This window comes from Hermetia illucens, chromosome 4 (assembly GCF_905115235.1).
Source record: "Hermetia illucens chromosome 4, iHerIll2.2.curated.20191125, whole genome shotgun sequence".
Classification (NCBI taxonomy): Eukaryota; Metazoa; Arthropoda; class Insecta; order Diptera; family Stratiomyidae; genus Hermetia; species Hermetia illucens.
Genome location: NC_051852.1, coordinates 136,340,429 through 136,412,517, shown reverse-complemented (window position 1 = coordinate 136,412,517; position 72,089 = coordinate 136,340,429). Strand labels below are relative to the sequence as shown.

Below are 72,089 nucleotides of genomic sequence, written 5' to 3'. Positions count from 1 at the left end.
AAGATTTCCACCTTCTCAAAAAAAAAGAGAGATAGACAAATAGACATTGAACCCATTTTAATAAGGTTTTGTTTTACAAACAATCTGAAGTGTATTTACCAAATAGTTTGAATTCTGGGTGTTCCAATAAAGTGAGTTCAATAAACCGCTAATAATTAAATTTTCACCTGTGCCAATGTTTAATTGTTAAAATATCAGATACTTGTTTATATATTCTATATTTTGAAGTCGGTCATGAAGCATACATAGCACATAAAAGCTACGTAGAACATAATGTTATTTGCGATTCGCGAATGCTTTTCAGAATTGAATCAATCAACAATTTCCACTTATCCGTCATATGGCGAGAGATAACAAAATTATGTTCTAGATTTTTGCAAAATTATAATTTTTAAAAATAACACGCTGCTGATTACGTACGTTTCCATTTATGTAAACATTTACATAACCTTTTCACTAATCATCTTGACCTACAAGTGTTGCGGCCCTGGAACAACCTCAATCGCCAGAAAACAAATTCAAAATGCATTCAGCTAAGGTTTAAGGTTTGATCAATTACCGTAATCAGTCATTTAAATTAAGAATTATAAATTCCATTTATTTTTAGTGCATCTTTTTCCAATCTCTAATTCTTTTTTAAGTGAAATAATAACAAACACCAAAGATAGAAAAGTGTCGAACATCAATCACCCAGAAAACGTGCAGAAAATTGGTTAAAGCCATTCGTCAGTAAATAACAACATTGTAGTACGTTAATTGGAATTAAAGTCTAATCAAATCATTAAGAAAGTATCTTTGACCGTAGTAAGCATGACGGCTGATAAAGAATTCAATTGCTGTCAGTGTGGTATGCAGATATGAATTGGCACTTCTTGTGCCATACATGTCTATATAAACGTTCAAGTATATGATATGTGATAAGACCTGCTGGTCTCTGACCCCTTATCGTTTGCTTGTCACTAATTTCTCTAAAGTATTTGAAAATTATTCTAATTTAAGAGTAATGGCTGATACCAGTCATTTCGCACCGGAATCGTTGACCAAACATTTTCCTATTTTTATTTTAGATTGCAACAAAGTTGCATCTTGAAAGTAAATAAATAACTCAGTCAGTAGGCTCTGTTTTGAAACTCAATTGACCTTTGGGAAAAGTTATGGTAATCAATCAATCATGGCTTTAATGTATTAACATTAATAAATCAATACCTCTTCTTAAAAACTGACGATTGAGGGTTTCGTCCATGACATCAGGCTCGCTCAAATCAGGGAATTCCTTTCACCAACGGGAGGGGAGAGGAGGAAGGGAACTGTCAGTTCAACGAACCCCCTGCCATCCGGCTCCTCCACCGATCGAGTTCTATCTTCTTAGCAACGAGAAGGGCCCGAACGTAATGGGCAACACGGTCCACCTATCAGCAGTCCTCAGCATCTCTTCGACAATGTTGTCTGGAGAGAGATCCCTTGCGTTTAAATAGAGCTGCCGACGAACCCCATCCCACCTTCCACAAGAAAAAAGAGACTGAAAACCTCCATGCCCACATAAAAATTGGGTAAGGAAATAGTCAGTCTCACCATGCTTCCGATTCAGCTAAGCACCTAAGTTGCAGATGAGCCGCCCAGTCCATCTGCCTCTAGTTTCATTTTGCCAAGAGAGCTGCCACTCGTCTAGGGTGTGTTGCCGTTCCTCGCGAGCAACCACCTCCCTTGCGCTTTTATATGGCCTGACGCTCCCTAGCAAGAAGGGCAACGGGGATAACTCCCGCGATCACCATCACGGCCGGTTCAGAGACAGTGCGGTACGCAGACGCCACCCGTAAAGCTCCCCGTCTCTGTATTTGCGCGAGGCGTTTACGACATACCTCCTTTTTCAGAACGCCAGCCCAAACCTCTGCGCCGTAAAGCAGGACAGACTGCGTTAAGCTCATCAGGAGACGTCGCCTACTAGACGCAGCACCCCCAATGTTTGCCTTTAGCCTACTTAACGCCGAAACTCCAGCTGCAGCCTTGTTCGCTGCTGCTTGGATTTGCTCAGAAAAGCTCATCTTTGAGTCAAGAGTCAACCCGAGGTACTTTACCGCTGATTTTGACTGGATGATCGACTCGCCGAACGATTTGGGACGCAGGGTCGGAATTCTCTTTTTAGTCAGGATGACTACTTCGGTTTTTTCCAGTGCAAGGTTGGTCGCATCAATGTGCCGAGTCTGTTTTGCGCCTGTTCGACAGTGCTGCGACAAGCGCTGCGACATCATCTGCGTAGCCGACCAGGCGCGACTCTTCTGGCATGTCGAGTTTAAGCAGTCTGTCATAGGTAGCGCTGCAGAGGTCCGGCCCTAGGATGGATCCCTGTGCTACTCCCGACGTGACCTCCATCCACCTTTGACCCTCTAGTGTTTCATAGAGCAGGGAGCGGTTCCTCAGATAGTCCCTCAAAATCCGTAAGAGATAGTTCGGCACGTTGAAGGTATTGTCTAGTGTGCCTAGAACGTCTTTCCATCTTACGGAATTAAGGCGTTTCTGACGTCAAGCGTTACGAGGAGCACCACCCGTCGAGTTCGGCGGCTATGTGCCTCTGCTCGTCGAACGGCGTCCACGACTTGCATGACAGCATCAATTATCGATCTCTCTGCCCTAAAACCAAACTGCCGGGGAGATAAATCTCCGACAGTGCGTATCGCTTCAGCGAGTCTACTTCTGATGAGCTTTTCGCGCACTTTCCCATCAGTGTCAAGCATACATAGTGGACGGTATGAAGACGGCAATTCGGGGTCGCCTTTCCCTTTAGAGATCAGCGCAAGCCTCGCAACTTTCCAACGAGCAGGAAAAATTCCCTCTTTCAGGCAAGCGTTGAATGCGTTGAGCAGTAGTTCTGGCCGGTGTTGGAATACCAGTTTGTTTACCTCTGCTGGAATACCGGTTCCTGGCGCCTTCTTGTTTTTCATAGAGAGGACTGCCAGTTCCATTTCTTTTATAGAGAAAAGTGGACAGTCCTCTGCGCTCTCCGCGCCGACGTCACCATCCTATACGGGGTGCGCAGGGAAGAGTGATGCGGTCCATCTGCTCGGCCTTAAGTGAACAGGGTTTCCGTAGAGCCCCGATTTTTCGGGTTACCAGTTTGTAACCGAGTCCCCACGGATCCCCATTCACCTCGTCGACCAGATCTTGCCAGCAGCGAGCTTTGCTCTTGTTTATTGCGCTGCGGAGTCTCTTTTTGGCTGATTTGTACTCCATCATTATGGTACATGAACGCCCCCGGTCACCTAGATGTTGTGTTAAGCGGCGGAGCCTCTGACACTCTTTCCGGAGCTCTACGATTTCCACTGTCCACCAATACATGGAAGGTTTGCCGCGCTTCGATGTCTTCCTGGGCATGGAGGCTCCGCAGACCGTCGTTATTAGGTAATAATAAGTGAATTTACTACAGAGTTTCGACAAACTTCCCGGTGTTCACTTTCGCGACGTTCCATGTACAGAAAGATCGCTGGGGTGCCGCACACCAAGAGTTTGTGTCCACCACTTCGAAAGCAATGTATTGGTGGTCACTTGCAGAGAAGTCTTCCAGAACTCGCCACCCGCCCACCAGCGACACCAGTGATTCCGACGCGAAGGTTACGTCTGGAATGCTTTCTTCGCAGCCCGGACGCCGGAACGTTGGGGTAGATCCGGCGTTTAGAATTACCAGTCCTGTTCTCGCCGCCATTTCCAGAATTCGTTTCCCTCTGGAATCTGTGTGAGGCATGCCCCATTCAAGTGCCCTAGCATTGAAGTCACCCCCGACCAGCATCCGCCCATCCGTGCTTAAGATAGCGTCCTCCAAAGCATCAAGCCTCCGACGAAAGTTCGGCATCGTCTCACTTCGCGTAAGATGACACTAAAAAACGTTATCCCTGAACACCGAATCCAGACAAAGCCGTCCCCTCGGCCTTGGGCAAGAACCCCCAGGAGGGTGCCGTCCCGAACCCAGATGGCAGCGGTACCTGATATGTCTGGGTGCCATGAAACTGGGCCCTTGTTTCGGTACTGCTCACTGATGAGTACTAAATCAGCTTTGGTCTCCGCAGCGAACTGCGCTAGCAACTCGTGAGCGGTTGCACTCCGGTGTATATTGATTTGTAGGATGCGAATCATGTTGACCGTATCCTAGCTTTTTCCAGTTCTGCTCTGAAAACTGGACACCGCCCCAATCCCGCAGTGTGCGCAATGCTCTCATCACTCGCGCCACGGTTCCTGCATAGGATGCAGCTTTCTTTTTCATTGCAGGTGTTCGCTTTATGGCCTGTCTGACCGAATTACGGCATGTTGCCCTTCTGTCAGGTCCCCGACAGTTTGCAGATGTGTACCCATAATCCAAACATCTGTAACATTTGGTTGGGGCGGCCCGAATTCGTATCCTACACACTAGTCAACCAATTCTTATTTTCCCGCTGTTTAGAAGCTTCCTCGCGTATTGCTCAGCAACTTACACCACAGCGAGTTTTTGGCCTCGGGAGTTCGCGGAGGTGATACCAATTCGGACATTGGTTACCTCCGGGCATTCGCATTTGATGGCCTCTTCTACCTCGTTTTTCTCAGTGAGACAGTCAAGGTCTCGGATTTCCAAAGCACACGTGGGTTCCAGGCTGGAAACCAAAGCATTTTCTCCTAGAAGCCCCTTGACTACTTCACAGAACGTGACTTTATTTATAGTCTTCGGGCGTAGTTCGACTAATACTCCACCACCCTTCGTTTTACGTATGGAAGACACTTCCGCTCCGTTGTCTTCGATTTTGAGTTTGAAACGGATTTCGCTGAGGATTTCTGCAAAAGTCTTGCCCTCCGCCGGCTTAATAAGCAAAGCTGGCGGTCCAGTCCTCCTTCGTCTCCCCACTTTTTCTTTTGGTATTCCGTCCTTTGTGTCCGCCTTAGTTTTAGGCAAAGGTTTTTCTGATGGCGCGACGTGTTGTTGTCTTTTGATCCTCTTCGCCTTCTTCTTTTCAGCCCTGGAGAGTACCTGAGTGAAGTCTCCTTCAGATGTCCCTTCCTCCTTTCGGTTTTTACCAAGTTCGCTCTGCAATGGGCTGTCAGCGATCCGTTTGGTACTCGGGGTGTTCTCCTCGGGAAGCGCGGTTGTTTCTGCTTCCTGCAAATTTCCATGTTCACCTATAGTATGAAATCCTTTCCAGGAGCTCTTCCAGTTCTATTAGCCCGTTTTTCACCCCCTTGCCAACGTTTTTCTGGAGGAACGTCGCAGATCGCATGTGCTTTACAACTGCCGTGCATTTCTTAATAAGTCTTTCCTCTTCAGCTTGCGCCAGAGTAATTGACAGTCCTCCCACTCGGCTTATATTCGAAACCATTTTATTAGTTTCGGCAGTTTTCACTGCGCCTATTTCCCCAATTATAGCACTGTGCGATATGGTCTGCCTGCAACACAGATAGGAACATCTGTGTTGCAGGTGCCGCATCACTTTCCGAGTCTTTCTCTCCATCTGCGCGTCCCGATGTCTCGTCGGGTATTCCAACCCTTGTTGCGTCCTTCGCTGGGCGCTGGGACGAACGGCGCATTTACGTGCTGCGAATAAACGCAGCCAGCTCACTCTCCATTTCCACTATCTCCTCGTTTCGTTCGTTTTTATTCTCCATTTGAGTTGGTTACCAGCGCATCGTGTGCAAGGAAGCGGGCGCAATAGTCAGGAACGGGTATACCCTCGGAGACACAGCCCCTGCAACAGTTCCCTGAGGCCTGACCTACGCTTAGCTGATCCCGGAATTCACGGACGGATCAGCGCTCGCTCGGGGCAACGCGGTCTACTAACACCGATTCAATGGTTCACTACCCGACCAGGGTCCCGAAGGGGCTGGCTCCTGATACACGCCACAACTACCACCTTGGCAGAGCTAGGCTCATATCACCCCATCGACGTCGACAGGGAGTTATCGACGGCTCCGGGGACTCCCAGTGTGTCCCGGCGTGTATCGGTCATTAGCAGTTCGCACTTCACCGAGAAAACTTTCTCGAGGCTACTACCTAAGACGCAAGTATTATGCCAGCTAGGGTGTCAGAACTACTTGCTCGGGCACCTCGGGGACGCCACTCCCCGTATCGTAAACGACCCGTGAAGGATCGTTGACGATCCCTGAGGGATTCCTTAGATACATATATGTGTTCATAAACATGACATGAGCATGAATTACGTATATTCAGTAAAAAAACTGCCGCTACCAGTTGATTCAAACCGTCACCAAGTGGATATAGACTTAAGGCACCCTTAATCGTTGAACAAGAAATTAATACTTCTTTTCTTTGTTTAGTTGGTTAAACCGGTGCTACTGCTTGATTTCCTAGTTTATCGGTAACAACCGCCAACTAAACACGTTACGGTTCATGTGACTAAGTCCAGAAGTTCACAGGAAAGAGATGCGTACCTTGATTTTTATTTTCAATGATAAGCCTGGAGAAGCAAGACGGACCGAAAGACAAGTGTAAACATCCGTAACGCAATGCAGTGCATGGTCAGGAATTTGTATTTGGAACTTTCAACTATGATCATCCAGCCAGAAAGGAAGATATTGCTTACTATGCGTACGTTGACTATGCTAAGTGACAGATTTATTCAGCAATATATTAGGGTAAGGGCTTCTTATTTTTCATGGACAAGTGTTCTCCACTGGATTATTGCAAAGAGAGGGTAAACCTTCCATTTGTTCCTTTTAATCCATGAGATCGATGAAGAGAGGGTGGGCAGCAGGAATGTTTACGTTATCACCAATGTTATTGTCACGCCCATTAGACGGGATGATTGAAGCGAAACAAACGTCTGGATAAATAGCTTATCCTTAAATGTGCATAGCGTCTTGTTTGCATTGGCAATTAGTTCATGGAAACAGAGTTCTTGTCGTTGATTGATTACGAGGTGGAGATACCTCTTTCATCATCAACGGCGCAACAACCGGTATCCGGTCTAGGCCTGCCTTAATAAGGAACTCCAGACATCCCGGTTTTGCGCCGAGGTCCATCAATTGGATATCCCTAACAGCTGTCTGGTGTCCTGGCCTACGCCATCGCTCCATATTAGGCAGGGTCTGCCTCGTCTTCTTTTTCTACCATAGATATTGCCCTTATAAACTTTTCGGGTGGGATCATCCTCATCCATACGGATTAAGTGACCCGCCCACTGTAACCTATTGAGCCGGATTTTATCCACAACCGAACGGTGATATGATATCGCTCATAGATTTCGTCATTGTGTAGGCTACGGAATCGTCCATCCTCATGTAGGGGGTCAAAAATTCTTCGGAGGATTCTTCTCTCGAACGTGGCAACGTCGCAATTCTTCTTGCTAAAAACACAAGTCTCCGAAGAATACGTGAGGACTGGCACGATCACAGTCTTGTACAGTAAGAGCTTTGACCCTATGGTGAGACGTTTCGAGTGGAATAGTTTCTGTAAGCTAAAATAGGCGCGGATTTCATCTTCGTAGTTGTTATCGGTTGTGATTTTCGACCCTAGATAGGAGAAATTGTCAACAGTCTCAAAGTTGTATTCTCCTATCCTTATTCTTCTTCGTGTTTGTGTTTGACCAGTGCGGTTTGATGTTGTTGGTTGATTCGTCTTCGGTGCTGACGTTGCCACCATATATTTTGTCTTGCCTTCATGGATCTGCAGTCCAAGATCTCGCACTGATCGCCGCCTGCTCGATCTGGATGAAGGCAGTTTGTACGTCTCGGGTGGTTCTTCTCATGATGTCGATATCGTCAGCATAGGCCAGTAATTGGGTGGACTTGAAGAGGATCGTACCTCTTGCATTTACCTCAGCATCACGGATCACTTTCTCGAGGGCCAGGTTAAAGAGGACGCATGATAGGGCATCCCCTTGTCGTAGACCGTTGTTGATGTCGAATGGTCTTGAGAGTGATCCTGCCGCTTATATCTGGCCTCGCACATTGGTCAGGGTCAGCCTAGTCAGTCTTATTAGTTTCGTCGGGACATCGAATTCTCTCATGGCCGTGTACAGTTTTACCCTGGCTATGCTATCATAGGCGGCTTTAAAGTCGATGAATAGATGGTGCAACTGTTATCCACATGCCAATAGTTTTTCCATTGCTTGCCGCACAGAGAAAATCTGATCTGTTGCTGATTCGCCTGGAGTGAAGCCTCTTTGGGATGGGTCAATGATGTTCTGGGCGTATGAGGCTATCCGTCGAGCAAGCGTGGAGCGGAGAATATCTTATAGATGGTACTCAGCAACGTGATACCTCTATAATTGTTGCACTGTGTGATATCTCCCTTTTTATGTATGAGACAGATAATGCCTCGTTGCGACTTATGCTCCTGGCGACATATGATTTTTAAGCCGATGAATTGCACGGAGTGTTCCTTCTACACTTGGTGGTGGCAGTATTTGTCCGTCGTCTTCAGTTGGCGGGACCTCCAACTCGCCAATATTCTGGTTGTTCAGTAGTTCATCAAAGTACTCAACCCATCGCTTCAATATGCCCATTGTCTCGGAAATCAGATTTCGTTTTTGGCTCGGTAGGATGAGCATCGAGGTGTATAAGGCTTCATCCTACTGACTAGTTGGTAAAACTTGCCAGGTGCGGTTGCTCCCTGTACTTTTCTAGTTCACAGACTTGCATTCTTCCGTTCCGTTACTAGTTTACATTCATTGTCAAACCAGCCTTTCCGACTTTTTTTGCGGCTGGGGCCAAGTATGTTTGTGGCCGTATCAATGATAACGTTCTTCAGGTGGTTGTGAATCCATTTCCCTCTTATAGGTGCCGCGGAGGGTTGTGTTGTGGTTGCCTTCAGTGTTCACTTTCACCTGATTGTCAGAAGGGATTCTAGGCGGTGTCGAAATTCGAGCTCAAACACCATGCCAACGAGATATTGGTTCGAGTCTATATTGGCCCCCCTATATGTTCTGACACTCATAAACGTTGAGAGGTGGCGTTCAATCACCACGTGGTCAATTTGATTGAAAGTGGTCCCATCTAGAGAGGCCCACGTATTTTTGTGAACCGCTTTCCGCTCAAACCAGGTACTTCCAACAACCATTTCGTGCGATACTGCTAACTGGATAATGCTTTATCATTCTTATCCCTATGTAAGCAATGGAAGCAGACGTATCGCATGAATACGGGCTCCGTCCCTACTTGACTGTTGAAATCTCCAAGTATGATTTTGATATTATACTTGGGACAGGCATCCAGGGTTCGCTCAACTGCCTCGTAGAATGTATCCGTCTTCGACTCTGTACCCTCCCCTGTAGGGGCGTCCAGGTTTCATTTTTTGGCTGACTAAAAAACATACTCCGAGCACATGGTTTACTGGATGGCCGCCATAATATATGGTGTAGCGGCTCTTCTCCAGGAAACCGGTCCCTGCCCATCGCATCTCTTGCAACCCTGTTACATCAGCCTTATATTGGGACTCAGCAGCATTCGGTCTGTAAAGGGAGCGCACGTTCCATGAGAAAATGCGCAAATCGTTAATCCGTTGTCGTTGCCAGGTTCGTCGTTGTAAGATCCATCCTGTCCAAGGCTCCTTTCGTGGCTTCGTAAGATCAGTTTTCCGTGTAGGGTTGTCAGCCTTACCCAACCCCCAACCTGGAGGACCAGTTGATACAATTTGTCCCGTTTTTAGGTGCGGGAGACTCGCCTTCATCCTTCTCCATCTGCAGCTTTTCGTTAAGAAAGAGCCCCCAGCGATCACCACGTGCTAGTAGAGCTGTTGGTGTTGGTTCAGCAGACGTTTCCCAGGTTTTATGCTCCATCGTAGGTACCAATCCACGTTTCGCCCTGGGACCTATACTACCCGTTGACCACCATGTTGTGGCAGCAACATTCGAAATTTATTTCATTGATGCGAGCGGGTGGATGACCCCGCCGCCGCTTTCTGCGACTTTTCTAGAACTCGCCACCAGAGTGGAGGGCCGGCGGTGAAGGAGTCCGCATCTTTCTTCTACTCCAACCGCCGGCGTGATCACACGCACTCTCCCGTAGTGAAGTTGAAAACATGTGATATGAAAAGAATTTGCGAATGAGTCGCCTCTACGTTATGAGTCAGAAAACTATGGTATAATTACTTTAAGTAGTTTTTGCAAAGGAATTTCCGTTAAATTTACCCGGAGAAGGGATTTACTTTCAAAATTTAATGTGCTCATTAAAATGTTCTACTTTGGTTTCAATTTGATGACGTTCTTATGAAAATATATACAGACCAAGGTCATTTACTAAATATTCTTCCAAATCTTTACAGCTACCAGTGAGTCAATAGCCCGGCTGCAACAAGAGGCTTCTATCCGTAAAATCCGAAGTAAATTAGAAGTAAGGATGAGTTACCATTCAAATCATAGAAAACGATAACTAATGAATTGTTCTTTTTTTCAGGAATGCAAGACACACTTTATGAAAGATATGCAAGGCAAATTCGCATGCATGATTGATGACGTCATCAAGGAAATGCAACACAATGATCTTCACCTCAACGAATTCAAAGGTCTGATTTCCGATCAACATACGGAAATTTGGAAAAATCGGCCCAAGGCCGTGCAGAAGGAGAAAGGAAAACGACTAGGAGATAAGATATTCACTGCCCGAGATTCAATATTCACCTGCCTCTACCGCGTGCCTCACATGAAGACCATATACCATTCCTTTTTGGTGATGCTATTTATGATGGTCTCGCACACCGCAATCCATGACTATGTTACAAAAGGAGTGTAAGTAAAAACTGATCTTGCTACAGAGGTCCTTGAATTCCGTTTTAACGATGGCTTTACCTTTTCTCTTTTTCAGATTAAATTTTGGCCAGCGAACAATTAATAACGGAATGAGAGGATTTTGGCGAGGTGTGGGAATATGGAGTGTGATGCAGGCATCTGTATTTTTAGTCTATTTTGGTCTAAAGCTTTGGGCGCAAGTTCGGCTCACTTTCAGAAAAAGTAAGTTGGTTTTTGAATCTCTAATTCAGTGAAGAGCTGCGATAAAAACTAGCAGAAATCATAGTTGGAGGATGTTTGTTAGTGATTCAAGAAAACGGAAAAGTTGTGAAGACAATTTTCGTTTTCAGCTAAAATTTTTGAACGAAATTACACAAATATTGAATTTGGAAACCTTGCTATCCTCTTCATCAGGACACTCTTCTGAAATTTACGAAAATGCAACCCTAGATTTGAAGAATCTGATGAATGAAGATGCTCCACATTGTCCTGTCGTCCACCAATACAATTAACTGAAGTGGCTCTGCCAAGAAGCCTCACCGGAGGTTATCTGGTACCATGGGAACCGAGATGGCCCTCTGAGAGCATATGCTCCAGCAGAATTCCTGGAGGATGTGTTCTCAGCCCGGTTATTTGCGGTTGGCCCCCTAGTGCGAGTTTCATGGTGGTTGTGGTTATGCCTACATCGCGGGCAGAGCTTCTCGGAGCTCGAGCGTGGAGTTGCGCTGTACAACTCGGGTGACGTACCCTTTAGTTGCGGCAGAGGTGTTAGATAGGCCTCGCATCCACTGGTGTGAATGCTGAGCCTGCACTCAGTATAAACCAGGACCGCTGTGCTTGTATGGCGGGGCTCTGATTGTGGTCCCAAAATCAATCCGTATCCGAAGAGGACCGTGGGATTGTGCTTACACGGCAGGTACTCACGTTAAACCCTCAGGACTTTCAATACAATTAACTATACTATTCTGTATTCAAAAATTTAAACTACGGACTGTTCAGACACCATTCTGAACAGGGCTTAAAATTTCGACTTTAAGGAATTTAGCAAAAGGGTGTGCCGAAAATGGATCCTCAATTGAGGCTGCCGGTATTTGAAGGATAATCATCAAAAAGACGGACTGAAAACTGCAATTGTTAAAAAGTTCGTTGATTTTGAGGGGGGGGGGGGGGGGGGGTATCGCTCGCATCATATCGACAAATGAAATGGAAAGCGTGAACCACTAGCATATAACGTGAAAAACAGAGCGGTAGTAGATAACCAATCATGTGTACCTTACCAAACATTGCACTTATATCAACTTTCAGGAAGTCAGCTGCAGTTAAGTAAGTAAGCCGTTTGCCTTCAAAGCTTGCCATTTTCATGAATCTGCAGATGTACTCCAAAAGAACAGAAAGCACAAATTCTTGGATTAAGTAGCAACTGGTGGCAGTTCCATATCAACTGGTTTCATCTGTTCTTCCTATTTCTTTTTCTTTTTGGTAGTAGGGTAAGTGAATGCGTTTACGCACAGAGTGTTAGACTCCCGCAATAGTACGCTGTCGGACTACCAACCAAACACCTCTCTGTCATCAGAGACCTAGCCTGGAACCGTTTGACACATTACTTCCCTTTCATCAACGGGAGGGGTGGGAAGAAAGGGGGTTGTTAATTGAAAGATACCCTTACCATCCGGTCCCTCCGTCGCTGGACTTCAATCTTCTTCGCAATAAGAAGAGCCCGAACATAATGCGTAACACGACTCCAGCTCCCAGCGCTCTTCAGCATCTCCCTGACAATGTTTTCTGGAGAAAAAGGTGTGTTCAGCATGGTCCGCTACTCCATCGCAGAACACACAATCAGGAGCTCGCGCCTTCCTAATCCTGTGTCGATGAGCCGCGCAGTCCATCTGCTCCTTGGCTCATTTTGCCAAGGGAGCTGGCAAAATCTTCATGGACAACCACCTGTCTTAAGTTCTCGCCCTTTCGGCGGTAGATAGCTTTACGCTCCTTAGCAAAGAAGGCAACGGGGATCGCTCTCGGAATCACCACCATGGCGAGTTCGGAGACAGTGTGATAAGCAGACCCCACTCGCAAAGCACGCCGACTCTGCAATTAAGCAAGACGCTTACGATGCACTTCTTTGTCAAGGGCATCAGCCCATACCTCCACGCCATAGAACAGAACCGACTGCCTTGCTATAATAAGGCGACGTCTCCTAGTAGATGTAGTGCCCCCAACATTCGCCATTAGCAGGCTCAAGGCTGAGACTCCAGCTGCAGCCCTGTCCGCTGCTGCTCATCTTCAAATCGAGCGTTAAACCAAGGCATTTAACCACTGGTTTTGACTGAGTCAACTCACGAATCGATATGGGATATGGGACGCAGGGTCGAAATTCTCCTTCTGGTCAAGATGACTATTTCTGTTTTTTTCCAGCGTAAGGCTGGAACCGTTAGCGGTCATCCATCTGCTTACCCATCGCATCGATATACGAAGTCTGCTTTGCGCCTGTTCAACAGTGCGTCCGGCAATAAGTGCTGCAACTTCGTCTGCATAACCGAGCAGGCGTCACTCTTCTGGCATATCGAGCCTCAGCAGACTATTGTAGGAAGCGTTCCAGAGGTCCGGCCCTAGGATGGATCCCTGTGCTACTCCTGACGTGATTCTTATCCTCCTTTGGCCCTCTAGTGTCTCATAGTGCAGGGAGCGGTCTTTCAGATGATCCCTCAATATCGGCAAGATGTAGCTTGGCACTTGAAATGAGTTTTCTACTGTGTATCTTACGGAATTGAAGGCATTTCTAATATCAAGCGTTATTAAGAGCACTATCCGTCGAGATAGGCGACTGTGTGCTTCGGCTGGATGAACCGCATCTACGACCTCCATAATACCATCCACTGTGGATCTTCCTGTTCTGAACCCGAACTGCTTTGGGCATAAGTCCCCGACAGCGTGGGACGCTTCAGTGAGTCTACTCCTGATGAGCTTCTCGAGCACTTTCCCAGCCGTGTCAAACAGACACAGCGGTCGATATGCAGACGGGAGCTCCGGGTTTCCTTTATTCTTGCTGATCAGCGCGAGTTCGGCCCCTTTTCAGCTACAAGGAAAATGCCCTCCTTCAAGCAAGCGTTGAACGCCTTAGGCAGCAAGACTGGCCGAAGTCTGTAAACTTCCGGCGGGATGTCATCAGAACCTGACGTCTTCTTGTTTTTCATGGTGAGAACCGCTTCTTCGAGCTCTCTCATTGTGAAAAGGGAGGAAACCTCAACGCCGTCCCCGCTATTGACATCGACCAGTACAGGATGTCTGGGGAACAATGTCCGCACAATGCGGTCCATCTGTTCGGGACTTAGTATGCAGGGCCTCCGCAGAGCCCCGATTTTCATTGGACAAGCTTATAGCCAAACCCCACGGGTCCTCATTCATCTTGTAGAAAAGTTTCTGCCAGCCGCGAGCATTGTTTTTATTTATAGCGCTACGGTGTCTCTTTTTTGTGGATCTATACTATGCCTTTATGGCGCATGCCTCCTCGTTGGCGTGTAAACGTTGTGCCAAACGGCGGAGTTTACGACACTCCCTCCGTAGGTCTGCAGTTGGAGCCCCTCCAGGGCATGGAAGCCTCACACGCCGCCGTTATCAGGTTCATCAATGAATTTACGATGGCATCAACTGCGACGCTACCACTCTCCGGAGTGTCCTCCAGCACGGCTCTGCCTGCTCCAAGAACTGCGATGGACTTCCCGATGTTCGCTTTCGCGATATTCTACAAGCAGGGGGAGCGTCGGATTCGAGCACGCCGGCAAGGAACGTCAACCACTTCAAACGCGATGTAGTGGTGGTCACTTCCGAGAAGTTTTCTAGGATTCGCCACCCGTTCACCGATGATGCCAGAGATTCCGACGCAAAAGTGATGTCTGGAATGCTTGCTTTTCAACCTGGGCGCCCAAAGATTGCCGTGGAGTTTTTAAAACTACGAGCCCGGTTCTCGCCGTTTCCCTCTGAAATCTGAAGCATGGCCGATTCAAATCACCGCCTGCCAGAATTCGTCCCCCGTGGTCGGCGTCCTCCAAAGTATCAGGCCCGCGCCGAAAGTCCGGCATCACCTCGTTCGGCGTTAGATAAACGCTAAAAAACGTTATCCCTAAACACCGAATCCAGACAAACCCATTCCTTCGGCCTTGGGCAAGAACACGAAGTCGAATATTGTACCGAACCCAGGAGGCAACGGTGCCTGATAAGTAGAGATGCCATGAAGCGGGGTCCCTGTTTCGGTATTGCTCGCTAATTAGCACTAGATTAGCATTTGCTTCCGCAGCGAACTGTGCTAGCAACTGGTGAGCAGTTGCACTCCGGTGCATTTTAATTTGTAAAATACGAATCATGCCATTCGCGATCTAGCCCTTTTCAACTCCTCTCCAACGCCGTCCCGAGTCCGCCACTCACCAGTTGCGCTACGATCCTTGCAGAGAACGCAACTTTCGCCTTCATTACAGGTCTTCGCTTGATAACCTACCTGTTGTCCTGCTGTCCGGACCCTTGCAAGTTACTGACGTGTGTCCATAGCCCGGACACTTCTAGTACTTGGTGGGGACTATCCGCTTGACAGCCCTAAAAGTAGCAAATATTACTTCAAACTCTTCATGGCGCTGCAATAACCCCAATGTTCCTAACCTCGAGCCCCGGGTTCGAATACTGGTTCTGGACATGGATATGCATGCCTTTTTTCTGTTCATTCACTAATATTATACTAACAAGAAAAAAGTAGAGAGCATCTACACAGCTCTGCACTCCACAAAGAAGTAAACAAGGGTACAAAATTGCTGATAAAACCCAGGAAATCCGAAATCAATTACAGCACCTTTGCAAGTTGCATCCCTCGCAGCTCTGTTCGTGGAGTCAAACAGCATAAAAAATTGACGCTAATGCGGTTTTCCACAAGTCTTAGCTCCTCTCACGAAGACCGTATCCTGTACAACCCCACTCTAGCAGTCGCGAGCGATGCAAACCGTGCCTAAATGTAGGATCATTTGCAGAGCTTCACTAATGTCTAACCACATTAGTGAGTAAGCTTGACCTCACGGCGGACTTATTGATCCACGAGGGTTGAACTAAATAAAATTGGAGACAAAAAAAATATAAAGAAACGGTAATCAATACCGAACACATACTGGGCCATGAGGTGCGGTCACATATTTGTAGCACTGATAGTCAACACATGATTACTAACAAAAGAGTTATTCAACCGCACCAGATCCAAAATTGAGCTGTCTGAAAATAACTAGCGCTCTGGGGTGGCGAGGAATAGGAGGCAACCACCCTCTCGACTGAATCAAAACCAAGTGGCCAAGGTGAACCTCCATATGGTGGCAGCAAAAACGCGTACTCACACTTGACTTGTTGGTTCTGATGCATTAGGCGAATGCTCCAAGGTTTAATTTGGGCGATCAGACCCAAGTCCACAGAGGAACTAACCAGAAGTGGTTTTGGCCAAGACGCCTCACCAGCGGTATACTAGTATCACCGCAATAGCCTTCTGAGTTTATATATCTCAGAAGAATTCCTGGGGCATGTGTTCTCAGCCCGATTATTTGCAGTTGGTCTCCTAGTAAGAGTTTCATGCGGGTTGTTGATTACGTCCAAGGGGACAATAGACATTTGGACCTCAAACATGGAGGTGCGTTTATAACTCGGGTGGCTCACTCCTTGGTTCGATAGAGAATTACGTAGATCTTGAATCTACCAGCATGAATGCTGAGCAATGCACTCAGTATAGACTGATACGGGTTATTGCTTTCCACAGTGGGGTTCTGGTCGTGGCCATAAAACCAGTCCGTGTCTTAGGAAGACCGTGAGGTAAGGTCTAAAGGACGGGTACCCACCTAAAACCATCAGGACGTAACTGTACAAAAACAACTGACTATAAAAGTGTCAACAGAAACCAGAGCTCTTCCCAAAACAGAAGTGATGATATCGGCGAATTGAGATTTAAAATGAAGATTGTTGTCGAAGTTGAAAGGTGTTTAGAAATGATGGAGATTGTCAACCAATATAGTAGGAAAAGGATGCTACTATTCACCGACACATGTCTATGTAAAATTCCTAGAAAGCAAAGTCCAGAAGAGATGAAGCAGTTGCCCGTCAGTGTACACTGGTCGAGCAGTTGCCAAAAGTCGTTTTTCCACCATCACGGTTCATGCAGGACATAGATAAGGATGTGCTTCTTCCAAAAGGCTCTTACCTGTCCTCCATATCACCAGTGATCGTACTAATATTTAATCCCTGATCTGAGCATTTTATTTTTTTAATTTTTACTGAGGATAGTGCTAAGTAAATTTCTTCAAATTTTCCTTTTTTTCTGACATAACATGCTGGTCTGAACCATGTAAATTACCTGGTGGAATAGATTACTATTGCGATTGTATCTCGGACTATTCAGAACAATGTTAACATCTAGAAAAATACCAATGGAAAAGGGAATCTAATAAGGATTCTAGAGACAACCGCACCTCATCAGATGAGAGCCAAGAAGGGAAAATACTTACTGAACTTGAGTCTCACAAGAAAAAAGATTTTACAGGCAAAGAAAAGCAAAATAGGATCTCTAACTTTAGCGCCGCTAATCGCTGTAGTGAACAAAAATCAAATATTCTCAGCATTCTGAAAATATCGGTTACCGAAAAATTTATTAGTATCTACTGCACGAAAATGTTCAATTTAGGACTGTCTCCAATAACCTTTAATTTTCTTCCAGATGTACCCCTTCGACATCTTTGGGATGCAGTGTGCCTATGCCTGTTTGTATCCTTCCAATTATTCTTCATGGCTGCTGCAACATATGCAGTTATCCGTCTGGATCTGGCCTTCGTCGCGGTAGCCTCAGTTTTGCTCGAAATGACTCGAATGGTGATGAAGATGCACGCCTTTGTACGTACAAATGGAGGACGAATCCTTGATGGAAAACTGAAGGTGGACTCGGAGGAAACAGCTTCAAACGAACTCGTCAGATATCCTTCACTTTCCCAGTTCACATACTACTTTTTCGCCCCGACATTCATCTATCAGGACAGCTATCCACGGACAAGCAGGATCGATTGGAGTTTCGCAATAGCCAGACTCTTGGAAGTTGTTGGCGTGATGTTCTTCATGGCCAACATTCATGAGCGCTACATTGAGCCGAATTTCCAGAACTTCGGCAAGGAGCAAATTACCCCCGGCGATTTGGTAGTGAAATTGTTTAGTATGATCCTGCCTGGATTCTTAATATTTCTCAGTGGATTTTACTGTGTTTTGCACGCTTGGCTCAACTTTACCGCGGAAGTTCTTCGCTTCTCCGATAGAATGTACTACAAGGATTGGTGGACCGCCCACAATTACGACTCTTTCTATCGCAATTGGAATGTGGTCGTCCATGACTGGCTCTATGAATACATCTACAAAGACATGTTCCACTACGTTTTCCGTGGTTCGAAAACTGCATCCAGCATAACAGTGTTTTTGGTTTCAGCCATCATTCATGAGTACATACTTAGCACAGGCCTCAGGTTTTTCCTTCCGGTTATGTTTTCGTTCTTTGGAGTTCTCGGTGTTATCGTTGTTTTCCTTACAAGAAAGGTGAATAGAACAGCTGGAAATCTGTTCCTTTGGTTTTCCTTAAGTTTAGGAAACGGATTAATGGTTAGTCTTTATGCGATGGAAAGCTATGCTCGGGATAATTGTCCTGTCAATAACGATTCATGGCTGAACTACTTTATCCCAGTTATATTGACTTGTAATGGTCTCAAATAATTATAATTTAATGTTCTCAGTAGCCGGAAAATTATTACAGTTAAGCGTCTTACTCATTTCTAGATTAAGTTAGAAATTAGTTAGTCTGATTTTTAAATTTGTAATAAAAGGTTCTTATAAATGCAGGTTATCATGTGATCTTGATATTTTAATAGTTTCAATCGAAAGCGGTTAAAGGGATTACTCATGAACGACGTTGGACTCAACAAAGCCTATTTCAGCTTACAAAAACTGTTCCGCTCGAAACGTCTCACCATAGGGTCAAAGCTCGTACTGTATAAGACAATGATCTTGCCAGTCCTCATGTATTCCTCGGAAACTTGGGTTCTTAGCAAGAAAAATTGCAAACTCTTGGCCGCGTTCTAGAGAAGAATCCTCCGAAGAATTTTTGGCCCCCCATATGAGGATGGACGATTCCGTAGCCTACACAATGACGAAATCTATGAGGGATACCATGACCGTCAAGTTGTGGATAAAATCCGGCTCAATAGGTTACGGTGGGCGGGTCACTTAATCCGTATGGACGAGAATGATCCCACCCGGAAAGTCTATAAGGGCAATATCTATGGTAGAAAAAGAAGATGAGGCAGACCTTGGCTAAGATGGAGCGATGGTGTAGGCCAGGACGCCAAACAGCTTTTGGGGATATCGAATTGGTGGACCTCGGCGCGAAACCGGGATGTCTGGAGTTCCTTATTAAGGCAGGCCTAGACCGGATACCGGTTATTGCGCCGTTGATGATGATGACGTTGGACTATCAAGTATCAACTAAGATCGGAAGATCAAATGTGTGTAGATCTTTCTTTATTTAAGCTAAAGGGTTTTCAAAATTTGTTGGGAAAGATTTTGTAAGATCTCATACTAAAACAATGAAAACTGTATATTAGGTGATGACGGTTTTACGGCTTCTGACCAGGGTAGAGGCAAATCATCAAACGCTGCCTCACCTCTGCCAATATTTCCAGCTCTGGCCAAGCTCCCGTCAATAAGGCAGATTTGCGCTCTATATAATTTGTATTTGTAATTTGTATTTGAATTATATAAAGGAGCACTTAACATCTGCAAGCCGCTTCGGTCACGTTGCTCCCAGGTCAGAGGTGAGGCAGGTCTGACAATTTGCTCTGGTAAGAAACCGTAAAGCCGTCATTGCCTAATATTTTGGAAGTTTGGGTGCTAAGCCCTAAAAGAGGGGTCCGTGGACCAAAAAAAGAGGGAGTAAGTTGATCTCCATTTGGTCCGGTCCAGCATTCTCAAAAAAGAAAAACATGAAAGCTGGTTGCTGAGATGCTTTCTCTGTGAATGAAAGTATATTGAATCGAAGGAAGAAAAAAATTTTACTCATGAACACACTTCGCTAAGAAAATTTACTCTATTGATTGATATATGGGGTTTTTATTATTTAATATTGTCTATTTATTTTCAATCCTCCGTATCTATACTAATTGGAACAATTACCCCGTAAAGTATTTAATCGCGAGATTATATTATACATTATGACATGATTGACTTTGGGCTGCTATCATCTCCCTCAAACGACTTTGGTTTCTTCGCGTCTAATGTAGAGAAGAGATGAAGTAGTAAGGATTTAGTTGCGTCCAAAGCTATGCTTCTTTGAATAAGGCCAATCATTGAAAAATCAATAAACTTTTCAGAGGTGTCAGCTACATACAGGTTTATCCTTACTTTTGCTCAAAAAAGAGATAAGACATTTTGGATCTACCAACATGGGCGTAAGTTTATACTTGTCTCAATCCTCTCCCTATGTATGCAAATGTGTGAGGTAACCAGCTCAGCTCCGCAACGTACGACCATCCTGACGCCGCATCGCATAACCATCTTACACCACAGCTTTTAGGATCTTGAGCAGGGTAACAATTCTAATTAATTTCTAAACTTTGTGCACACCCTGTCCCGTTGCTATGATCGAGCAGTCTACAACAAATAGTCCCGACACGCAGCAAGACCTCCGCCCAGTACGTTCACTGGCAGTTCATCACTATCTCGGGATTTTTTACCTCCTATGGGGTATCGACTCCACATAGATGTCACCAACGCCAACCTCAAATTACCACCGTTCTGGCAACCGCACCCGGCTCCATGCTTTGCTCAAGTGGAGGCACAATTCGCCACCAACGGTATCGTTACTGACATAAGCAAGTTCCACACCGTCGTCACCGCACTTGACTCTTCGGTGGTAGATCATGTGGCCGACGTCATTGAAAAACCACCGCTAGTAATCCGTTATTTCGCGCTTAAATGTCGGTAAATTGGAAAGCCTACCGAACTCAAACTTTTCACCATAATAAATACAATTGGTGAAAAATTTATTAACGTGGATTTCGGTCTGCGCAGGAGCATGCCCTAGTACTTTCATGTTACCGATGTTTCATGATGATCTTTTCCGCTCGAAACGTCTCACCATAAGATCAAAGCTCTTAATGCACAAGACAATGATCTTGCCAGTCCTCGTGTATTCCTCGGAAACTTGGGATCTTAGCAAAAAAAATTGTGAACTCTTGGCCACGTTCGAAAGAAAAATCCTCCGAAGAATTTTTGACCCCCTACATGAGGATGGACGATTCCGTAGCCTACATAACGCCGAAATCTATAAGCAATACCATGACTGTCAGGTTGTGGATAAAATCCGGCTCAATAGATTACGGTGGGCGAATCAGTTAATCCTTATGGATGAGGATAATCCAGCCCGGAAAGTATATAAGGGCAATATCTATGGTAGACCTTAGATGGAACGATGGCGTAGGTCAGGACGCCAGACAGCTTTTAGGAATATTGAATTTGTGGACCTCGGCACAAAACCGGGATGTTTGGAGTTCTTTATTAAGGCAAGCCTAGACTGGATACCGGTTGTTGACCTGTTGATGATGATGATAATGTTTTACGGCCGATAATTGGAGCAGACTTCCTCAAAAAATTCAACTTATTGGTCGATGTCAAAAGGAAACGCCTAGTTGATGGTACTACGCAACTTTGTGCAATGGCAAGGGCATTACAAGGGCAACAGTCAAGCGTGTCCATTCTACAGAACAACAAATGCTCCCAGTTATTGACGCAGTTTCCGCAATTAATCACTTCTCCCAACATTTTAGAAACCCAACCACTAATATCGTCCACCGTATTATCACGATAGTTAATCCAATTTCGGAACGTCCTCGACAATTTCCACCTGAAAAATACGCTTCGGCAAAAGCCGAATTTCACTATATGGTGCAGCAGGGAGTTTATAGACCATCCGACAGTCCTAAGTCTAGCCCACTCTATCTGGCTGCAAGAAAAGACCGAAAATGGAGACCATGCAGTAATTATCGCCGCCTAAACGCAGCAACAGTGCTCGAAAAATACGCTTGCACACATACAAGACTTTACACACATGTTGCACGAGAAGCAAGTTTTCAGTAAAATTGATCTGGACCACCCTCATCACCAGGTACGAATTCATCCGGACGATATCGCCAAAATGGCCATTTGCACACCATTCGGTTCTCATGAATTCAGTCAAATATCCCCCGGGCTCCGCAATGTAGCACAGACTTTCTAGCGCTTTCTGAATACGATTCCCCGCGGCCTACCTTTCTGTTATACTTACCTAGTTGCATCCGCAAACGAGGAAGAGCACTTTGAACATTTACAACAAATTTTTGAACGTCTGTCAACGTTCAAATTCAAATAAAGCCGCCGAAATGTGTGTTTGGAAAAAAAGAGTAGCAATCGAAAGTTATAAATGCCCGACAAACTTAGCCGAGTTGTGAAGATATCTGCGAATAGTAAATTTTTATCGGAAATTTCGAAATTTTTCGAAAGCCGCTGCGAAATTAGCGCCTTTAAACTCACTTAAAAAAGGCTATCGAAGAAACGATAGAAGATGCGTTGAATGGACAAAAGAAGCTCGAGCTGTTTTCGAGTTGATCAAAAATTTAATCGCGAATGCGACAGTTTTAGCGCATTCAAACCTTGAGGCGCCATAGGCACAGTGGTGGAGCAATTCCAAGACGGAAACTGGAAGCCACTTGGATTTTTCTCCCAGAAGCTAGACGAAACACAACAAAAATGCAGTACTTATGATAAGGAACTCTTGCAATCTATGAAGGACATTTTGGCCGTTAGAAATGCGTATGACCTGACATGAACAAAGACATTGCAAGATGGTCAAGAACTTCCATAGCAGGCCAAGCGTCTTAGGTCAGCAGACACGTTAAAAATACCCCTCAACATTTCTTAATGCCTGGCACACGCTTTCAACATATTCATCTTGACATCGTCGAACCAGTCCCTTCTTCCCATGGATTTATCTACTATCGGTCGAATGACATTCATGTAAGTTGCCCTTCTCAAACAACTAGGAGAATATGTTACTGACGGAACGCACCCCCTCCCCCTCCTTTCTTGAAAAGATGAAAGTCACACACCAAAATTGGATCTTTTCGAGCAACATAATTCGGATTAGGGAACAAAGGCCAGGTTCGTTTTGAAGTTCATGATCTTCTGTGTCTTCCTATAGGCTCACATTTTACCCGTCATTGGTGTGATCCTTTTTAATTTTCTCAATGTGCTTAAGGTGATCCTTATGCTCCTTATGTATTCTGATAGATACTGCAATTTAGTTCATGTAACAGAAAATGAAGTCTAGGCTACGAAGAACGGTGCTTGAAAATCTCCGGAAAAAAACCCGCATCGTTCGCCGGAGGACAAATTTCATCTGTTGCAAGAAAATCTGCTTGGATAGTTTGTCACTTTGACTGCCAACAGGCAGGCGGCAGATCCTTCTCCGATATGTTGACGGTTTTTCATCATCCATTGGCTTTAAGCAGTGTTCCTGGCCGGAGGATGTCTGGACTCTTCGCGTGGTTGATTTTTCTCTTGAAATAAATGGGGGATATTTAGTTGGTTATTGCGGGCGAGAATTTCCGATATAAGCTGTATATTCTGATCCTTACCGAAGTAAGATGATGAAACTTTGAAGAGTACTTCTCTCCTTTTCGCAACACTTATGGTAATGTGCTTTTGTGATTACGGCCCACAATAACTAGCATTATAATTGCACAGTGCTAGTGATATACCACAACGGAGACTTCCGATAGAGTAGGGAAGGATACTTTGTACCAGCAATAACACGCAGTTTTCGGGAAGGCTCCCTAAATGTGACATTTTGATTGTGATGAGTGATCTGAATATCACGGTGGGTTCTGACAACCGTATGGCCGGTTACGTGACGAGGAAACATGGTCTTGGCGACCGTAATGATAATGGTGGGAGATTTATGGATTCCTGCAGTTTCCACCGCCTGGTACTTGGTGGTACATTGTTCGAACACAACGCCTGCCATAACTTCGACCGGATTCCAACCAACCAACACCGTACGGGCACATAAATTGACCACCATGCGATCAGCAGTAGAATTTGGAGTTGTCTTCTGGATGTGCGTAACAAGAACCACGCTGACATCGGCTTCGAAAGTGACCACCATCTAATGATCGCCTACGTTCGGCTGCGTATTGCGTTCGTCGTTTTTCGAAGGGTTGCTAACAAGTGAAGGGAACACTTGGTTCCCGAAATATCGATATTTGCAAAATATAAATCAACGCTAGCGAATAGGAAAAACAAGTTTTTATTATTTTAAATAATTCAGTCGCTAGAAATACCGCGGAATTACACTCAGATTGATGATGATGAGTAATTGATGAGGTGGAAAGAACACTTCATTACGGCCTTGAACCATATGACATCCGGCGAAGTTCGTCCTCTTCTGGATGAAATAGGTAGCCACCGTTACATGCGGATACGGACTGTTCCACCAAGCAGAAGAGAAATCAGAAGGCCATCATCATCATCATCAACAACGGCGCAACAACCGGTATCCGGTCTAGGCCTGCCTTAATAAGGAACTCCAGACATCCCGGTTTTGCGCCGAGGTCCACCGATTCGATATCCCTAAAAGCTGTCTGGCGTCCTGGCCTACGCCATAGCTCCATCTTAGGCAGGGTTTGCTCGTCTTCTTTTTCTACCATAGATATTGCCCTTATAGACTTTCCGGGTGGGATCATTCTCATCCATACGGATTAAGTGACCCGCCCACCGTAACCTATTGAGCCGGATTTTATCCACAACCGGACGGTCATGGTATCGCTCATAGATTTCGTCATTGTGTAGGCTACGGAATCGACCATCCTCATGTAGGGGGCCAAAAATTCTCCGGAGGATTCTTCTCTAGAATGCGGCCAAGAGTTCGCAATTCTTCTTGCTAAGAACCCAAATCTCCGAGGAATACATGAGGTCTGGCAAGATCATTGTCTTGTACAGTAAGAGCTTTGACCCTATGGTGAGACGTTCCAAGCGAAACAGTTTTTGTAAGCTGAAATAGGCTCTGTTGGCTGACAACAACCGTGCACGGATTTCATCATCGTAGCTGTTATCGGTTGTGATTTTCGACCCTAGATAGGAGAAATTATCAACGGTCTTAAATTTTGTAGTCTCCGATCTTTATTCTTCCCGTTTGACGAGTCCGATTTGATGTTGTTCTCTGGTTGGTTTTCGGTGCTGATGTTGCCACCATATATTTTGTTTTACCTTCATTGATGTGAAGTCCAAGATCTCGCCCTAATCGCCGCCTTCTCGATCTGGGTGAAAGCAGTTTGTACGTCTCGGGTGGTTTTTCCCACAATGTCGATATCGTCAGCATAGGCCAGTAGTTGGGTGGGCTTAAAGAGGATCGGACTTCTTGCATTTACCTCAGCATCACCGATCATTTTCTGGAGGGCCAGGTCGAAGAGGACGCATGATAGGTCATCCCCTTGTCGTATACCGTTGTTGATGTCGAATGGTCTTCAGAGTGATCCTGTTGATTTTATCTGGCCTCGCACATTGGTCAGGGTCAGCCTAGTCAGCCTTCTTAGTTTCGTCAGGATACCGAATTCTCTCATGGCCGTGGCTATGCTATCATAGGCGATGAACAGATGGTGCAACTGTTATCCATATTCCAACAGTTTTTCCATCGCTTTCCGCATAGAGAAAATCTGATCTGTTGCTGATTTGCATGGAGTGAAGCCTCTTTGGTATGGACTAATGATGTTCTGAGCGTGCGGGGCTATCCGGCCTAGCAAGATAGAGGAGAATATCTTATAGATGGTACTCAGCAACGTGATACCTCTATAATTGCTGCACTGTGTGATATCTCTCTTTTTATGTATGAGACAGATAATGGCTCGTTGCCAATCGTCAGGCATTGATACGCTGTCCCATACCTTGAGCACAAGTTGATGGACCACTTGGTGTAACTGGTCGCCTCCATATTTAACCAATTCGGCTGTAATTCCATCGGTTCCTGGCGACTTATGATTTTTAAGCCGACGAATTGCACGGACTGTTTCTCCTAAACTTGGTGGTGGCAGTATTTGTCCGTCGTCTTCAGTTGGCGGGACCTCCAACTCGCCGATGTTCTGGTTGTTCAGTAGTTCATCAAAGTACTCAACCCATCGCTCCAATATGCCCATTGTCTCGGAAATCAGATTTCCCTCTTTGTCTCGGCAGAATGAACATTGAGGTGTAAGTGGTAAAACTTCCGCGCCTGGTGCGGTTGCTCCCTGTACTTTTCTAGTTCATTGACTTGTTGGTTCTCGCAGGTTTCCTTTTTTCATCTGTGAAGTCGCTTCTCTGCTCGAGGGAGTTCGTGATAAGTCTCTGCGCGTGCCCGTGTTCTTTGATAATGCAACATTACTCGGTATGCGGCATTCTTTCGTTCTGTTGCTAGCTTACATTAATCGTCAAACCAGCCGTTCCGACTGCTTTTGCGCCTGGGGCCAATTATGTTTGTGGCCGTATCCGTGATAACGTTCTTCAGGTGATTGTGAAGATCATTTGTAGATGCTTCATCTCCAGGTCCTTTGTTGACTGCGGTTATTGCGGCATCCATTTCCCTCTTATTGGTGTTGCGGAGGGCTGTGTTGTGGATGGCTTCAGTGTTAACTCTCACCTAATTGTCAGAGGGGATTCTAGGTCAATAGAGTGAAGCCACTGGGCTTAATGGTCTCCGACAGAGTTATTTATCGCTTGAACTACAGTTACTGTAGATCCGCTATTTCCACTCGTAAGTAAATCTTAGAAATCTAAGACCTTTCCCAGAGAGAGGAAAAAGGGGATGATTACTAAGATTGCAAAGAAGGGCAATCGTTTCGAGTGTGCTAATTGGAAGGCTATCTGCGCGTTCCAACCGTCACAGAGATAATGGCTAAAATAATACTGGAAAGTGTCAAAGAACATTCTGAAAGCTTTATCGACAGTGTTCAGGTTGGTTTAGGTTCCGCAACCTCCTGCATTCGCCACATCAATATTCTACGGATCATTTTGGAACAGTGCGCGGAGTTTAGATCTTCACTGCACCTGCTCTTCACCAATTTCCAGAAAGCTTTCAATAGCGTGAATAAGGAGAGCATCTGGAGTGCTCTACGCAGGAGCGACATTCCGGATTTTGAGGTCCAAAACGGAGTCCGCATTATTATTTTTTCGCCTTTTTATCGATAACGTCCTTCATGCTTGCCCATTGGTAGGAAAGTGTGAGCAGAGGGAAGTATATCAGGATCTTATGCACAGTAGGTTACATTGGCTGCCATGGATATGATTCCACGAATAGTTTGGAGGTGTCAAAAGTATATATGCCAAACTTGCTGGCCTCTGTTTCAAATCCCGACGACAAAACCTCCAGAATCACTCTAAATCTTTGTTTCAGATGCAGATTTATTGCCGTTATTTCGGTTGCCAGTTCCGGGCCACTAAAAAGTCGACGAGAAGTATTACCATCGTTGGAAGTTCCAAACCCAACTTTTAATATGTCAATAAGCATCTTCTCTCGAAATCGGTCTTAAAAGTTTTTAAAGCTTTGTGTAAAACAAAATCTTATTAGAATCGATTCTGTGTGTTTGCCGTCTGTCTGTTCGTCATACCCAATCTATTCGGAAACGGCTAAACCGATTGCCATGAAATTTGGTGAGAAACTGTGGTCTATATTCACATATAACAAGTGCCCCCATTTTGTGTGTGTTCTAATGTGGTATATCAAATGAAAGGGTTCAATTAGTACCTTCTGGAACTGGTCCCGTATTTAATATCGGGTGAGGCGTAGGAGAGTGAGGGTTCAAAATATGACCCCCATAAGTGTAACAGGTCTCATTCTCTGAAAATCTCACAAAGATGAACACAAAAGCTTTATACCTAAAGCATCAGTTTCCGATATTCTGACTTGTTTTTTTTCGGCTATCTGGAGATTGGATTGTTCTTCTTTGTCGGTAACCCGTGGTTTGTGAACTTTAACCATGTAATGAAGTAAACATTCAAAAAATCGGATTCTAGTGTGTAAGATAGATATTTCATAGTTAAATGTTGCTGGATTTTCTATGTTTTCTACATTCAAATCGTTAAAGGTTATATAATTTATTTCTTCAGTAATCATATCTTCGGTTTTTTTCACGAATCTGATTCTAATCGGTCTAAAAAACTTTGGTGATGATGGAATCCGGTTCTGCCAGCAGAAGTTTAAAAAATGGCGCAATCATTATCGCCATCTATTTGAAATTTTTGCTTATACTGATACTGCTGTGATCCGCCACAACCCCACTTATATACTAGCGTTAAATATCCCTTTTCATCATCGGAACACGTATCAATTGTTTGCTTCACATATTTGGACAATCTGCAAGCTGTGTTGTCTACTGAATCTTATAGTTTCATTTCTGCGTGAGTTTCACGGAGACTTCTGTGAGGGAACGATTCCAATATAACTTTTTGTAAACGTGTATAGCAAGGACGTACTTATCCGCTTTTTGTATGACCTCGTACTGAGCCTTCGTTAAATTAGCTTCCACAAATATTCTCAAAGCCTCTTCAAGTATATAATTTTTAGCTGTCGACTAACACTGCTTGGTGCTTTTTGTATATCTTGAAGAACTTTTTCAGTGTCAAGTTTTGGAGTCAAATAATTTTATTTGCCACGGTGCCACCGCTTTCGTTGCCTTCTTTAAAATTGTTTGTGTTGCTATATGGGAGTAGCACCTGAAAGTGACCCACACTGTCACTCCAAAGTTTCGAGCCTTCGTCAACACCTACCTTCTTCACATCGTCGGAGTACGTTGGCATGATACTATGTGCACAGGCCTACACGCAATGTGATCGGAAGGACAAATTGACAGTGGATAGGTGCCACATTAACGAGGGGCGACAATTGCATTGCTGCCATAAAGTGAAAATCACTTTTCCAAGGTGACTGATGAGTAGGTCGCAGAACACTCGGCCCAGAACAGTAGAGGAGGAGTGCGCGCGTCTCGGGAACGCCTGAAGGGGCTTTATTTGTCCTGAACACTAAATTTGATGAGTAGTTAGTGATGTTTGACAGACAATTGTTCAGTTTCTGTCTTCCCATATTACATTATCAACGGTTATCTTCACCTTCGTAACCTATCATTGACCCTTGCATTGCACGCTATTATTAATGTGATTGCAACCGATGTGCTGGTGGTAACGGCGGCATCATTGTGGGAGCGTAAAGGAATCTTGAGCAGCGCGTCACAACAAGATAGAGACAAACCATAAAGATAGAAAATACAAAATCGTAGTTTGTTGAACACTTAGACCTTGAGGGATAAGTCCAGAGAGTACGAGTACAACGACTTATCTCGATATGATTATTAATCCAAAGTAGCAAATAGAATAAAATTATATATACATTATAAGTACATTGACATCTAACATAGAGTTTTGAGTACATCGACCTTATTATTATCTTCGTCCAGTCAAGATGGGGGCCAAAGTCAATTCAAATGATTCAGATATTGATAACGCCAGTGGTTCGATAATCTCTTCAATCAGCATTTATAATTACACAGTAATTACACCACACATCACGTGATAAATTATTTGCATTGTGAGTAAGGCGCCTATCTATGAAATCTATAGTAGATATAGTTACATCTATGATCAACAAATTACTCTGAAGAATGGTCGATAAGCGTGTGTTGAAGCCATGTAGATACAGGAGTATGTATGAATGAGAACCTGATACTTGAAGATTTTCATCCTTAACCATCAATAAAGACAATGTCGATATTTTATTTTGCATCATTCTGTGATCCAGATAAAAGATAGGAAGGGGATGTGATTATTACGACTCTTTGAATGCGAGTTGTTAGCTACCCTCTACGATGCAGAAATAGGAAAACCCTCACTAGCATGGGGAAAACCTCTCATTCGCCTTAAATATTTTGCACTTTGTTTTATTTTATGATGTTGTTTAAGGCGATTAATCTCTCAGTCAAACTGTGCTGGATGGCCTGGTGTGTCATTATATGATAACTGCTAATTGGCGCTAAGCTACACTTTTATAATCTATCTCTCCATTCTTTAAAATGTAGTACAAAAACCCAACTTCACATCGTGCGAATATCAGCTTCCAAGTGAATGAAATTATCAATATCTCTCAATTTTACAATAATATTCAAATTTTTGAAATTTCGCGTCTGAAGAGCTGATTGCAATTTAAATTTAGTTGCAATTAAGACATCTTGAAGTAAGTATTGTGATTGAGAAGTGCGTTCGTATAGTAATAGCTCGTGAAAAAGAGTTTGTCAGACGATTTTATCAGAAAACAAAAGTACTCGTACATGGATTTATAACTTTGATACAGAGAGTGATAAGATCAAAAGCACTCAAAAAGTTTCTTACTACTGTACTAATAATTGTGAAAACCTTATTAATTTTCGGTAAATATAGTGAGACCTATCAAATTAAGTACAGCGCATATGTGACGTGTCCTGACTAACATTGTTTAACAACAAAAATACTACTCTCATTTACGTAGGGTGCTTAAAGCCATCCTGTAAGCAGTCGCGATCTTTGGTTTCCCTGCATAGAAGGCACTGAGGGCCAAATGACTTTCCTCCTCACATCTTAAATACAGTTTAGATCTATCAGTGGTGCTAGTGCAATGTTTCGCCATATGCCCGAATCCGAGGCATTTAAAACACCTTTTTAGCAGAATTTGCTCGCGTAACCTTCACACCACCCAACCGATGCGGATTTTACCCCCAGACAGGGCTTTTGTAGCTGAAGTCATAGACATAGTTACGGTCGCTGTTTGCTTTCCACCGTACGCTCTCCTTAGGCTCTTGATGACCGTTTCCTGCACGTCCTCCATTTTCAAGTGGTGTTTGAGCACTCCACGAAAATTTCCTCCTTGGTAGTGACCTCGTCAAGATCTTTACACTCTATCGTAACTATTGGCCGACTTACCCGGACGGTCGCTTGCCCGCCGAGTGAAGCCTCTATATTCTTTTGTAGATCAACGTGATCCTTCTTTTCCTTCGATAGTTCGAACAGCAAACCTCCTTTCTGTGTTTACCTAATTCGTGTCACATTGTCGCTAAGCTCCTTCAACGTAGGATTAGCCTTAAACCTTCGTAAAATATGAGCATAGGATATACCTTCTATTGTTGTTATTATCAGCACTTCTTGATGGTTTTGTTTTGTAATCATGCCTCACCCCGTCCCTTCCTTGATTTAACCAAAGTCCAACTTGGGCTCGGATCCCTTTCGCTATTGGCTCCTTTTACTCTAGCATTGTTCGATGTATGGTTCAATCGTAAACGGGTTCCCTGACACGCTTTTGTGTTTCGTGTCTTGGCTGTGAAACAGTCCTTCGAAGCCAGGCCAGATTGGCCATTTTAGTTGAGTTCACGCTAGCATTGGTCATGTTGTCGCATGTTGGCCGGGTTATTTCTTTTTTCCTGGTATCGGTTTCTCCTGTTGGTTCTCCTGTGATATATGCTACGCTAGAACTGGAGCTCTTTCTTTGGTTTGATTCTCTACCGGTTCGTGGTGGTGATCTTATTATACTCGTGCTTTTTTGAATGGACCTTCGTTATTAGCAATCGGCGAATTTTTAGTAAAGCTGTCAATATAGACGAAAGACCCATCGGAGGCCATATTTACCTCAGATATAGCGATGTGAAGTAGGGATCTCTACTCCGAGTTGTGTCTCGGGTTCTACTTAGTGCTTAGTTTACTTCATCCTCTTCTGTTCTGAGATTTATCATCTTCATTATCAACGGTGCAACAACCGGTATCCGGTCTAAGCCTGCCTTAATAAGGAACTCCAAACATCCCGGTCTTGCCCCGAGGTCCACCAATTCGATATCCCCAAAAGCTGTCTGGTGTCCTGGCCTACGCCATCGCTCCATCTTAGGCAGGGTCTGCCTCGTCTTCTTTTTCCACCACAGATATTGCCCTTATAGACTTTCCGAGCTGGATCATCTTCATCCATACGGATTAAGTGACCCGCTCACCGCAACCTATTGAGCCGGATTTTATCCACAATCTGGACATGGTATCGCTTCTAGATTTCGTCGTTATGTATGCCACGGAATCGTCCATCCTCATGACCTCATGATCCTCATGTAGTTTTTGTAAGCTGAAATAGGCTCTGTTGGCTGACAACAACCGTGCGCGGATTTCATCATCGTAGCTGTTATCGGTTGTGATTTTCGACCCCAGATAGGATAAATTATCAACGGTCTCAAAGTTGTATTCTCCTATCTTTATTCTTCCCGGTTGACCAGTGCGGTTTGATGTTGTTGGTTGGTTGGTTTTTGGTGCTGACGTTGCGACCATATACTTTGTCTTGCCTTCATTGATGTGTAGCCCAAGATTTCGTACCGCTTGCTCGATCTGGATGAAGGCAGTTCGTACGTCTCGGGTGGTTCTTCCCATGATGTCGATATGGTCATCATAGGCCAGTAGTTGGGTGGACTTAAAGAGGATCTTACCTCTTGCATTTACCTCAGCATTACGGATCACTTTCTCGAGGGCCAGGTTGAAGAGGACGCATGATAGGGCATCCCCTTGTCGTAGACCGTTGTTGATGTTAAATGGTCTTGTGAGTGATCCTGTTTCTTTTATCTGGCCTTGCACATCCGTCAGGGTGAGCCTAGTCAGTCTTATTAATTTCGCCGGGATACCGAATTCTCTCATGGTCGTGTAAAATTTTACCCTGGCTATGCTATAGGCGGCTTTAAAATCGATGAATAGACTGTTGCCGCACAGAGAAAATCTGATTTGTTGCTGATTTGCCTGAAGTGAAGTGAAGTAAATAAACATCCTCTCTTCACGCAATCTTGATCCCGGTTGCGACCATTTACAAGCGAACGCGATAACAATAAGCTGTAGTCAGGACTGGGTATTTTACGTTGAGTTTAAGTATATATATATATATAAATACATACCTATGTTTGTCTCGAGCAAATGACACTGAAATATAAATAATTAAACAAAAGCCAAAAAAGGGAAACTAAGATGTTCCCTTGTGGCTCGCCGCTTATATGCCTGAGGCCAAGATTTCGTACAGATGCACGATTGTGAATTTTTCGGATTTTCGGAACGAGATCTGTTACACTTTGTGGGGTACATATTTCCAACCCCGACTCCCCCATGATGCAAATAATATCAAAAATTACGCTCCGCCTTTCTCACGTATGGGGAGCCTCCCTTAAATTGTAAATAAAATAGTATTTAGAGAACACATGTTCTCACAAAATTTCGTGACAATAGCCCCAGCCATTCCCAAATAAATCGCATGTGACAATCATACATTGAATTGATATTAAGGGGAAGACAGCTTTACGGTTTCTTACCAGGGCAGAAGTAAATCGTCAGACACTGCCTCACCTCTGCCCTGGGAGCAGTGTGACCAAAGCAGCTCGCAGATGTTAAGTGTTCCATTTTCGCAGAACACAACATGACTACGAATTATATTGAGCGTAAATCCGCCCATACTTTGGACCAAAGCTTGGCCAGAGCTGAAAATACTTTTCAAGAATTGCGGGGTCTTAAATCCGCATCCACTTGATGTTGGACCGGACCAAATGGGAAGCACACTTACTCCCTCTTTTTTGGCCCACCGACCGTTCGTTTAGGGCTCAGAACCCAAACCTTAAACATATTAGGCGAAGACGACTCTACGGTTTCTTACCAGGGCAGCATCTAACGATTTTCATAAAATGCAAAAATTTCAACGGCAATAACTTTGTTAATAATAGTTGGATTTAATTCAGACTTTGCAAAGCTATGCCTTATATAGTATAATCTCGTATACCAGTGCCAAATCTTATACTTCTAGGATGAAATTAAGGGGGGTTTTAAGGTAAATTTCTAAAATATAGTAATATGCTATTATTAACTTTACTTGAGAAGCTATCGAAATATATATATATATATTTTGAGACCTAGATTTCGTTTATAATTGTGAACTTTTTCAGTTTTTTCGACTGAGCAAATTCTGAGAACGAGATCTGTTTCACTTTTTGGGCACACATTTTGAACCCTCACTCCCCTATGTTTCACCCAATATAAGAAATAAGATCAGTTTCGAAAAGTACTAATCGAATCCTTTCATTTGATACCCTACCTGTCCATATTCTGTCGAGCCCTTTAAACTCAACACAAAATGGCGTGACTTGCCATATTGGGAGAAGTATATTCTTCTTTTTAATATTTCACTAGAATGTCAATTATTCTCGTTAATTATGACGTCAGCATCTTATTTGTATGGCTTAGGATTGCAGTTAATTCGCACAAAATTGATAAGTTTGAACTGCTATAACTTTGACACTAATAGCTGTATTTCCATGAAACATATATACATTCGATATTATCTTTTATGCCGGTGCAATTTAGTACTCCTAGGATGAACTTAAGGGGGCTTTTTCTGCCAATTTCTAAAGATTGGTAAAATATTATTATAATAATAATAATAATCGTTGGCGCAACAATCCATATTGGATCAGGGCCTTGAAGTGTGTTAGAGCACTTCATTCAAGACCGTAACGGTACACCACAGTACACTGTGGGAGGCAATGTGGTCAGCATTGCGCTCGCCCGAGATTATTACCCTGATTTGACTCAGGTACTCATTCACAGCTGAGTCGACTGGTGTCCGACATCCAATCACGATAACAAATTCCTCTGCCCCCAGCGAGATTTGAACCGCGACCTTCCGCTACAACAGCCCAGCGCTCTAACCACTTGAGCCATCCGGACACACATTAGTATTATTAGTAAGTTTATTTGAGTAGATATCGGAATGGTACATATTTTGGGGTCTAAATTTCATGTAAGCGCACCTTGTTGATTTTTTTCGGATTTTTGGGTTGAGTAGTTTTCGAAAATGAGTCCTGTCTCATTTGAAGTGCTTACATTTTGACTCCTCCCTCGCGTAATTTACAATTCATGTCAAAACTGATAGCATTGACCTGAGATATTTAAATCGTTCAGTTGACGGTGATAGTACCTGTTTCATGGGGATCGGTTGTCAAAAATTCAGTTTTATTCAGATTCAATCTGAGACCGTTTTGATTGAGACTATCACTCCATTTATGGACAAGTTGTTCGAGATCATTTTTGCTATGAGACGTCAGGAAAACATTATCTGCATAAAGCAGTGTGTAGGGTCCATGACAAGAACAAAGATTAGTGCTGAGAGGGCCCTTACTTGAGGAACACCGACAGAAACACGAAACGGTTTAGATACACCCACCACACTTCGAACTTTACTTTTCGGATCGTGGTAGAGCAATTGAACCCAGTGCATGAATTCCTTTGGTACTCGGTGTTGTCAAAGAGCATAGCAGATTAGTTCATGTAGCACAAGGTCAAACGATTTCTCCAGATCCAGAAATGCAATGTAATGAAGGCGATGCTTCTCACGGTGTTCGCGTCAATAGTTCCGCAGTTCTTGACAAACCCCGTTTCTTTCAAGATTATTTCAACGATTTCGCGAATACGGTTATAAAAAATGCGTTCAAAAATGTTCATGGTATGGAACGGTAATTTAAACATTCTGTGGGACTACCTTTCTTTTTCATATTGGAACTGTGGTACTTTTTTACCAGTCAGATAGTGTTCTACCTTCCTGAATAAGTCAATTGCAGAGTTCACTGAGCCACAGTGTTGGGTCCCAGCTCTTTGCTTCCATAGCTTAAATGTCATCAGATCCTGTTTTTTCCCCAATTTCATTTGTTTCATTGCTTCCTCGACTTCAGTTGCGCTGACAGATGGAATGGCTCTAATATTGCGAATAGTGCGATTACCTGATATAATGGTATGGATATCAAATCTTTCGACTTCCTTAATGGCGCCACGGAAACCCTCTGAGATGGCAATGCCAACATCGGCTATCAGACTAGAGAAATTTCTAGTAATATTTACCACCTTCGCGTTTTATGACGCAGCTTTTGGCACCAGACCATCGGGTTTCTTGTAGAGCGCAGATATCAATACGCCTTTTCCGAAGGGCTCTTCCGAATTCGTTTATCTTTCCCATGTGGGTGCCAATATTTAGCGTGCAGACACGTGTTCGATTTGCTCAAACTAATTTACTTACGTTCTGACGCCGTCTATTCTTCAACAACCCTTACCAACGCCCGTCTCCCGCATCGACTGAGGTGAATGCCCTAGCACCTTCCCGAGGTTTGTGACTCAATCCGATCATTTTGCTTTTAACAACATTGAATGCATTTACTTAGTCAGCCTATCGCGGGACCTGTCACTAAGAAATCAGGTAGGATTTAAAATAATTCCAACTATACTTATACTCTTTCCCTGATCTCAATACTTTATTTTGAAAAAATGTCAGGCAATGACGGCTTTACGCTTTCTTACCAGGGCAGGGGTAAATCGTCAGACGCTGCCTCACCTCTGCCCTGAGAGTAGCGTGACCGAAGCAGCTCGCAGATGTTGAGTGCTCCTTTATATAATTCGCAGAACACGACATGACTACGAATTATATCCGCCTTATTGACCACAGCTTGGACAGAGCTGAAAATATTTTTTTGAGAATTGTGGGGTCCTAAGTCCGCATCAACTTAATGCTGGATCGGACCAAATGGGGAGCAACTTACTCCCTCTTTTTTTAATCCATGGACTTAGGACCCCACAATCCTCAAAAAAGTACTTTATTTTGGTTTTACTGGGGATTGGACAAAGTAACTAACTAACTAACTAACTAACTGAGCTTGAGATAATGTACATGTCATGGCCGAGTTGGACATAAGATTCACTTAACATTGTTGCTAATCGTATGTTAACTTAATGGGTGACAAAAACAAACGCGATAAGCGAAATTGACACATGGTTCAGCGAAGCCCCCGCTGGATGTGGCTAACACTAAAAGGAGGACTCCCAGCTGTTAGATCGCTAATGCAATTGCATCTTAGACTCGGGTTGGACCTTACCTTCAACCCTCATTTTTTTCTTGCCTGTCAACCCTAATGATGATGCTATATCATTGCCAAAGTTTCTGAAGTTTTTTTTCTTTCTTTGGATTTTACCGTTACCAGTGTGTGTGTGTGCTTCCACGATATCACACTTCTCTTGATCAGTGTTTGATCAGCTGTAATTCTCCAATTTGTGTCAACCCTGTGAATGCCAAAATCAACTAACTTTCTAGTAAATGGATAAACGGTCTAAATTTGCCTTTGAGTTCGTTGAATATTTAACCGAAAATTAGATAAAATTATCGGAAAATGGTATCCTTATTCCCACATACAGGTTTTATTGGAAGTTTCCATTAAATTGGTCAAATCAATGCAGTATCACGCGCACTTATTCACTCTTTAACTGAACTATTTAGGCCTACAAATAAGTTCTCTCGTTTTTTTTTTAAATTTGAAGCTTTAATGTGAAAAATTGGATATACATTCATTGTTCAAAGTATTGCCCATCGCTAGTCACAACTTTCTTCCATCTTTCAAGCAATTCATAGATACCATCACGCCCAAAATTGGTCGGCTTGGCCGCTATCCACTCATCGAGCCATTTTTTGAGTTCGTCGTAATTGGAGAAGCGCTGGTCAGCCAGGCCATGTTGCATCGACCGGTACAAATAGTAATCAGAAGGAGCAACGTCTGGAGAGTACGGCGGGTGGGGTAGGACTTCCCATTTCAACGTTTCTAGATATGTTTTAACGGGCTGTGCAGCACGTGGATGAGGATCGTCATGTTGCAAAATAACTTTATCATGCCTTTGCTGGTATTGCGGCTGTTTTTTCTTGAGTTCGCGGCTCAAACGCATTATTTGACGTCGGTAGAGTTTGCCCGTGGCCGTTTCGTTCGGTTTTAGCAGCTCATAGTATACCACACCCAGCTGGTCCCACCATATACACAGCATGATCTTCTCACCATGAATATTCGCTTTGGCCGTCGATGATGAGGCATGGCGGGGGTATCCCCACGTTGTCCGACGCTTGGGATTATCGTAATGGATCCACTTTTCATCGCCAGTAACTATTCGATGCAGAAAACCCTTCCTTTCTTGTCGTTGGAGCAGTTGTTCGCACGTGAAAAAAAACGGCGTTTGACATCTCTTGGCTTCAGTTCATACGGAACCCAATTTCCGACCTTTCGGATCATTCCCGTTGCTTTTAAACGGTGGGAATAGGTTTGCTGAGTGACTCCAAATGTTTTTCAAAGTTTTTCTTCCGTTTGCGATGGATCTTGGTCGAGCAATGCCTCTAATTCTTCATCTTCAAAAATTGTTGGCCGTCCGGCGCGCTCTTCGTTTTGCAAGTCAAAATTGTCACTTTTAAACCGTCCAAACCACCTCTGACACATTCGCTCAGATAGAGAATGGTCACCATAAACTTCCACCAAAATGTGATGACTTTCGGTTGCTTTTTTCTTCATATTGAAATAATGAAGTAGAACTCCCCGCAAAAACACATTATTTGGTACAAAATTGGCATTTTCGTTGATGAAAAAAGTATTGTTGTTTACACTTCAATTAAATAATTTATACTTGACGTTTGTGCCTATTGACAGTAGCTTTCCGATGAATGTTTGGAAATGTGGATCAATGGAATAAAAAACAAGCTACGCCATCTATTGTGAAAGCCGACAGAACTTATTTGTAGGCCTTTATTAAATTTAAGCGCGCACGTCCCACAAGAACATTTCAATGTCATTGTAATTTTGTTTGCGAAAATAGATATGCGTTTATCTTTTTAATGTAAATTAAGCGCTCGCCGAGTGCCACACTTGAAAGGAATCAGCTACTAAGATCAACTTTAAAATTAGAATTATAGTTGAAAGGTGGTAGGATTTCGAAAAGAATGCTGCATAGTACCAAATGCATTCTCTCGTCTGTGTCATCGAACAAAGCCAACGATACGAAAAATTCAGAATTCTATAAACATCAGCGCATTCGACTTTGCACTGTTATGCTCTCACTCAATTCCACTGTTGAAATGGGATATTAAATGAAAATCGGTCCAGAAATTGAGTTAGTATTTGCACAGTAATTAATCATTTTGATATTTAATTACAGGCCTCATTATCTTACAACAGAAATAAGAATACTTTACCAACAAGATGGGAATCAAAGTGAGTGCAATTGATGCTGATATCGTCAATGACTTGCGTTAATCTTGTAAATAACAATTCTAGCAATGATAAGGCATCAAGAGAGTTTCTGTTAAATCTCTGTACATACAAACGGTGAATGGGAACCCGCTGCATCCTTCACCATCAATAAAAGAGAGGTCCCGATAAGCGATTGCAAATGGATTTTATATTGTAGTCTTATAGAGGGAAGAATGTGAAATTCTCCAACAGGAGGCAAAGGGTTTTCATAAGCCAACGACATCTCGCACTTTCCTTATGTCTATCCAACTGAAACTGTGATGAGTGACCTGAAGTATGTTAAGTAGCGATCTAAGAAAGTATCTCTCGATTTTTCGAAACCTTTCTGACTTGTAATACTCAAACATCGGATTCGACGTGAATGAAATTATCAATCTCTGCTGATTTTACAATAAACATCAAAACCTTTGAATCTTCGTGTCTGAAAAGCTGATTAAAATTTAAATTTAGTAGCAAGAAAGACGCCTGGGAGTGAGTATTGTAATTGTGAAGTGCGTTGAGGATCACTAGAAAAGCGTTTCGTCGGTCGGATTTATCAGAAGTTAGAAAAATATCTATAATTTTCCTACAAGCTGTACTGATAAGATTAAAAATCTAGAATAGTTTTAAAAAATTCAGTGAGAACTTTCAATTGAGTGCTACCCGCACATAAGGTGAAATTATTGATATGTTCCACTCAGCGACTTTTAAGCCGATTGTTTAGTGTGCTCAGCAGTTTTTAATAGGTAGTCACCATCTCAGTTAACAGGTCCAGGTTGGGAACAATCTGACTATAGATAGAAGATTCTCCATAAGCAAAAATTAGTTCATTAGTCATCATCACAATGCAGATTATGATAGGATGAACGAGGTAGATTTCCATTTGATTATAGAATGGGCCATGAAACGTAGGACCACATCGAAGTCGAATTTAATGTAATGATAGTCCCAAAAAGCTCCAGTGTTACACTCGTTCATTCTACATACTGAAAATTTCCAAAAAAAAACCTCAATATTCAGTATGTAATGTGGGATAAAAAAATCCAAGAAATTTCCGCTCTTTGGAAGTATCTATATTTCGGCTGGTTCACAGTTGTCTAGCGTAGTCAACATTTTTTTTAAGGTTTTGTGTAAACACATATATGCAAAAGGGGGGTGCACATTTTTTTTCATCAAATATAGTCATGTGGGGTATCAAACTAAAGGCCTCGGTTAGTACTTTTCGAAGCCGGTCTTAGTTTTGCCTTTTGAACGAACGTGGGGAGTGCCGGGGGTTGAAAGTGGTCATTTTTTTAACGAGCCCATTCTCAGGAACTACCAAACCGAAAAATCTGAAAAATCAGGAGGCTGCCACTATACGGTGCCTAGGCTCCGAAATACCTTCCATACCGATACCTGTTCAAAGAAAGTTAATAATAGTATATTACTATAATTTTTAGTAATTGACAGGAAACCCCCCCCTTAAGTTCACCCTAGAATCACAAAATTTTGCAATAATGTAGGCTACAGTATAGAGCATGATCCTGCCAAGTTTGGTGAAAATCGCACTATGACTAACAAAGTTATACTAGGTCAAAACTATCGCTCCTCTGCAAATTCAAGACTATGAATATCAATATCACTTGAAAGTGGCCATTTTCACATAATACAGGGTGCGGCAGCATAACTTCCTTTTTTCAAAACTCAATAAAATCTATTGTATGCATCGGAAAATATTTATTTATTTTTTATAATGTAGGTACATGTCTAAAGTTTTTATTTACATTGTTTTGAAGATCAAATCTGTTAGGTGACGTCCCCATTCCCCATACATTGCGTAAACCGATTTCTGGCATTTGTCATGATTCTTGTTAGCATAGCAGGTGTTATGTTGGCAATTTCTTCTTGGATGTTGGTCTTCAAATCTTCTAGGGTTCTTGGATGGTTCACATAAACACGGGATTTCAAAAAACCCCATAGAAAAAAATCACAAGGGGACAGATCGGGAGAGCGTGCCGGCCATTCCAAATCGCCTCTAATTGACATAAGGCGCTCTGGAGAGTGTTCCCTCAAAACAGCCATCAATGCTCTTGAAGTGTGTGCTGTTGCACCGTCTTGTTGGAACCAAGTGTCCCCCAAATCCAAATTTTCTAGCCGTGGGGAAAAAAAATTCTGTAGCATGTTTACATACCGGTCCGAATTCACTGTCACTGTAACCTCATTTTCCTCAAAAAACCAGGGACCAATAATTCCAGCTGAGGAAATTGCACACCACACTGTGACTTCGGGTGAATGCAAAGGCTTTTGATGCAATTCTCGAGGGTTGGTGTCAGCCCAGTAGCGCATGTTTTGTTTGTTAACCGACCCACACAAATGAAAATGGGCTTGATCGCTAAAAAAAACAATAGCACCCTCGGGAACGACATCAAGAAGAAGCTCACACGCGTTCATCCGAGAATTGAAGTCACGTTCTGAAAGTTCCTGCACTATCGTCATCTTATAGGGATGAAAATGAAGATCATCACGAAGAATTCTTCTCACAGAAAGATCGGATAGTCCAAGGGCAGATGCGTGTTTGCGCGCAGAACGCCGTGGCGATCGCAACATTGACGCTCTCACTGCTTCAATGTTCTCAGGTGATCTAAAGGGCCGAGGGACTCCAGTTCTTCCTTTTGTCGCACTTGCAGTTTGCCTGAATGTAGTGACCCATATAACAATTGATTTGCGGTCTGGGACGGGAGCCAACGGGGCTAAATTAAAGCGATTCCGAAATGCACGCTGTATTGCAATAACCGAACACCCGCTTGATAAGTAAACTTCAACGGCAAAGGCACGCTCCTCACTATTCCAACCTATGATGGCGACTGAACCGTGTCGGGACAAAACTTTACAGTATCCCCTCTTGAACGAGATCACTAGCGCTCCGCTAGGACATCAACTAACTGAGTGGCGCGCATTTTAAAAAAGGAAGTTATGCTGCCGCACCCTGTATACGCATATTTTACGTACTACATGCTAATGGGACAAATGCACACTCAAATCTCTTTATAAAAGGAATACACAAAACCTTTCATACCTGAAGCGTCTTGCTTCCTGTTTCCTGACTTGTTTCATCTTTGCAACGTTTCTGCAATTCCCTCTTCAGGTTCTTCATCGATTTTGTTTTTTTCCTCTTCAATGATCCCATTAAATCAATCGCAAACTAAAATGATCGTTGACCATGCATTATTTTCCTTGTTGCATGTTATGGGATGCATTTGGCCTAACGACTCGATACATGCGATAGAGAAATGTTTGCATACGCCGTTAGAGAATCGTGCTATACTTGCGAGAATCGCTTTTAATTGATTCAACTAATAACTACGTTCACAATTAACAATTTAAGTTATGCGCCCATTTCCCTTGAATACTCTTCGACAACTTTTTGAAGTTCGAAAACTGAGGAACTTATTTAGGAAGAGTTCCCAAGCAGCCCGCGGCTCCTCTATTGTGGAGCACGTATAGCGAGCTGAAACATTGGGTGGAAGGCTGAGCGATAATAAAATCTAGAATTTATTCCTCGAAGAAAAGAAAGCTCTAAGAGAAATATGAGATTTCACTGACATAAAAAGATGGTCCCAAGCCCGGGTGTAAAAGGAGAAGGGATAGATGAATTCAGTCTAAATCAGCAGCCACTGATCCGCACCGTAGCGTCTCAGGGGGTAGGTTAGGAAAGAGCTTGTGGTCATGCAAATTATTGGGTGAGGAAGCTATTATAGAAGTTAAATTAAATTTAAATTTATTCACAATCATTGTGTATTCGTTGGCGTGCGTGGGAGTATTTCCGAGAATTAGTGGTGCCGCCACATGGCTCCCCCAACCCTTTTATAATGCTAGATATTGAATCGGACTTTGGGTTTGACTCGTCGATCACTACTGGTAGTATAGTCTTCTTAGTGGAAGCCCTGGCGCTGTCATTGTGTTCTCCGGAGTCTCGTAGCAAGTACGCTGGTTTGAGCCTGCTCGTTGAAATTGTTGCCTAACTTTTGAGTAACTGGATGAAGTAGTGCTTCTCCGAACGTTTCGGAACTCTAAGAGGTCCGTCGTAAGGTTTAAGAGGTTGGCAGCTCGTAAAAGGACATTCATACAGGAGAAGAGTTCTTTGGACGAATATACTCGTCTAGGTTGATAATGGTCGAAGTAGGCCGATATCATCTTCTTCGGAGTTGTCTTCAGTCTTTTTACCATTGATTGAATTCACCTGGAAATCATAAACCGGTGCCTTTAACCAATTCATCAGTGCTGTGTCTGGTGTCTGGTTCTCCTCACCTGGACCGAACCCCTCCATTGTGATGCGGTGAAGTACACCGAATCTAGCTATCCAATGGTCGTAAAATGCCCTGATGATAGAATTGATAGACCAGTAGCTTACTCCAAACTACAATTTTATTTTATTATGTATATATATATTTCAGAAGCAACTTACTCCCTTCATCAGTACAAATCTACTAGCTGGTCTATCAATTTTAGACTTAACTACAAATAGAGACAATATCTAAGCTCCCTGATGATAGCTTCCGCTAAAGTTTTTTCGACTGGATAGCTTATGCCGAACACTTGCATCTGCTGATCATGGTCAAGCAGAACATTTTTTCCTCGGACATATGTAAATGGCCTATGGTGTCGAGATGGACCTGCTCTAAACGACCCGCTTGTGGAAAAGTTCCTCCGTATGTGAAGGTGTGCTTGTGGATTTCTTTCATTAACTAGCTTGCATAGCTTGTGAACGACCGAAATCCACATTTCTATTCTATAATCTCGGATGCCTGGGTGGTTGAGCCCATGAAGGCTGTCGCAGATGCTTTTTCTCAAGTCGTCTGACAGGTAGGGCCGTCGTTTTGTGGTTGCTTCACACAGAATAGAGGTTTCCACTCCGAGGATATCCATAATTGCAATCGAAAGTTCAGATTAGCCTGTGTTGTTGGTTCTGGTGCCTTATGTCGGCGGTGAACTGACTACTGTAGATGAGTTGTCTGGTCCTGCTTGGTTCGGTAGTTGTTTTGTGGTTGAAGGCGAACAACAACGGTTTACGGTCCTTGCGGATGGTAAATTGTCTGCCTTCAACTAATTGCTGGAAGTGACGTACAGCACTGTAGACAGTTTTCTCTATCATACCTAGAGCACTTGTCCTGAACCTTATTGAATGCCTATGAGTCGAACCCAAGCGATTATCAAGTTCCGGTTATTCGTTGGTGAAGTGCGGCTCCCATACCATAATCAAAGGCATGTCGCTAGGCAGTCTAATGATAGTTCTCCTTCTCGGTCAGGATGACCTAGTAGTGTAAGATCTACTTTGCATTTTTCAAACGCAACGCAGAGTCGATCCAGAGGATCGGAGACTTGTCGTTCTTCTTTGACATGTGTAGAAATGCGATTAGCGGCTTCTGTGTAGCGGCTGCATGTGGAAGGCATCTTCGGTAGAAGTTCAGCATCCCGAGGAATCTTCGTAACTGCATTATCGTCTCCGGGCGTGTGTAGTTCTGGATTGCCTCTACATTACTAGATAGTGGTAACACGCCTAATGATGATGACAACCTAGGAAGTCGATTTTTAGTTGGCCAAGTACATATTTCGCAGAGTTGAGGTTGATTCCGTATTCTGAGAGTTTCTTGAAGACTATCCTAAAGTACTGCTTGTGCTCCAAATCGTCTTTTGAGGCGATGAGCACGGCGTCCAACTACGTGACGATGAAGAGTGGATTTCTTAAAATAGAATCAATGAAACTTTGCAAGGTCCGTGCTGCATTTGGAAGACCAAGACACCACCAAAACGAGTGAATGCAAACAACCCAGATGGCGTTATAATTGCTGTTTTGGCTATGTCAGCAGCAGTTATTGGCGTCTGGAATGGAGCTCGTTTTTGATCGAGCTTAGAGAAAACATGTTTGCGGTGGAGTTGTACGTAGAAGTTCACTATGCAGAGCACACTGGAATTCTCATTTTGCCGCCTGATACTTTGCTGCTCTTTTAGCCCTAGTGGTCACAAGCTGGCCTGTAGTTTTTATAATGTGTTCCACAGCGTGCGTCGGTCGTTCCATAGGCTGCACAAGTCTTGTCAGTTCAGGAAACTGGGTGAGAAGATGCTGGAAACAGTCGCCTTCTGGTCTCGTCGGGGCTTGGATAGATTGCTTTGCATCACTCTTCCTTTCATAGTGATGTCGGTTCTACTATCGATCATTTGTCGGCACTGGACATCTACTAGAAAACCGTGAGAACCAAAAAGTTGGCTACTATGATGGAACGCTCTATTTGATGCGCGATGATGAATTTCCATTGAAGGGGTCGCCTTTAGTTGAAGTCCACCTGCCCCGTGTCGATGAGCTATGTCTCGTTTGTCTGCTTATCGTTGGTGAAAAGGCGGAATAATGTGCCAGCAGCGGTTTCCACTATTAACATTGCTCGTTGGACGTCAACTTACACACTGCGTGACAGGTACGTGCTTCTGCGCCAAATTTATGATGGTAGTAACAGTAGCCATCGTAGAATTTGGGTTTTTAACTACTATATGCCCGCAGTGGTGAAATGCGGCATTCTCGATCGTCCTCCAACCTGTAGTTGGGCGTTTTTTTCTGGTGGAGCTTTTCTATTTCCTTTTCTTTCCCCATTACTCCCCCTTTCTATTCCCAAGCTGACACGCCGGGTGTGGGTTATACTGCGCCAAATGTGGAATGTGAAGAGTCGACTTCGCATATTTTATCCGCTGAAGCTCCCAGTTTGTCCACGTTTGTTTGTTCTGAGGCTTGTAGGATCTCCTGTGTACGCTAAGGAAGAGCTCGCAACCAGAATGGCAGGAGATCTTTGGTCATAAGTGAACTGGCGAGCAGTCTCAACTGGCGAAGAAATTGAGAAGGTTTCTCACCTCCAATTTGTCAGTCTTCCAGAAGCCATTCGATCAATCTATTCTTGAGTGCATTGTCATCATCATCATCATCAACGGCGCAACAACCGGTATCCGGTCTAGGTCTGCCTTAATAAGGAACTCCAGACATCCCGGTTTTGCGCCGAGGTCCACCAATTCGATATCCCTAAAAGCTGTCTGGCGTCCTGGCCCACGCCATCGCTCCATCTTAGGCAGGGTCTGCCTCGTCTTCTTTTCCTACCATAGATATTACCCTTATAGACTTTCCGGGTGGGATCATCTTCATCCGTACGGATTAAGTGACCCGCCCACCGTAACCTATTGAGCCGGATTTTATCCACAACCGGACGGTCATGGTATCGCTCATAGATTTCGTCATTGTGTAGGCTACGGAATCGTTCATCCTCATGTAGGGGGCCAAAAATTCTTCGGAGGATTCTTCTCTCGAACGCGGCCAAGATTCGCAATTTTTCTTGCTGAGAACCCAAGTTTCCGAGGAATACATGAGGACTGGCAAGATCATAGTCTTGTACAGTAAGAGCTTTGACCCTATGGTGAGACGTTTCGAGCGGAACAGTCTTTGTAAGCTGAAGTAGGCTCTGTTGGCTGACAACAACCGTGCGCGGATTTCATCATCGTAGTTGTTATCGGTTGTGATTTTCGACCCTAGATAGGAGAAATTGTCAACGGTCTCAAAGTTGTATTCCCCTATCCTTATTCTTGTTCGTGCTTGTGTTTGACCAGTGCGGTTTGATGTTGTTGGTTGATTCGTCTTCGGTGCTGACGTTGCCACCATGTATTTTGTCTTGCCTTCATTGATGTGCAGCCCAAGATCTCGCGCCGCCTGCTCGATCTGGATGAAGGCAGTTTGAACGTCTCGGGTGGTTCTTCCCATGATGTCGATATCGTCAGCATAGGCCAGTAGTTGGGTGGACTTGAAGAGGATCGTACCTCTTGCATTCCCCTCAGCATCACGGATCACCTTCTCGAGGGCCAGGTTAAAGAGGACGCATGATAGCGCATCCCCTTGTCGTAGACCGTTGTTGATGTCGAATGGTCTTGAGAGTGATCCTGCTGCTTTTATCTGGCCTCGCACATTGGTCAGGGTCAGCCTAGTCAGTCTTATTAATTTCGTCGGGATACCGAATTCTCTCATGGCCGTGTACAGTTTTACCCTCGCTATGCTATCATAGGCGGCTTTAAAGTCGATGAACAGATGGTGCAACTGTTGTCCATATTCCAACAGTTTTTCCATCGCTTGCCGCAGAGAGAAAATCTGATCTGTTGCTGATTTGCCTGGAGTGAAGCCTCTTTGGTATGGGCCAATGATGTTCTGGGCGTATGGGGCTATCCGGCCTAGCAAGATAGTGGAGAATATCTTATAGATGGTACTCAGCAACGTGATACCTCTATAATTGCTGCACTGTGTGATATCTCCCTTTTTATGTATGAGACAGATTATGCCTCGCTGCCAATCGTCAGGCATTGATTCGCTGTCCCATACCTTGAGCACAAGTTGATGAACCACTTGGTGTAACTGATCGCCTCCATATTTAACCAATTCGGCTGTAATTCCATCGGCTCCTGGCGACTTATGATTTTTTAGCCGATGAATTGCACGGACTGTTTCTCCTAAAGTTGGTGGTGGCAGTATTTGTCCGTCGTCTTCAGTTGGCGGGACCTCCAACTCGCCGATGTTCTGGTTGTTCAGTAGCTCATCAAAGTACTCAACCCATCGCTCTAATATGCCCATTCTGTCGGAAATCAGATTTCCCTCTTTGTCTCGGCAGGATGAGCATCGAGGTGTATAAGGCTTCATCCTGCTGACTTGTTGGTAAAACTTGCGCGCCTGGTGCGGTTGCTCCCTGTACTTTTCTAGTTCACAGACTTGTTGGTTCTCCCAGGCTTCCTTTTTCCGTCTGTGAAGTCGCTTCTCCACTCGACGGAGTTCGTGATAAGTCTCTGCGCGTGCCCGCGTTCTTTGAGAATGCAACATTACTCGGTATGCGGCATTCTTCCGTTCCGTTGCTAGCTTACATTCATTGTCAAACCAGCCGTTCCGACTCCTTTTGCGGCTGGGGCCAAGTATATTTGTGGCCGTATCCATGATAACGTTCTTCAGGTGGTTGTGAAGATCATTAGTTGATGCTTCATCTGCAGGTCTTCTATTGACTGCGGTTATTGCGGCATCCATTTCCCTCTTATAGGTGTCGCGGAGGGTTGTGTTGTGGATGGCTTCAGTGTTCACTCTCACCTGATTGTCAGAGGGGATTCTAGGTGGTATTGTTATTCGAGCTCGGAGCACCATGCCAACGAGATAGTGATCCGAGTCTATATTGGCCCCCCTATATGTTCTGACATTCATCAAGGCTGAGAGGTGGCGGCGTTCGATCAACACGTGGTCAATTTGGTTGAAAGTGGTCCCGTCTGGAGAGGCCCACGTATGTTTGTGAACCGCTTTCCGCGCAAACCAGGTACTTCCAACAACCATTTCGTGTGACCCTGCTAATTGAATAGTCCGCAGTCCGTTATCATTTGTTTTTTCGTGTAAGCTATGGGAGCCAACGTATCGCCTGAATACGGGCTCCTTCCCTACTTGGCTGTTAAAATCCCCAAGTATGATTTTGATATCATATCTGGGACAGGCTTCGAGGGTTCTTTCTACTGCCTCGTAGAAGGTATCCTTCTCCGACTCTGCAGTCTCCTCTGTAGGGGCGTGAACGTTTATGAGGCTTATATTTCTAAACTTGCCTTGCAAGCGCAGAGTGCATAGCCGTTCGCTTATACTTTCAAAGCCGATAACAGCAGGTTTCATTTTTTGGCTGACTAAGAAACCTACTCCGAGCACATGGTTTACTGGATGGCCGCTATAATATATGGTGTAGTGGCTCTTCTCCAGGAAACCGGTCCCTGTCCATCGCATCTCTTGCAACGCTGTTACATCAGCCCTATATTGGGACAGGGTATTAGCTAGCTGCTTATCAGCTTCATCTCTGTACAGGGAGCGCACGTTCCATGAGAAAATGCGCAAATCGTTGTTCCTTTGTCGTTGCTTGGTCCGTCGTTTTAAAATCCGTCCTATCCGAGGCTCCTGTTGTGGCTTCGTAACAGGTTGTTTTCCGTGTAGGGTTGTCAGCCCTACCCAACCCCCAACCTGGAGGACCAGTTGGTACAATTTGTCCCGTTTTTAGGCGCGGGAGACTCGCCTTCATCCTTCTCCGTCTGCAGCTTTTCGTCAAGAAAGAGCTCCCAGCGGTCACCACGTGGAGGTGGAGATAGGGTTTGGTAGTAGAGCTGTTGGTGTTGGTTCAGCAGGCATTTCCCAGGTTTTATGCTCCATCGTGGGTACCAATCCACGTTTCGCCCCGGGACCTATACTACCCTTTGACCACCTTGAGTGCATTGTAGACTTGGTAAAGCCTTTTTACTAAGTCGAAGACCTATTGTAGTACTTTGAAATCCAAGTTGACGGTAACCAGTTTGAATCGCATTTCGTCCTGTTTAATCCTGGCCGTGGCTTTTATCTCGGATTCAGGATATGATACTTCCTAGGTGGTATGCTTCCACAATGAGAGGGAACGGCAACCCAATATGATGTGCGAAGTTATTTTATCCTCTTCATTCCAGAGGCTACATTTAAGTTCTTCATTATTGATTTCAATCCAGATGTTTTCATAGAGAAGAGTGACCAGTGTCTTTCTTTTCAGTTTGCTGAGTGTGAAGGTTTCAACGGTTTTAGCCTATTTATTATCACAGTTTCACATGAGTCTAAGCTGCAGCTTTGCCGATTAAATGTACATGCTTCAAATCAAACATTATGAAGTATGAGTCCACCCCATGATTCAGTCATGAACCGGTTAAGATTGGAAAATTTTTCCATCCCAAAGTACGATGGGCGTCAGTGGCGCACGTTTAACGTTATCTTCAAATCGTTCGTCCATTATAACGAAATACCGAAGAACCCAATTACCCATTGTAGTGCGCCGTTTTGATGCCTCCTTAGGACACGAACAACGTGGTAAGAGCAAAGGAACAAATTCCAGCCGACTCAAACCTTCAGAGCCAGCTCGTAGCATCCACGAAGGAAAGCAGCTCTACTATCATGCTGAGGTCCTCAAAGAATAGTCTACAGCCCCGGCGCTTGCTAGAACTGGGCAATCGCAAAGAAAGTACATGAGGGCATCTCCCCCCGGTACTACTAGCGACTGCTTGAGTTAACGAAATTTCATTACCGAATCAGCTGTTCACTTATATGGTCTGAACAGATGATATACGAAAATTCAGCTATGTGTAGTATACATGGTTCTCACATGGTTCCTATTCGGTAAACCGCTCATCTTACCCAAATAAAACTCGGCAAATTTTAATAATTTATCACCAAAATCCACTCCCTGTAAGGTTAAAACCGAAACTGAACCGTGCGTGTCTTTGTTCTCTACACATGAATTCGAACCATATTGAAACCTAATAAAGCCTATTGGTGTCGTGGGAGTATTCGGTGATATACGGTTTCAATTAGCTTCCGAATAAACACTGAATTCAAACCAAAACAACATTTCACACTTTTCAGCAGCGACCGAAGCAAATTCGAAAACGAACCGAACCGAATGTAACCCTATACGAGCCATAAGATGTCTTCATTTGTGTTCATACATACATCATCATCATTTGATGATTACTTTACAAATTTTTCAAGAGGTTCTAAAAAATCAATAAGACGCCGACAAAGTTGAAACCATTGACCAAATAGGGATGGGAGATTGAGTTAGCCCATGCCACGCAACTGGTTTGTTGGGATTTATCGTCAGGTTCTCCCATTACAACTTCTTTTTTGCTTTGCTTCTAGTAGACTCAGAACTTGTGATACCAAGTTCGAGATTAAGAATTGTCTCTCAAACAGTTTTTCTAGTGTGTTGACGAAAAAGAAGACCCTATAAGCTTTAGCCTAAATTTGACCCAGCCTAGTTTTTGTGTGCACCGTTATGTTTCTCCAGTGCCAAAATGCGACTAACAAGATTTTTAGCTAAGGCCCTTTGTATATTTTTCTGGAAGTGGCTGCATTTCCTCACATGATCTTTTCAGTTTTACTGATCTCTTTGTTACACAGAGATAGTTTTGTATTTGATAAGATTTCTCCCATTGTCCTGCTTTTTTTCCAAATAATATATTGAGGGTGGGCCTGATCAATTGTTGTCGAAATAGACCTTGCTCCTCTTCAACAAATTTAGCTGATCCTTAATTTGACGAATCGGATGCTTTACCTTTACTCTTCTCGGTGGAATGACGAAAGATACTTTTTGGGCTATAGCGGCACACTAGTAGGAAAATTAGCGACGGAATCCATTTTAGGAAGCATCTTCAATCAATATTTCATTACAAAGCTTTAACCATAGACTAATCAACAAATATTAATTAATTTTAATTTTTCAATAGGAACTGCACACATACTGAAATATGCCAGACAAATCCCCATGTGCAAGTGATGAGGATGTCAAGGAAATGCAACATGAAAATCATTATTCACATACAAACAAAGATCAAGCCTTCAACCAAGATGTCCGCAACAGAGTTCATCCTAAAATCGACCACAATAGAACGAAAATGAAATCGATAGGCGACAAAACATTCACTTTTCAGGACTCAGTACTCACCACTCTCTACCGAATACCTCACGTGAATACTATGTACAATATGTTCCTAGCGGCATTTATCCTTATGACAGGAACTACCGCACTTCATAGCTACGTTACAAAAGGAATGTAGGTGAACTTTGTTGATCCCTTCTTCATTTAACCACCTTTCTCTAGACTGTTCCATTAAGACTATCTCTTTTGCCTCTCTTTCTAGAATAAATTTTGGTCAAGTTACAATCAATAGAGGAATGCGAGGATTTTGGCGAGGAGCAGGAATGTGGACAATAATGCAAGCGGCAGTAGTTTTAGCTTATCTAGGATTAAAGTTTTGGGGAAGCGTTCGACTGGCTCTCAGCAAAAGTAAGTTTGATGTCAGAAGCAATATATTTCTCCGTAGATGCAATATATTAATCAGTAGAACCCTTTTTCCGATAAATTAGTCATAAGACCACGATCCCTCAGGGATTCATCTAAAATGGCTTTATTGGCGAAGTCTCACCACAAGCTATCAAGTACCATGGGAACTGGTATAGCTTTCGTACAAGTATATGAATGGGGATCACCTGTCTTAATGATACCTAGAGCTGGTCACAAACATGAGATTTATTCAGTTTATTCAGTGTGAAAACCACCTATTATCTAGATTGGCAACCGTTTCCAGTTAGGGTGATCTCATCGCAAAAAAGAGGCAGCATCTTGTGTTGCTTCTGTCCGAGATCGAAGCATCAATCAATTCTGGGGGGATTTAGAACTCCCGCAATTCTTAAACAGATATTAGAAATCTACCCTTTGAGCTGGGACTTGATAATACATCCAAAGGATTTTCTTCTTACCGTAAAGGGCCTGCCAATTTTGAAACTTTATTAATGCCGAAACCTGAACAGCGCCTCGAATAGAGACTAATCTCGAAGGTACGACCTTTGGCCATCGAAACAGCTTATGATTGGTTTCTGTAATGGGCTTACGTTCTTCGACAAGAGTTTTTAGGGCCCCCCGAATGCTTATTTTCTCCTAATTGAGCGAAGTAAAATCTCAAAGGGGTTTAGAAGACCGAGACGAGGTCCGCAGGGTTAAATTCTTTCATCGATACTTTTTACGTTTTATCAGTGACATCCTTCATGCTACCTGGGCCGGAGGAGGTGAAGGGATTCAATGGACCGTGTTGTCGCTCCTCAGATACCTTAACTACGCTGACGACATCTGCTTGCTATTTTTTGTAGTCATACACCTTAACCAGATGACTTTGGACAAACAAACACAAAAGTGAAATTCCCAGCCTGCCTATTCATCGTACTCTTCCTATCCGACGTCGATACCGAATCGGATGTCCCTCAATGCATTAACTGGATTAAATTTCAACACCAACATAAAGTTAAGGCCCCTACACACCAGCTTTCTCTCCGTGAAATGTCCACCATGGGCGCGCCAGTTGCCAATGAAGGTGTTGATTAGAAAACGTCGACAACGTCTCGGATATGGACTGGATGTACAGTGCTAAGCGCCAACGGAGACTTCCAATATAGTGGAAAAAGATGCTTTCTATGAACAATTACACGTAGTCCAGGACAGGCATCCAAAAGGGGGCTCCGACAATACCTCAATGAGGAAGGTTAGGGGATTTCTGCAGCTTCCACCGCCTCATCATTGGTGACACATTATTCGAGCACAGATCTTGTCGTAAGATCAGTTGGGTTTAATGTTACCAACCAAAGTTTTACGAGCAACCAAATTGGCCACTTTACAATCAGCAGTAGATGTAAGATTTGTCTTCTGGGTTTGCCTAACAAGGGCAATATTGGCAACACAGATAATGAAACACCATTTGATAGTTGCTTACCATCACCTGCGTTTTGCGTCCGCTATTTCCGGCAGGTTTGGAGAGCTGCGATTCCAAAGGAATGCGGATTCAACAATTAGAGAGGTATCTGCGTGCTCCCTGCCGTCGTAAAGATAACGGTGGAACTCATCAAACAGCACCTCGAAACTTTGATCGACAGTTAGTAGGCTCTACTCCGGATCCTCCTGCATTGACCACATTGATACTCTACGGTTCACCTGCTCTTCATTGATTTCGAGAAAGTGTACGGGCAATACGGAGCATGGGCCTTCCCAGGAAACTAATAGCTAATATCGGAGCGACATTTCACGGCGTCACGCGCTGAATGGGGTTAAAATCTCAGAGGAATATGGAGTCCAAAGCGAAGTCCCCCAGGGTTGCATCTTGTCAACGATTCTGTGTCTTCTTGTTATCGATGACGTTCTTCATGCTGTGTTGTACGGAGGACGTGGAGGACTCCACTGGACTATGACATCTCTTTTCAAATACTGGAACTACTGCGATGACATCTGTTTGCTCTCTCAACGGGCCATGAGCTTAGGCCAAATGGCTCTGGATTTAGTAAAACAGACAAATATATTTGGGCTAAAGATAAACACCAACAAAACCAAGATTGTCAGTCTGGCAGGTCGTCGAACTTTCCCCGTCTGCATTAATGAGCAGACCAACGAAAGCGTTGATCCATTTATGTATCTAAGAAACACGTTTTTACCGATAGTGGCACCAAACTGGATGTCGCTCGATACATTACAGCACTAGATTCGCTTACGCTGCCTTGTCTCAAATCTAGAAATGTAATTATCTCAATGTCAAGAACTAGTGCAGACTGCTCTATGCTAGTATTCTTTCTTGTTGTTATGTGGCAGCACATCGAAAGTGACTTCCATTATTACTTAAAAAGCTTCAAACCTTCATAAACACCTGTTTGAGTCGTATTACCGGAGTAATGATCGGACACTGAGGAGGAGTGCGGACGTCTCGAGAAGTCGTAGATGAAGTAGAAGCGCATTTCAGTGGAGGGTGCACGATGGCGTGTTTTGTAATAAGCAATCGCATATAGACGGCAAGAAGTTGCCAAGTAGACTGATTGGGAAATGTAGATCCCACACAGAGCAAGCGTTATATTACAAAGTGTGTACTACTTTCCGGCATGGAAATATATTGCTATTCAATCGAGGCATACAATCCCACAGGGATTTTTGGGCAACATTTATTTCCACCAAGAAAATTACATACAAGGGGTTCGTCTCCCGGCGATTTGCTTGAATTTGCATGGTGGATGAAAAGCATCACGCGTGTACGCCGTTCTCCAATTGCATAGACAAAGAAACCATCTAAGCATCATCGACAGGGCGACACACCAATACGTTAAGAACATGCGCAAAACCCACTCAACATAGTATTTTTACCCACGCGACAGTTAGCTAACCCACATATACGTAACCACATTCCGTGCCTCCTAGAATCTCGATTCGCTCCTCATGCAGGTAGTCTTCTTGATTTTGACGCACCGTATAGTGCTCACCCAAGCACTTCTGGGAATCGCAGTGTCGTCGATACACCATAGCTGAACAATGACGCCGTGTTGAGTACATATGTATACGAGTATTGCGTGCAACCATTTTTCTGCAATTTGGAAACAAAAATGAACTTGCAAGGAGTTTGCCTTAAATTTTGTGTAACATATGTAACTTCCATGGCTGAATTCGACCCAACATTCTGCAATGCACGCAGGAATAAGAGATGACTGAAATCGCCCTCCGAATAGGCCAATCACAGGAGCAGCACGATCCTAAAACCAAAAGAAAGATGGAGAAAGTTGATACTCAACTCCGCCAGTACCTAAATGGAACTCCACTAAAGCGCCCCTTCGGCACACGCTTGCACGACTCTGTGCTAGCCAGGTTTGGGATGGAGGGCTGAGATACTCTTGATACTTCAACACTCAAATAAAATTGACGAAACTTTCACATCTATTGTAATGTGGTGCTTTGAGACGCCATCAAAATATGAGATATTAAATAACAGAATATCGCGAGATATTCTGAAAATCCGCTCCAAGCCAGCATCTCATCTACCTCAATTGGAGATGGAGCGCGGTCTTTGAATTCTCATTGCTTGGTCCGGCATCTACCAAAAATTGTTTTTGGAGATGCCACTGGTATGTACATAGTGTGCATTCTAGGAAAGTTAGATGCAAAGGGGGAAAGGAATCCTCAAACGATGACCATCACTCTACACGCTTGAGTCAAAAAAAGCCACTGAATATGAAAAATTCAGTATACTCTATGTCAATTGATATTGATTTGACACCATCATTGCCATCTTACTCAAAACTCTGCCGATTTCTATAAATATTCATGACCTGATCAAAACCACAAAAATTTTGGCAGTCAATGAATGCAAAACCCCGCTCCAAACAACAAATTCATTCTCCTTCAAATTTGTTTCCCGAATACGGAAAAATCACGCCGGGAAAATTGCAATTTCACTAAATTTTCAACACCTAACTTCCTAATGCGCTGACAACATAATCGGAACTTTTAAATTTTCAAGTTTCTATTCGAAAATGCTTTACACACGATCTCCCTTTTCCTTTTAGCAAACTCGAAACATCAAATACGTCTTAGATCCAAGCCTTCCCAATACAATTTCAGTTAAGTTTTCCCATAAACTTCACTCAATTTTCCAAAGATTCAGTTCCTTGACTCTTATGTTTCCTACCGCCCATACAAAATTGCCTCATTTTTTTCTGAGCTTCATTGTCAGCTGTTCTTATTCAAGCCCCAAAACCTTCTCTTCGATCAATTAGTTGATCGTCCGTCCGAGACAAAAGAACCAAGACCCTTTCATTTCCTGTCTCAAGGGTTCAACCCAAAACTTCAATACTCCCGCAGTACTGCGCTTGCCAACACGCAAATTTTGCAGCCTGCATTCGCCACTTCATACCACGTTAGGAGAGATACATTTAATTGCACGCTACCACTGGCATGTACATAGCATTTCAATGGTAATTAAAGGTAAAACAAATAAGAAACCGGAAGCTCGGCACTACAAATGTGAAAGGTTTTGTCGGTTCATTATGCAAAATTATTGAATTATTATTATTAAATATGATTCAGGCATTTAATGCCGTAACTTTGTTAATCGTAGTAGAATTTTTAAATTTTGTTTGTGCAATTTTCGGGATGGGATGTACTACATTTGCAATTTCATAGTCTGCGTATAGCTCTCTAAGCACCGAGTATGAAAAATGTTTAGAGAATTGGATCAAGCTTGGGATACAGTCGGTGGGGATTACCTGGACGAACTGGAGTTGAGTATTGACGCATTACTTGTTAGTAATGCAGTTCAAAAAAATAGTCCAACCGAAGAACTGAACATCAAGATCAACACGAATGGGGGTTAAAGATAGTAGGGCATCGAACTTATGATCTTTTATTTACTTTCAAATATTGCTTTAATAATAGTAATCTTGCTAATATTCTTATTTTATATCTACTTCTAGATCCTACCTTTCGACAAGTGTGGGATTCAATTTGTTTATGGGCATTCGCGCTATTCCAAATATCCTTCATGGTTGCCGTAATAAATGGAGTAATTCAAATGGACCTAGCTTGTATCTCAGCAGGCTCGATTTTGATTGAAATGATTCGAATGATAATGAAAATGTATGCTTTCATACGTACAAATGCAGTAAGGATCCTTAACGGCGAATTGAAAATAGACTCTAGTACAAAATCTTCGAAAGAACACCGATATCCTTCCCTTGGTCAGTTCACCTACTACATGTTTGCGCCAACATTCATCTATCGCGACAACTACCCGCGAACTAGCAAAATCAACTTAAATTTCGCATTGTGCCGACTACTGGAAGTTGTTGGGGTGACTTTTTTCCTAGCCAACATTCACGAGCGATTCATCGAACCGAATTTCCAGAACTTCGGAAAGGAGCGAATTACCCCGGGGGACTTAATCCTGAAAATATTCAGCATGGATTTGCCAGCACTTTTGATATGCTTGGGTGTATTCTACTGCATTTTGCATTCCTGGTTGAACTTCACTGCAGAGCTCCTTCGCTTTCCCGATAGGATATACTATAAAGACTGGTGGACGTCCCACAATTACAGCGGGTACTATCGCAATTGGAACCTTGTGGTCCACGAGTGGCTTTACGAATACATCTACAAGGATGCACTTCACTATGTTTTCCCGGGATCTAAAGTTGCAGCGAACTTCACAGTCTTTGTGGTGTCAGCCGTTATGCATGAACTCATATGCAGTGTCGCGTTTGGATTCTTCTTCCCAGTGATGTTTGTATTGTTCGCAGGATTTGGAGTTTTCTTTATGTTTATTTCAAAAAGTATGAATAGAACGGTTGGAAATATATTTCTTTGGTGTACTTTGGCCTTTGGAAATGGACTTATGGTGAGTCTTTATGCAATGGAAATTTTCGCCCGTATAAATTGTGTCGCTGATAAGGACTCATCATTTAGTTTTTGGGTACCAGTTGTATTTAGCTGTAATGGCTTAAGCTAAGTTTTACTTAAAATGGTAGCTTACATGTACACGGAGCCTATAATAAAAGTAACTTGTGATCCCATTTACTTTTCAATGTTTTATAATAACAAAATATGTCACTGGAATCAGTTCAGGCAGCTGGAAGACCTTACCAGACCTCCGCAAGCCCATTTGAAATATGATAGAAATTTATTTGAAAGGAGATTTGCCAATACCTAAGAGCGTTTTGATAGTCATTAAGGAAGAATGCGAGGAATGTCCTTCATGTAATCCCTTTAAAAGGTCGCTTGAATAACTAGGAAAAGTCAATTCGAAAATATTTAGATCGATCGTGTGGGCAGAGTCCAACCTTGTTGATAGTTGAAACAAAGATCCATATATAGAAAACCACCAAGAACTGGTAGGCCCATCAGGTTCTTACTTGCCTTCAATATGACAAAACAAAGGTTTCGTATTTCCAACAGGTTTTAATTTAAGTTGGCGCTGGAAATGCTCAAGGAAAGGCTAAACCATATTAAATTTTTCGCTACCTAGAATAAAAATACCTCCGCTACCAACGGCAAGGGACGACCCGTTTTGGGTATGAATATGACCTAGCGTCCCAGGTGAGTGATACAACCCGTCATGATCGATCCCAAAATGAGGACATCCACGGATGTACCTATTGTCGAGAAGTTATGAAACAAGCGGCTCTGATGGTATGATCATGTCAACCATGCCAATAGTAGTTGATTAGGTAAAATTGATCTCAACAATTAATGAAAAGCAATCAAAATATTCCTCAAAACCGTGATGGCTTCACACGCTGGATAATGATTAACAAATCTCTTGGATCTACCAAGATGAAGAAAGTTTAAGAAATTGAAAATACTTTGGATATTTAGAAAATACTCATTCGTCATAGCATTCAGTTGTGTCCGAATGGCTCAGTGGTTAAAACGTTTGGTTGAACCAACAGAAGGTCGCGGTTCAAATCTTATTGTTGACAGAAGGATTTACATCGTGACGGGATGTCGGATACCAGCTGACCTAGGTTAAATCAGTTTAATAATCATGAGCAAGGGCAATCCTGACCACATTCCCACAGTGTACTGAAGGCCTGCAGTGTACCATTGAAGTCTTGAATGAAGTGCCCTAACACGATTCAAGTCCCTCATTCAGTTGGATTGTCGCACCGACTATTATTATTATTATTTTTTTCCGAGTTGTAATAATCTCAACAGATGACGGATTCTACCTAATATTATCAAGTACCACGCATTAAGGCTAGGACGATCCTACCTACTTAAAAGGTAGAGGGGCTCTAGTTTTGATGTATCAGCATAAATACAGCATTGTGCCTATTCGTGTATTGCACCAGTGCCATAACGTCTCCAACGTCTGTAACACCAAACCACACATTCTGCACTGGTCGTTATCCAATCGCTCTTTTATTATGAGCTTTTACTAAAGGCACACACAAATCCCTCCATCTCAACAAAGTCCCCAGCGCACAGCCACCCAATGGCTCCCAAAGGCAATTCTCATGCCTTGGTCTGACTCTACCCCGCTCCGAGGATTGAAAAGTCAATCCTTCGAGCTCCTGCAAGCTATTTAAAAACAGTCGCTTGCAAGAGGCTTCCTTGTTCTTCCCTATAAAAATTGGCATGTAGCGAGTCAACTTGGCGATGATGTTATGCCGCTAATTCAATCGCGCTTCTCTCTCTGATATCACGAGGCAATTTTATTCGCTCCACGGCCGAGTAAACGGATAGCGAACACACTAAATGCACTTATTTTATTCTTTCCGAGAGAAGCGATTTCAATACCAACTTTACACAGGAATGCGGATAGCAGAGCATCCTTCAGTTCTCCAACTCGATCATGGGTTCCTTGCAGAATTCCTAGGTAGAAGTATGATTCGATCATAACTTGAATCTAGAGGTCACCAAAGTTATATCAAGCGTGCGGCTCGTGATTACCTTTGCGGATGGCATAGATTCGACACTTGTCTGATCCGAATTTCATCCATATATCACGGCTAACCATTTCTACTACTGGTAAATGTTTTGTACAAGAAATTCTGCATCCGATCCAAACCAAACCATATTTCTCCTTCAGCTCATGGATGGATTTGCATTTTATACCTAATAGCCAGGTGTGATGATTAGTTCTTTAGTGAAGCTATCCATCCCTCCTCCTTTCACGACCAGACTTGGAACAGGCTATGGCGGAGAATTATTATTATTATTATGGGTGTATGGTGTGTGACATTTTGTATAGAGCCATATTCTGTACGCAGACGCTGCGGATTGCTGGCAAATGACATAAAGATCCTTTGTATTACGTCAATGTATTGCCCGATCGCGATGTATCTTCAATAAATTTTATTGGATTCAGGAATGCAGCTAAAAAACATCACCGCTGATGGATGTCTAACCTTTTTAACAACACAGACCTTAGACAAGTGTTCACAACTTTAGGTCTGATTGAAAAAAAGCTCAGAAAAAAATATTTTTGACTAATTCACCTTTTCCCAATAGTTCAAATTGTAATCCTCGTATAAACAGACCCATAAAAATCCTCGACGCCGAATCGCCCGTCTTTACTTCCGCTTTTTTGTTGGCCTCCCACATTTCAATCCGTTTTCATACAAATGCCCGTGTATTGTATGATGGTATATCACAATGCCATTGAAAATACGCTGCAGTTTTTTCGATCCCTTTTAAAGACCTCTGATTTATCACGCGCAATACTGAACCTCCTCGCAACTTCAGCCCCTGATGCCTTGGAAATGCTGACATTTAAGGCAATCGCTACATAGCTTTACCTTTCCTCTTTCAAAAGGAGCACAACTTGAATCTTTTATTTTACCTTAATATCTCCTTTTGCGCCCAATTCCTGTTAATTTGAAATTATTAAAAAACTGAAGTAATTAAAATAAAATTAACATTTTTATCACGTGAACTGTCAAACATACTACAAACCTAGCAAATAACTATTCTAAACTTCACCTCCTGATTTTTCCGAGAAAAACCTCAAAAAGCCAAAGAATGGAAATACGATTTTCCACAGAATGAAGTGATTGACAGGCTAATAACGGTTCTAATTCTATTTTAACATTCCATCCTAGGTAGTGAAAAACCAATTGAAGGTGAGAGTATTTTGCTTCTTCCTCACAGTGAAGAACCCAATGATATAATAAATTTTCTCAAAAAAGTTCATCGTTCATAATTTAATGGACAGATTTATCTCGCAGGACCTTTTCAATTACGTTTAGTTTACATATGCTGGTTGTGGATTCATTCGAGGAGAGTTTCGTACGAGGTTAGATATTGTCTTCTATTTGTAGTTAAGTCTAAAATTTATAGACCAGCAGCTTACTCCAAACTACAATTTTATTTTATAGTGTATATATATATTTCGGGAGCAACTTACCCTCATCATCAGTACAAAGCTACTGAAAAACTTTTTTTGTCTCAGGAGATGATGAAACTTTCTAAATTAACGGCGTCTTTATTACCTCGGCAACCGTCAACTTAGTCTATGATGACTTTCCACTATGTGCAAACTTGTCTTTATTAAAGACATCAACCCTTTCATATTGCAAATAACAACCGGTCAGAACTGCACGAAATATATTCTTAATCCCACGGCATTTTGAAATATTTACAACAGATGTCGCCCATCTCGGCCAATATTTCCCAAAGCTAATACTAACTTGCTGACGAAAACCCGAAAATCTGCAGTTTCCATATAAGTATCTACACATAAATAGATATTATAATAGCTAAATTAATTGATACTAGTTAGAATTCATAATAGAAATTTTTATTGTCTTCATGGGGAGGGGGTTGATTTTTTATATGTAAGGTAATCAAATTAGAATTATTGGCGAACAAAATCTTAGATACAGTGGCCAAAAAAGTATGTCAACAACGCCCAATAAAATGAGCCCCAGGGAAAATGTAATTTATTATGCCAGAATAGGTTTTAACATACACAAGAATCATTATTCAATACACATGTACAAAAAAAAATTGAGAAAAGTGAATCAAATTAGCACAGCCATAGGAAAATGAAAGAAAATCCAACTTCACAATAAAAACAAGTCGGAATACCGGAAGCTCGTGCTTCGGGTATAAAGGTTTTGTGTTCATCTTATCAACGCACATTTTTCTACCCGTATACAGCAACAAAATTACGAGACATACGTACATATTACAGCCGTAGATGTTACGCTCACCCTAAACAAACAAACTGCCTATTTTCGAATACTGTACTTACGTGCATGTGTATATAAATTGATCGTACCCATATTTCCGATTTACTTCTTATATCTATCTGAATTAGGCTCTACCCGCAAAGTTCATTAGCACGCATATACTATATACCTACATACAAGCATGTCTGGTTGGAGTAATTGATATATGCAAATGACTAAAAAACTAAAACAAAATAATTCTTTGCGACCCCATTCTTAAGAACTCATTTCGTTGTGGTATTGACGAATTGATATGTAATGATGACGTCATTCAGGTTAGGTGTAGAGTGCATGAAATTCACGAAACATGGTAAAGTTTTACCCCCTATAACTTTGTTAATAATAGTTGGATTTTCTTGAAACTTGACCAAATTGTGCACTATATTCTTCATTATACCCATGCCAAATTTTATGCTTCTGGGATGAACATAAGGGGGGTGTCGGGTAAATTTCTAAAATGTGGAAATATACTATTATTAACTTTATTTGTACAGATATCGGCACCGGATATATTTTGAGGCCTAGATTTCGTAGAGATGCACTATTGAGATTTTTTTCAGATTTTTCGGTTGGATAGGTTCTGAGAACGAGACCTGTTACACTTTTTGGGGGTCATATTTTGAGCCCTCACTCCCCTATGTTTCACCCCATATCAAATATTGAGCCAGTTTCGAAAAGTACTAATTGAGACCTTTCATTTGATACCCCACATGACCACATTTTATAAAAAAAAATTTTGCACCCTCCTTTCACATGTATGGGGAGCCCCCCTTAAACTTAACACAAAATGGCGTCAGTCGCTGCATATAAAGGGAACGGCAGATTACATACTCCTACCAATTTTCGTGACAATCGGTTCAGCCGTTTCCGAATAAATCGGCTGTGACAGACAGACAGACAGACAGACAGACAGACAGACAGACAGACAGACGGACAGACAGACATCGAATCGATTCTAATAAGGTTTTGTTTCACACAAAACCTTAAAAACATTTCAACACTACAAATAATGAAATCAATCGCGCTCAAAAAACAGGATCAAAACAGCTTAATACTTCGTGTATCCACCGTTGGCTTTAATTACAGCTACCAACCGATGAGGCGTCCGGATAGCTGAGTGATTAGAACACAAAGCTATCGTACGAAAGGTCGCGGTTCAAATCTGACTGGTGGCAATGGGATTTGTATCGTGTTTTGACGTCGGATACCAGTCGACTCCGCTGTGAATGAGTACCTTAGGCGATTCAGGTAATAATCTCGGGCGAGCGCAATGCTGATCACATTGCCTCCTACAGTGTTTTGTAGTGTACCGTTACGGTATTGAATGAAGTGCTCTAATCCTGGCCCTGGTTGGCCCTGGTCCAACATGGATTGCTGCACCAACGATTATTATTATTATATTAACCGACGAGGCATCGATTCCACCAGGGTTCGAAGATAATGTGTGGGAAGATTATTCCATTCTTCGAGGAGTCGGGTTCTAATTTCTGCTTTATTGGTGACGGGTGGGCACTGACGAATATGGCGGTACAATTGGTCCCAAAGGTTTTCAATGGCTTTGAGATACGGTGATTGGAGAGGCATGGCTAATACTTTAGGACAGTTATAAAGGAGTCATGCCCGGGTTGAATACGCTTTATGTTTTGGATCGATATCCCGGTAAAGCTGGACAAGTCTAAGATGCCTAGTTTCCCAGCACTCTGGTGCATATTTTCTTTTAAAATTTTGATATAGTCTTTGGCAGTCATCGTTCCTTCAATAAACTGCAGTGCGCCTACCCTTGACGCCGCGAAACAAAATGACATTTTCGCCACCATCTATGATGTTCACATTCACATTTTTCTCATTAAATTCACTGGTTGATTTTCGCGAGAATTTTATCTTCATGTCGCTAGCGAACAAATTGAATTTGGACTTGTCACATAAGAATAACCGTTCTCCGAAAAATTTCGTCTATATTTTTCTGGAAATTCGAGGCGTTTTGTCTTATTCACTGAGGAGATGTACCGTTCATTACGAGCAGTTTGGCAATTAAAACGGGTACTTTTCAACAGGTTTCTAATTGTTTGACCCGAAGTTTGTTACAATACGTACCGGTGAACTCTAGACTAGCCTGTTCAGCACTTACTTTAGGGTTACAATGAACTTTTCGAAGGATAACTCGATTTTCTTGCAACGACAATTTTTCTGGATCGACCAGAGCGCGATTTCCTGTCAATCCTATCCTCGTTTTTATAAACCCGTCTCATATGCAATAATTCTGCAATCTTGTAACTTGATAAACCTTTTTCCGAATTAAAAATCATCAACTGGCGCTTTCCAAATGAAGTATCACGGGATTTACGCGCTATCGTTCACCTTTTGCTATTTTACGAGGCCACTTGTGTGACAATTTCACATAAACTGCATCAATTAGAAGAAAAAATCTTGACTGACTGTTTCATCCAGGGCAGGGGCAACTCCTCAGACGCTCAATTGCTTCCCAAGCGATCCGGTCCGTCATCAAGTGGATGCGGACTCAGAACTCCCAGCATCCTCAACAAAAAAAAGTGCATCAGTTATTTTCCGCAACGGTCCCTTGTTGTGTTATACCTTAACAGCATAGCATGCTAACAATTCTCTTATGTTGATATACTTTTTAAGGTTTTGTTTGCAGATTGTGGATCGCCATCATTAATTTTTCCACCGCCCTCCAAGATGTTTTAGAGGCTAGCATGTGATCCACGATATTCTCGGGTGTCAACCGTGCCTTGACATTAGTTTCCGCCTCCGCTCTGTGTGCGGCGAATCGCAGGCAGTCAAAAACAATATGCTTCGTATTCTCCGAAGCGATAAAGGTATGCACGGTACCCTCCGTGTCCGTTTAGGAATTGCGTTAGGTTTTAACTAACCTCACCGTGCCTTCGTTCGATCCATTTAGAGACATCTGGAATAATCCTGTGTGTCCAGCGTTCTTTAGGTGAATCATCCCATCTTTTTTGCCATTCCAAAATAGATTCACTTCATGCCAATTGCCGACGATAGGTATAGGACTCGCCAAATGCATATGATGGGTCATAGAGACGTCGACTCTCGTTCGCCAAGATGTCGATGGGGATCATACCTGCTATCACACAAGCTGCTTCATCTGAAGTTGTATGGTAAGCGCATGACGTTCGCAATGCACTCAAGCTAACAACTCTCGAGATCAGGAGCCGACGGCCTTGCCTAGGACCACCTATATTTGGTAACGTCCTTGCCAACAATGTAGCCACTCCGAAAGCCTTGGTTGCTTAATTTTCAAGATGGGACTTGAATTTCAGTCTTGGTCAACCATGACTCCTCGTAATTTAAGCGTTGGATGCGACTGTATGATGTGTTCACCAAACCTGATCTTTATCGACGTTTGCTTCCTTCGCTGTGTAATCAAGAATACCTCGGTGTTATGTTCTTCAATAGTCAGACCACCTTCCTCTAACCAAAAATTGATTTCAAAAGTTGCCTCGTTTGTGAGTACCTCGATCTCACCAATATCTTGTGTCACGATAGTCACTCCGATATCGACTGGGAAGCCAATGATTATCACTCCTTAGGGTAGTTACAACTTTAAAATTCCGTCATACATTATTATCCACAGGAGAGGACTGCGGACTGATCCTTGTGGAACGCCGCAGGTTGATGTATACGTCTTAGGTCCATCGTCTGAATCGTAACACAATATCCTCTCCCGGAAAATTTCCATGGCTATGTACATCAGCTATTTAGGAGCGCCCAATTTGGCTAAAGCCGCAATGATTTTGCTCCATTTTGCCGTATTAAAGGAATTCTTCACGTGGAGAGGTACAACCGCGCAAAATTTATTGGCCTCTATTGCTTTCTCCGCAATCTCCGTTATCATACTGATGGCATTGACAGTAGATCTTGCCTTTCGGAATCTGAACTGCCTGTCTGAGAGACCACCCTCCTTTTCTGTGATTGGTACAACCCTATTGAAGATGACCCGTTCGAAAAGTTTGCCAATGCCGTGTAGCAGGCACATAGGTCTATAAGACGAAGGATTACCTAAAGGTTTATTTGGCTTCGGGATTAGTACAAGCTTCTGTTTCCTTCACTCTTCCGAGAAAATCCCATCTATGAGGCACGTCGTAAATGTTTCATCGAACTACGTTGGAACTGTTTCGACGGCCACTGTCAGTGCTTTATTCGAAATGCCGTCTAAACCTGGGACTTTATTTTCGGCAATCTTCTTCCCGGCTTCCAGGACTTCTTTCGTGGTTACCTCGGAATTTCACCGGAATCTATCTGGACAGCGGGTAGGTCCAACTCACTTGAAACTTGTAGAGTGCTATTGATATCCCGCAGCAAATCAGGGTTGGTGATCGGCGGTGACCGCTTCCCTTGATTGTTGCCATAACTGCCTTGGATGCACCTCCTCATGGGTCGAAGTCCGCTTCCTTGCATAACCTCTTGAAGTGTTCAGTTTTACTTTTAGAGATGGCTGCTTGCAATGCTTTCCTCGTCTTCTTATATCGGTTGTGCAACTCTTCAGACTCAGACCGGTTTCTGCTACGTTGGCTGCGTCTTATGGCTTTAAGGCAAACTTTACGAAGTTCTTTGATTTTGGCATTCCACCGGAAGTTGGGCATTCGTTTTTTGAGTACCGTACGGCAGGGTATTGAAGCGTCACATACTTTTTGTAACTTTTCACGTGCCACTTTTTCTCGTGCATTTCCCACCGGCATCCCTTCCTGCAGAAGTATTTCCTCGAACATTTCTTCATCAAGTTTTCTGGATGTCCAACCCCATATTGCAGTGTTCTTGATTCGCTTTGCTCCTGTCGTAAGCTCCATTTGGAAGATGATAGCCTGATGGTCACTGTGCGTATATTCCTCGATCACCTGCCATTGGAGATCCTTAGATATAATATCGTTAGCAAATGTAAAGTCGACTACCGATTCCATATCCCATTTCCGAAAAGTATTGACGCCGCCAGTATTTGCCAGAATGACGTTCAGACGTGAAAATACTTCGAGCAATATGTGGCCTCTAGCATTTGTTTCGGGACTACCTCAATTTTCGGCCCAAGCGTTAAAATCGCCAGTTATTATGTGTGGCGGCTTGCTTCGAAAGCTAATTTTTTTCCGTATCAGCTGAATATGTGAATGCCGCCTACCTTACCTCGTGTGAATTCGTCTTCTATCCTAGGGCTCGTATTTTCGATTGCTCGGTATCCGCAAGTCCAGATTGCCGCTTTGCCACTTCTGTCTGATATAAGGACACCACTGTGGAAGGCTTTGTAATATTCGCATATAATGACAACGTCAATCTCATTTTCCAGCACGCTGTTAGAGAGCAGCTCCTGAGCTGCCTGGCAATGGTTTAAATTCAACTGTAGGAAATTCATTTACGAAAAGCTGAAATCGCCTTTTTAAACGCCGGACATCTGTAATTGCCTGTGATATGATCAACGTTAGCTTTCTGTGTTTCTCTGCATAGCAGGCACCTAGGATTCGCATTGCACTCTTTGGCAATATGCCCTTCTTCTCCATATCTTCGGCACAACTTAGATCTATCGCTTTTGCTTGAACAGTTTCTCGAGATGTGTCCTAATTCCAGGCATTTGAAATACCTCTTTGGCGATATCTGTGCTCGCAGTCGACAGTTGACCAAGCCGACGCGTATTTTGCCAACAGTTATAGCCTTTTTTGCTGCTTCGAATGGTAAGGCTATTTTCGCCATCTGAATACCACCATATGCTTTTTGGAGCCTTATCACATTGGACTCAAGGATCGAATCTAGTACGAGTTGAGTCTTTAAGGCCTCGCAAATCTTCGCTTTTGTAGTGATCTCACCTAGGTCCTTGCATTCAATCAGCATTGAGTCCTGGCTCACCGTTACCTCCGCTACCTTGCCCAGTGACGACTCGATCTACTTATGTAAATCGTGGGACTTACTCTCCCCTGGCCTAAGCTCAAGGAGCAAATCGTTTTTCTGCGTGCGTCTTATACGGTTCACGTGTTCACCCAAGTCCAAGAGGGAACTGTCTGTTTTTACTTTCTGAAAGATTTCCGCATATTCTAGGTCTCTTGTTGATTTTATAATCAGCGCATCGGGCCGTGACCTCTTTTGTGGTCTACCTTTTCGCTCTACTTTAGTCACTGGCGGGTATCTCCTGATGATTTGGTGGGCTTTCATCGGGAAAGTTTGCTGATTGCACTTGCGCTTTGGAGCAGGTTCTGGCAATTCTCTATTAGTGTCTCTATGCCGAGTTATTCGTTACACTTGTTGTTGGTGTGCGCTCCAATATCCGATCTCCTTCACTTTTTCCTGTCGGCGATCTCAATACTCTAGCGCTGCGCCTGAAGGGATCGTTAAAGTTTTTAAACGGCTCTTCTTTAGCACATTCACTAGTGGATTGCACACCTGCCGCCGCGATGTCCTTCGGCAAAGGGAACACATATCTCCTTCGTGCTGAATCTCCTGATTCATCCTCTAATTATCTTTAAAATTTTAAATTAAGAATTGACGATTTATAAAATTAGCCACTGCAGATACCGCGAGCCATAATGTTGGTCCAAGTATCTATTATTTATACACAACCACTGTTCAGAGTAAAACCATTGAAGTTTATTTCAGAAAAAATAACCCAACTCAGCCCGGAGTTAATCCTCCGCCGCCACGCAGCTAAGGCACGCGCTGACTATGGGTGCCTGACTCTGTGTATCACTATTTAACCTGCACTAGTTAGGATAAAGGAAATATATAAATTTAAAATTGCTGTCTGTCACACCCACTTTTCTCAGAAACGACTATACCGATCGACACGAAATTTGCCGAGAAGGTGGAAACTGTGAACGCCCAGACATGCACTGAGTGGTATCCTTTTACGTTGAAATTAAGTGGCGGTCCCTACACATGCAAAAGGGGGTGTCATTTTTTTTGCGCCAAATATAGTCATGTTGGATATCAAATGAAAGGTCTCGATTAGTACTTTCCGAAGCCTTAGTTTTGACATTTGTTGGAAAGGCGGACCCATTCTCAGAAACTACCCAACCGAAAAATTCGAAAAAAAAACATGAAGCTACCTCTATACGGTGGCCAGGCCTCAAAATACTCTCCATTTCGATATAAGCTCGAATTAAGTTAATAATAGTAAATTACCATATTTTTAGGGAGTAAAAAAATTGAGTAAAACCCCCTTTAAGTTTATCCCAGAGTTACAAAAGTTAGGATAGTATAGGATATAATATGAACAATATTATCCCCAAGCTTGCTCAAAATCGTAGTATTACTAACAAAGTTACAGTAACTCAAAGTTGACTTTACCGTGTAAATTTACTGCAACTAAATATCAATATCACACTAAAATGAGTAGTCTGACACGCTAAATGTATATACGTAATGGCCTACGTACAGTTCTGCACTAAAATATACTCACAGAAGAAGCAAACAAAACCTTTCATACCTGAAGCGTCCAGCTTCCGGTTTCCCGACTTGTTTCTTTGTTGGCATACTCAACCTATTTTTCTTATACTTTTACCTCCGTTTTCATTTTTTTCACCGTTGTTCACAAACTTTTTTTGACCACTGTATATACATATGTATTTCCACCCCCAACCATTATTTTTATGACGTTCTTTATTGTCCTAAAAAGTCGCAGTTACTTAAACTTACGATGAAAACATTGATTGTACTAGAAACTCTGAAGATATCCTCTGACTCCTGTTTGACCATGGCAGAAACACTATGAGTTAAAGGAGCTCCACAAAAGCCAAGGTCAGATCGAAATCTCATTAGAATCAAGTCTAAGATTGCGGAATTATATGTTATCCGTGGCGTGAGGGAAAATGCATGCAAGAGAATCAGACACGACACTGGTTGCATTTTCAAGCCTCCAGACCGTCTTGGCACCACCAACCCGACTCCCAATTTCCCAACATCCGAGTAGCCATGAATTGAATAAACAAATCGAAAGCCCAAGTGGGCCACAAGCCTCGTCCTCGTTACATTGCGTGTCATCTTCCTTCATACATGGCGGTGAGTGGTCACACCGAGTGTGGAAAATAAGAAACGCAAAGAAACGGTCGGAATGCTGCTATGGAAAAAATAAAGAAAAATTGACACCAGGAAGGTGTTTCTGCGCACCTGATATCATTTTCCAAGTTGCGTGGCCCATGTGTGGGCCAGAGCCACCCGTCGAGGTCGGCAGTGCTCTTATCAGGGGCGCGAGACAGGAAGATGGTAGGTAACTGGCGTGCTGGCGTGGCACAGGTGGTATGCTCCCTAACCGGTAGACTCCAAAGCCTGTCAGTTACGGCCGTTACCCATGAGCTGTTTGGGAACGACAAGAGTTTCCCTGCAGCTCGGCAAGTGTTCAGTAGTCGCGAAAAATTCAAAAACCAGTCAAAGACTAAGTTTGGTTCGGTTGAGTTTCCCGGCGTGTTCCGTGCTCTTGTCCGATAGTCGAGTAGTTTGCAAGCTTGAACCAGTGAAAATGGAAAATGTGCTCGTTTTTACTTGGAAGGGAAATCAAAGCAAAGTCGGAACAAAACTATCTTTTGGACGAATAATATCCACGCGATACGAAAATTATCGGATATACCCGTTTGTGCCTCAATTTGATGAATAAGTTCAAATAGATACTATCGGGCAGAACAAAAGGAAAAGTACTTACGGCGAAGCGAATGCGAACTCCAGCATTGTTAGTGAATCCTCCATTGACTTTGGGGCGTAATCGTCACGGTGTGCAATTAGAGTAAAGGGTGAGTTACTGTTTTTCTCGCTTTCATTTAGTTTATCGCAAAAAAATATCAGATAAGATTGAGCCAAGTCCTTATTTAAGTTGAGAGGATACTATTACACTCGTCCTCATTATTATATATGCCTGGATCGAATGAAATATCTTTACCACTAATAGATATTCCATGATTGTTAAATTTATTGGTTAAAGCTTCATATTCATCAAAGAATTCGCAATCTTACTACGGAGGTTTAAGGATGTTTCACTATATTTTCTAGATTTCAGCATTCAATGGAAATGCCACAAAAATTATAATTCCTTCGAAAACTAGGGAAAAAATTAATTCTTTAAATATCGCAGGAAACTTTCACAGAAATTACTTCGTCGTTTGGAATTTCATATTTTCCTTGGGCGAATAAATTTGAATTGAATTTTTGTTCGTAATAATAAAGCCCCCGTTCAATGGTTCGATATTTATGATAACCATACTGTAATGAACCTAAGGGAAATAGGATGATCAAACGACATCCTGAGTGGCCGAAGACGACCCAGAGGGGAACGAATAAACCAGAACGGAAGCTAACCCTGGAAAATAAAAAAAAAACGGTTCGTCCGCGTGCGTGGAGCCGTAAGTCTCCGGACCCGAGCGCCTCGATCGAGAGGGAAGATCCACGACGGATCATAGTCCCGATCATTGCTTCTTCTGTCTCAGTTGGTAATTGAGGAGCGGCTCCTGAGATTCCTCCCATTCTTGATCTTCTCAGGCCATTATTTGAAGGATGTGCCTAATAAGGTTTTCCGGGGTCAAGGAGGAGAAAGTCCACAAATTGAAAAAAAATTTAACTCGACTTCATGTTATCCTATATTATAAATTCAGTATGAATGAAAACAAATCGGGAGAAAAATCATTATGAACGAAGAGCTAAATGTCAAATATAAAAAAAGTCATAAGATCAAATGTTTAAAAAAGAATAAATATGAACAAAATAAACAAAAAAAGAAAAATATAAAAAAATGAAAGAAAAATTTACACGTTTTTACATTCCAAGTGCGGCGTGGCGTGTATCTGCTGTTTTTTTTTTAAGAAAGAAATTCATCATCATCATCATCAACGGCGCAACAGCCGGTATCCGGTCTAGACCTGCCTTAATAACGAACTCCAGACATCCCAATTTTGCGCCGAGGTCCACCAATTCGATATCCCTAAAAGCTGTCTGACGTTCTGGCCTACGCCATCGCTCCATCTTAGGCAGGGTCTGCCTCGCCTTCTTTTTCTACCATAGATTTTGCCTTTATAAACTTTCCAGGCTGGATCATCTTCATCCATACGGATTAATTGACCCGCCCACCACAACCTA

The 72,089-nt window shown here is 43.0% G+C and overlaps 2 protein-coding genes across 8 annotated transcripts in view; both read left to right on the top strand.

Annotated features, from left to right (window-relative positions):
- Positions 1-18,583, top strand: part of LOC119655510 (sterol O-acyltransferase 1-like) — a 24,471-nt gene extending 5,888 nt beyond the window's left edge. The window contains exons 2-5 of the mRNA XM_038061416.1: positions 10,235-10,302; positions 10,366-10,697; positions 10,774-10,919; positions 17,425-18,583. Coding sequence (XP_037917344.1) covers positions 10,235-10,302; positions 10,366-10,697; positions 10,774-10,919; positions 17,425-18,458 — 1,580 coding nt within the window. The 3' untranslated portion in view covers positions 18,459-18,583. The remainder of the gene's footprint in view (positions 1-10,234; positions 10,303-10,365; positions 10,698-10,773; positions 10,920-17,424) is intronic.
- An 11,286-nt stretch (positions 18,584-29,869) lies between these two features.
- Positions 29,870-57,855, top strand: LOC119655957 (sterol O-acyltransferase 1-like). Of its 7 annotated transcripts, none has more exons than XM_038062177.1 (4): positions 29,870-30,024; positions 51,212-51,537; positions 51,626-51,771; positions 56,757-57,855. In XM_038062177.1, exons 2-4 carry the CDS (start codon positions 51,233-51,235, stop codon positions 57,785-57,787), a joined length of 1,482 nt encoding a protein of 493 aa, XP_037918105.1. In that variant the 5' UTR covers positions 29,870-30,024; positions 51,212-51,232; the 3' UTR covers positions 57,788-57,855. The 7 variants fall into 7 exon arrangements, with proteins under 7 accessions (XP_037918105.1, XP_037918103.1, XP_037918108.1 ...); XM_038062175.1 differs by lacking the exon at positions 29,870-30,024 and adding an exon at positions 30,084-30,217; XM_038062180.1 differs by lacking the exon at positions 29,870-30,024 and adding an exon at positions 39,293-39,394.
- Positions 57,856-72,089: the final 14,234 nt, after the last annotated feature.

Bases quoted from the DNA above. Each gene is read 5' to 3' on its own strand.
- LOC119655957 (XM_038062177.1), top strand. From the start codon at position 51,233: ATGCCAGACAAATCCCCATGTGCAAGTGATGAGGATGTCAAGGAAATG. The intron at 51,538-51,625 runs GTAGGTGAACTT...CTCTCTTTCTAG, and splicing joins AGCTACGTTACAAAAGGAAT to AATAAATTTTGGTCAAGTTA. The intron at 51,772-56,756 runs GTAAGTTTGATG...ATCTACTTCTAG, and splicing joins TCGACTGGCTCTCAGCAAAA to ATCCTACCTTTCGACAAGTG.